Raw genomic sequence first — 60,948 nt, forward strand, 5'->3', positions numbered from 1 at the left:
CACACCCCGCGCACACACGAGCGTCTGGGTGTGTTTGACTCCTCTGTTCTCCTGATATACAGCTCCAAGGCTCCATTATGTGGGATTTTCGCCTCAAAACAGATTCTCTGAGAGCTTCCAAGCCAAACTTTGACATGCAACAAATCCTCTTTCTTCCCTTTCACCGTTTAAATCCGTACCTCTCGCTGCTCTTGGTTAATGCATTTCGCTTTATAGAAGCTTTGCATCTGTGTCGCTCACTGAGAACAAACCCTGTGAAAGCTTTGCTGCTGAACTGTGAAGGTAGAACAGCAGAAACTGCTTATCAATGCATACAGGAAGTTTTAGCCCTTCGGTAGCTTCGCGGGGCCGTCATTTGAATGATAAATTAACCGCCGTCGCATTTATCTGGCGAAGAGCAGAAAGCAGAGGGTCTCCGTCACTCCCCCTCCTCCTCACACATCTGGAGAACAGAAGAGCGGCGGAACAACCTGAGAGTCCCGTCACCAACAAACTGAAGTCTGTTATGACGACCACGCGATCTGGCCACCAGCGATTCTACGCAGGCGAGAGCCGCTCCTTGTCCAGCTGGAGGTGTGAGGGGTCAGAGGTCGCCTGGTGCTCTCGTGCAGCTGTCACCATTGGTTGGAGGCTGTAAACCAAAGGTTTCCTGCAACACGCAGCGCTTAAAACAAGAAATAAAATGGCCTAAATGACTAAAAGAGCTTTACCCTGTTTATCGCCTTGATGTTTTCCACATTATTTGCGGTTGCCGTGTTTTCTGTTGCCTCCGTGCTCTTGTTTTGATGTTGGGTCCATCTCAGAGGGCATTTAAGAAGCGACTGGCACAGGTCAAGGGTCTCCTCTCATCCACCCACTCGCCTCACACTTCACTTTACTCAAGCAAATAAACACAGAGGTGGGAGTTAAAAAAATCAAAAGTCTCTTGAGTGGGTAACATCTGATCTCCTGCTCCGTGTCTGTATATGAAAAACCTTATAAGAAAATCATCACATGATAATCATAGAGTGGCATATAGGTAAATTACATCCATCCGCCACTATCTCACAGTAGATACTTCACCTGATGGGCCACAGTGTTGTTGCCATGATGTTTCAGCCACATATGTTTCCTACATGCAAAAATGAATAATGTTTCCACCCACTCAACAAATACGAAAACTATTGTTGTTTTTTTCTTTTTTGCATATATCAGCCCATTTTGTGACTTAACATACATAAATTCAACATGATAAATAACTACTGCCAAGCACAGATGCAAATAAGACTTTTTCCATTAGGTTTTTTTTTTTAAATATTCAATTCCGAATGTTTCAGAATATTTATATCCCACCTGCCGGCCCAGCAGGGAGGTGGGAGATGACAATGCCCACTCATGAACAGAGGAGATGGGGTGGGGGGGTGGAGGTTACCTTATCAGTTTTTACCCACAGGCGACAACAGCATCTGGAGTGTGTGTGTGTGTGTGTGTTTGTGTGTGTGTGTGTGTGTGTGTGTGTGTGTGCGTGTTAATCTGAGCAGAGTGTGTGTTTAAAGCGTAGTGGGATGATCTAAGCCGTGAGGGGGGGTTTAAGCTCATTATTAAGAACATCAGTCCAATTCTCCAGAGGAAGGGAAATCCCCGATTGTCCATCCATCTCCCTCTGGATTTAGAGACTGCACTCCACCATCATCCACAGACACACACGCACACACACACACACACACACACACACACACACACACACACACACACACACACACACACACAACCCCCCCCCTTCCTATTATTAAGCAGTATTCCCCCAGAAATCAACAGAGAATTGATTGTGATCGGTTTGAGCCAGCGCTAACATCCACCCCCCAAGACACAGGAATAGGATTATCCCAAAGTAGCACGCGGACTTTAAGACCTGCAGTGTTTTTCATCATCTGCAGACAACAGAGTCATAAAAATAACATAAGAGGGGGGTGGTTAGGGTTAAATGGTTCTAAAAGCTCCACCCTGAACCAGTGCTGTTCTGGCTTCAGTTTTCTGAATGTTTTCAAGGGAATTTTGAAGATTTTCTTTTTCATATCCAAGTTTTTTTTTTTTTTTAAACTTAACCGACATTTGAACTTAAAAAAAAAAATGCTGCCTCTCCAAATTGTGGGGGAAGTATTTTGATCAGAGTTCCCTGAAAGGGCTGATCAGTGTCAAATGTGTTTACCGTAATGTTGGAGCAGCCGATTGGGTGGGACGGCGTCACGGATGGAAAAGTGTTGCTCTGAAAAAGTATCGAGTGTTGCTCGATACTTTGTGTTGTGTTGTGTTGCTCTGTGACTTCCCCATGTAGGAGCGAGGTCACGCTAGATCCATTTACCCTGACCCCCCCTTCCCGAACACATCCACACAGACACACAAACTCACAAGGCACAAGGTACACAACAGCTTGTGTAGCACATGGACCTTGTGGAATGTGGATTTGTTCATTTTAACATGTTTTTGGTCATTTGTGGAGGTTTTTCCTGACGCAGGAAACATTCTGATGGAACTGCAGGTCAAATGTTCACGTATATTCATCTTCTTAAGGACAAATCCTAGATTTACATCATGGCGTGCAGCATTTTTGTTCCCTCACCATGGTCAGCCCTCTACAACAGTGCTTGCTGCTCCTGAAACATTTCTTCTCTGTAAGTACAAAAATAAATCCCATTTAATAGTTCAATTCAAACCAGGGACCTTTTATCTGTTTCTCACATCACAGACTTCTTTGCTGTTCGATAAATGCACTGAAGTAAGAAACACACACACACACACACATGCGGGCACATAGACCCACAGAAACAAAATTCAACAAAGCTTGAGATCAGAGACCGTGTTTTTTCAAATACAGCTGTATGCAGATGTTTTTTCTGTATATAAAGTTCACTTCTCCACAGCAGAACATAACCATCAAAGATGTGAACAGTCAAAGATGGGGTGAGGAATAAATGCTGAGTGCTGCTCAGATTGATGGAAATTAAGGGGTGAATTGGCTGGAACAGTCAAGTGCAAAATAGTTCCCAAAATAGAAAAAAAAAAAAATCAAGTAGTTGGGTTTTGGCTTTATGAGGACCTTCACAGGCATAACAATTGGCCCAGCTTTTATATCTAACCATCCCAAACTAAAGACAATACTAACCCCACCTTAAACCCAAGTCTGAACCCTCAAATAGTCTAATAAAGCTGTGAGGATCAGCCAAAATGTCTCCCCTTCCCAAAAATGTCCTCACGTTGCTAGTAAAATGCAGATTTTGGTACTCAGTATGTAGCAAGTACAAGAACACACAAATACACACACACACACACACATGCCCAGAGGAGGAAGACTTTAGTCAGTAGCCAGGGGCAGCATTCATATTTGATGTATGATTAACAAATTAATCTGCAGTCCTACTCAATATGGATTAATGAGTTATAAATAGCACTCATTAATCTTCCATAGAAATAATGACATTAGCATCGGTAAGAGGATCTGGTTAGTTAACATCGCTCCTCTAATCCGCTGCCCACTTTGTGTTTGTGGGAGAGAGGTTCATGTGAACCAGCTGAGTGGTCAGCTCATGTGTGTGTGTGTTTCTTCAGAATGAATGAAGTCGCCATCTGCTGCTTCAATGTCAGTTTTAACGATCTTTCATGGATCATTTCAAACTGGCCCACAAATGAATCTGTTTAATGTCCGGCACTAAAATCAGGCAAGCATCGTTGGCTTTAACAAGCAATTTTGGGTGTGTAGTCCAAAGTCAGCTGTGTGTGAGCGCATTTTCCCAATGTTGTGCACGTCATCACTCTGGAGGACACAAACATGGTCACAGAACCATTTTATTAGGACTTTAGGGTAACATCTGGGTAAAACTCCTTGAGCTTCCGGTAAAATTATTGTGTTTCAGGCCTTTTGTGCCAAATTATATGCTAACACACTGGCAGCATTTAAAAAAAAAAAAAAAAAAAACCTTTCTAAAAAATTTATTTACTTTGGAATTAGTGGGAAGTTAATTTGTGTAGATCTTGAGATGATACTTCTGAAAAGCAGTGCTAACACAAACGCTAACAGAGATGCTAAGAGGCGCTAATAGGCGCTAATACAAACTTATTTCTGTTCTTTTTCCAATGATGCTTCTAATTTGTTATCTCTTACTCTGCATTTCTGCTGCAAAGCATTGATGGAACAATTTCCTATGTGTTCTTACACACTTTGAAATGTCAGAAGAACTGATTTCCTCTGTGTCATTTGTAGCACATTTCAGTTCTGCTCCTCCGCCTGCTGATCAGCTGCTTCAATCTTTGCTTTTCATTAAGCTTTTATCACAGCTGTCACCCACTTTTGGCGAAATGCAGCACTTTTTTTCTTTTTTGCACATAAACATGTAAAATGTCAGTTACAGAGAAAAAAAGGGGGGGTCTGCTTCTTTTTGTTATTTTCACTGACTGGCATTTCAATCTTGCGTTTGTTCGAGTTGGGATTTGTGGGAAAAGGACTGAATGTCACAGTGAATGAGGAAATGAAGCCAGTAATGCAAAACACATCCCAGACAGTGCAAAAATTCTCAGAGAGACAGAGGAGGGGAAGGGGGGGGCCGGGGAGGGGAGCTTTAAAGGAGGCTACAGAAGACCATTCAAACATAGAACCATCAGTGTAACGTACGGAGCTGCCTGACAACTACACGAGAAACACATTCTTCCACACCCAGGCACAGACACTCTCACTCTCTGCACTCATGTTCCAGTAATCCTCCAGCCCCCCCACACAGAAAAATAAAACATGCACACACACACACACACACACACACACACACACAGTAGTCGATCTCAGCGTACCAATGTAAGAGCACAAACTCTCAGGATGGTACACAAAACAGACGCAGCATCTATTTCCCTCAACCTCACATTGATGTGTGTGACATGCTGGGCCCCAGCCTGGAGGAACCCCCCCCCCCCCACCTCCCTTCACCAGGGAGAACACAGAATGTGTCCCACGTTCCTCCAGGCTTCAAATTAACTATCTGATTGAGTCACCGGGTAAAACAAAGCAATATCTGCTTTTACATTCTGGTCTGACTCTGGAATATTTGTGTGTGTGTGTGTGTGTGTGTGTATGTTGGGGGTTAGCGGTCCTCATTAAGAGCAACCTCTAATCAGCAAAAAAAGCAATATAAGTCAATGTTTAGTCTACACATACATGCAAGTTGTATGACACACATTTTCTCATGATCATTGAATTTCAATGTGTGTGTGTGTGTATGTGTGTGTGTGTGTGTGTACGTGTGTGTGTGTGTGTAAGAGAGAGCAGGAGAGAGAGAGAGCTTGCAGACTTGGTACGAGGCACTCTGAGGCCACTTAAGCCCTTTGGTCATAGGGGCCCTACACACACACACACACACACACACGTATGTGTGTGAAGGGAGTGAGGTCATTTGAGAAGGATTGACAGCTCCAGGAAATGAAACACACCTCAGATTACAGTTAAACATTGACTAACATTTAAAACATGTGGCCGTGCACGACTCGCTCTTGATTGAAACCGTTCGTGGGCTTCAAAAACAAACAGCGCAGTGTGAAAATGTCACTCAGAGAACACCCAGGACCTGATTTCCCCCATGCACCCCCCCACCCCCCACTCTCCTTGTGCCAGTCTCGTAGCTCCTCGTCTCCTCCGCGCTGGTGTCTGCACACGCTCAGGCCTTGTAAGCGATATGGGGGCTGATTTGCCCCCTTCCAGCAGGAACCATCTGCTGCTGTTTAATATTAAAACCCCGTCTCAGAGTTAAGTAAACCTTCATAGTAAACACAAGTTTCTGTGGAGTGTTTTCACAACAGCGCACAAATTAAGTTTCTGTTTTGCCTGGCATCGCTCACAGGAGGACGTCTTTCAGCAGGACTCCGTCTTTGAAAAAGATGTTGCCTTTCAAACTTTCCTCCCGCATCCATGCAGAGACTGAACCCTGAAATAAAAGCATCTTTATTCCGCAGCAGCGGCTGCACAGCGCACGGCCTTTATGTGAGGGCTGTGTAAGCGGCTGGTTCGGTGCACTGAATGGTGATTAGGTACGTGGTGGTGTTTCCGTCTGACTCGTCTCTTTCCAGAGATGCCGAACATCTAAGCGCTGGCACGAGCCGGGCGCCATTTGTAGGAGAGAGGAGGACGTCAGAAGATCACACGCCGGGAAAAGTTTTCTCATCCAGCGCATAAAAATTAGTTACGTTGATGCAACATAAATGCGCGTTGAGAGACTAAAGGTTTGCTCAAACCTTGAGAGGGAGTGCTGCCTTATGGCTGCAGAGTCCCGGTTAAACTACCAAACGCCCAATCAGGAGCAGAAGGGGCCCCGTCTGTCTTCACTCACAGCCTCTGCGTGCTGGTACCTGTCAGGTCTTCACTGGAGTCTTCACAGCCAATCAGAGTCTGCACATCAGGCTTTCCTATCAGAGAAAGTTCCCAGATCCGGGCATCATAAGTTGATTTTGGAAAAAAAAAAGAAACAACCTTGATTTCTTCCTGGGTTCCACGCCTTGATTTCTTCCTGGGTTCCACGCGCGACCCTGCAGCTCTGTGGCTGATTGGACTCTAAAGCAGACGGGCAAATGGGCCGTCCTGTCTCCAGATGACACACGGATCCTTTTTCCGAGACAGGCAGAGTCATTTACCGTCCTCGCCGCAAAGCGGGGCATAAATCACAAGTTAGTGACTGACTTGCAAAATTGGAGGATTTCTTTCCGAATCCGCTGGCAGAGAATCAGATGAGAGCTTACAAAAAAGATCTGAAGTGTTTTTTTGGACTAAAAACACCTCAGCTCGGGTGGAAGATTGCCAGAAGCAGAACGCGGGCTCAAATCCAAAATGTCTTTTTCCTTTCTGTTTGTTTTGTTCCTAATTTGCAGGCAGACGTTTGGGTCCTGAGGTAAGAGCTCGCACGTATGTGCACCTCTGACAGCTTAATGAAAGAGCTGAAGGAAGAACGCACGCGCGCAAATGGGAGGAAAAGACTCAAACGTCGGTACCAGCGGACTCGATGGCCTGACGGGGCGACCGGAACCGGAAGCAAATTAGACAAATATGATGAGTGCCTAAGCTCTCCCCCGTTAACAGAGAAAGCTTATTTTGCTTTTTGAGGAAGATGATCCGTTACTAAAGATGTGAAAATCATTGAGATGTGGTTAAAATGTGGGTACTGCAGTGTGTGTGTGTGTGTGTGTGTTCATGGACTGTGAAAAGAAGAGAGGATTATCAAACGCTAATCTCTTTATTCCACTCAAATCTACATCGCCTCTAAACGCGAGCGCCGTCTCCATGATCCACCTTCAATCGCGATGGAGGGAAACACGGCTGCAAATGGCTGCAAAAAACACCTTCGCACCTTTTCTCCCCCCGGCAACTGTTGGCAGACTCGCTTCGGCGTCACGGACGTGATGGCTTCATCATTTTGGGGGTGAAACGCGCGAAGGCGAGGGTGATTGGCACTCGGCTGAGAGGTGTGGAGACAAGCAGATGCCAGGTGATTTGATCAGCACAGCTGGTGCTTGTTAGCTAATTATACACGCGCTTTTAAGGCAGCGGCGCGCACGCTCTCAAGAGGGCTGCTGCTCTCAAAGGATTAGTGGGATTGGGGAGGCTTTGTTTGCTAGCACCACCAAGCTGTTGATGTGACTCGACTCCTAAATCAGCGTGTTGATCGGCTACCTCAGCTTTGGACCCCAAAGGCTAAAGCACAGAAGCACAGCTGTTAGCTCTGCGTTCACGCTGCTCTTGCAAAAGTTTGTTTTAATCGGTGTCCGTCCATTGGAACTCTTTGACCGAGATCCTGATTGCACAAGATCGGCTTCGGATCAACTCTTTTTTCCCCCAAAAAGTTTTACAGGGAAACAACATTTTCATTCCTTTTTTTTAGGCGGGGTGCAACAGTGGGGAGAAGAATGAGTAAACGATGAAAATGATGATTTTCTGAAATGGTATATAGCCACACATGCACGCTGCAGTTACAGTTGACCCTGCTCCCGTGCACGGACAAGTGGATCTGCAATAACAGACAATGTGGAGGCTTCTGTATTGAAGTGATTCTGAAACAATGTGTGTGTTGACTACCCGGATCAGCAGAGATGCATTTTGAATCTTCATACAATAGTTTTCCCATGATTCTTGAGGACAAAGTGTCTGTCTGTTAGTATCAGACAAAACATATCGCCCACTAGTGGCCCAGGAAGGAAACACTAGTATTTTCTAAAATGCCAAATGTGCTACTTTGTTTTGGAACAGTGACAATTCAGGGGTACAATAATGCCCAGTCTGCGTATGGTCTAAGCAGGCTTCTTTAACAAGATGGAGGTCAGAAGGAGGAAAAACTGCAATAGTTAATGGGTTCGGAGCCATTGTCAGTGTGAGATGGAGGCTGGTGGTCATAGGAGGGATGTGATTGGGGAATAGAGATCCTAAAGTGATAATAAAGAAAGAAAACACCCTGCTTGCTCTGACTATCTGTTGTAATTATAAGAGTGAGTAAACCAGAGTATGGATCTGTCACAGCTCTGTCTCTTCTCCACAAGTGTGTAAATCTCTGCCTGTTCTTTGGAACCCGGGTCATCCTGAAGATGCTGCACATGTTGATATTCCTGGGTCAGAGAAGCAGACGTGACTTATCACATCTGGGTTTTATTGAATCAGTCAAATATGCACCATGTGCATAAACACACGTGAACCACTCCACCCCACTCTCGTGCACCATGACTCACTGTGTCATTAATAGCCTCCAGTTGTGTTATTTAACACCTCACACTGGAGCACATGAGCTTGAACACACACTGATAAACAAAAAAAATCCCTCCTTTTGGACGTTTTTCTTTCCTACCGATGTAATAATTCCACCGTACAGCTATAGCTACACCTCCATTTGGAGGTATGGCCATGTGATAATTGTCTATGCCGATATAAAATAGGTCTGTTAACGTCTGTCATCGTTGTTCATTGAAACATTTGTTGGATCAATGTTTCGTTGCATCATCTGGAAAGCAGAGATCAGATTCAGCGGCTCAGTTTTCCTCCTTTTCTTTGCAGCATGTCCCAGCATGCATCAAGAAACAGAATTACAATCTCAGTGTCTGTGAGTGTGTTCGCCTGCGCCTTATTATAAATGCTTATTTATTTTTGTTTTTCGGTTTCAACTCAGTGAATGTAGAAGTAAATAAAATGCTTACTCTTAAAAGCTTTGTGTATATTTCCGCTTCTTATTCTAGGGTTGTGAGTTAAAGGGTGCCCCAGATTAAACATAAATCGCCCCTCTGCAATGTTGTGATAAAAACCCTGTTTCAAACGTTTGCTGCAGTCGTCCTTTTACAGATCTACGCTGCCCTCTGGTGGTTATTGTTTGTCGTTACATGTAATAAAATTTATTTGGGGATTTGATGCGGTTTTTTTTAAATTAATAGCCAGTTAGTTACTTTTACACCCCACCATAAAATCACGTTATTAAAATTCTGTTATATTACTATTTTAACTTATTTCAATCAATCCTGTATGGCCTGAGGTTCCATGCCATGAACACAGCCTGAAGTGGGGTCAACCAAATGTCTCCAGGGTAGTTTTTTTTTTTTTTCTGTATGTCTGGCTGGTGACCTCTAACTTTGCAGCCATTACAGATAAACAGCCATGAAGCATCGGTCATCCTCAAAGTTCAGAGGTCATAATTTGACCTCACAGGAAACAAGGAAGATAAACATTTGCCATATCTGTCGGCTGCACAAACTGGCGCCTTTTAGTGCCAATATGACCGACATTTGTCTCAGACCAGAAACAAAACGATCCTTCATGAAAGCAAAACTCTACTCGGGGTTCAAATCTGTGCCTTTATTGCAATTGTGGTGTTGTTGTAATTGATTCCAATATGAAAGAAACAGCAGGTTAACTTTAGTGACTTATTTTAGGCACTAATAATTAGCACAATAAAGCAATAGCAGAACAAAGAAATAATCTTTCCCATCGTCCTTTTGAAGAATATATTAAAGGTGTTTTTTCCTCATAAAGACAAAAGTAATGTGACCAACACTTCTTCATGTCCATGAGGTTTCAGGCTGCAAAAGAACGGTTTCTTCAGAAGAAGAAGCACATGTGGACCATTTAGGCTCCAAACAGCATGCAACACTGTACAAGCAGAGATGGAGAGATGTGAAGATGGAAGCGGGTTCTAGCTTTTCCGTGCTACGTCAAGGGAATGACAGAGAAAAAGAGAATGTTTGGGAACAGAGGGTTTCTTTCCCCCATCCTTCAGGAACTTTTGTCTTCAAAGTAAGTCTGTTCAATACGTCTGCAAAAGGACAGCAGGTTGCTGTGGCTCTTGATTCTCTCTGCCAGCTCTGTGCTCGTGAGTCTGGTGGTCAGAATGGTGAAGAGGTGGCCAAATACCAGAGCGTCCAGTTCTGTAGGCCTGTAACACACATGCACTCAGCGTTTATTGCTGTGGAATTCAACCAATTCATTCAATGGATTTTAGTTGGTTTCATTGATTAGGTGAGTCACTTGATAATAAAGTTGCAATTATTCCCATTTTGAATATAACATTCAAAATTGTATTCACTGTAAATATTTACAGATGGTGGAGACACTGATGAAAAGGTGATATTCGTGTTTAGTTTTAGTTCAGTATAGAGAAATCTCAAATCTTTTGTTCAATGTCTCCACCATCTGTAAATATTTAGCCTACGAGCAACCAAATATACTCGACATTTTCAGTAAATTTATTTTGAAAAACTTCTGAATTCCTGCCTTTAACTAAAAATCAAACTGCCACTAATCGAAAGAAATGAATTACAATTGTAATTTTCCCCTCATTGTTCTGTAATGCCACACATCTGCCACCAGGTGGCGATAAAGACAAACGCAATAAATTAAATCTGATTGTTGTTCTGTTGTGGTAAAAACGGTACAGTAGCTCAAAATTAACCTAAAGATATACTGTACATCAGGATAGTCAGAAACAACAGATACATACTGTTTATTAAAGAAGAACGGTTGTGTTCCCAGTCTTTGGGAGAGAGCCTGGCAGCACTGATTTACATCTTCATAAACCTGCAATATAGAAAAACAGAAAATTATTACATTCCTGTGAGAGTAAAACCACATGGGGAGCAGCGTCCCAGTAAAATCACCAAGTGAAAAGTGGTTTCTCACCTGCTCGAGGGTTTTTCCTCCCCAGCCAATGGCATTCATCTTCCTGCGAACCTCCCACTGCTTCTGATAGGCGAGGAAGCTGCTGAGGGGCCATGAGTACGGACTGCTGTACCTGGGACGTGTGATCTGAAAAAAACGTTCATCAGTAATTAAAAAATACATAAATACATGAAAATATATACAATATCTTTTTTTTAATAATCCAAACAAACCCCTGTTGCTGTGGCATCATCACACCACTGGATGTACAACTGTGATGAAAAGAACTTTTTTTAAAATGGATGGAGAAACACCAGAAAGCACTTCTTGATGTACGATCACAAACATTTGCTTTTATCTGTGCATACCTCAGCGGTTAGAAGCATGTTGTTGACCAGCTCCATATACGCTTTCATTTCAGCTCTCTGAACATCATCTAAGCCGTCGCTCAAAGAATGACCCTGAGAACCCAAACATCCCCTCAAATCATCAACGCTTTTGCTTTTATCGACTGCTGTTGATAACTGTTCACAACTTAGAACATATAAAGCCTTAATACAACCAACAAACGCACCTTTGCTTTGGTGAACTGCACTATTGGCCCAAGTTCTGACACCACCTGATTCCCCACATGGATGAAGGGAATTTTACCTGCAGACGGAAATAAAACACAGCGTCCCCAAAGCAACAATACAAAATCTATAAAAGGCACTGGTGCAACAGCATACAGACGAACCTGAAGGGGACATGTATTCTGCATTTGCTCTGTACATCACCTCCACCGGAAGACCGCACATCCTGAGGTAGGTCTGCATAGGAGAGAAACAAGACCTGGTCAGTCTGCACAAACCCTGGGAAAATGCATCAAATCCTAAAAATACGAAAACATTTCATGGTGATATTGTAGGTCTATTACAAATAGCATTCACTAAAGTTAAATGAACAAAAGCTTTACCTGGACAGCGAGAGAAGAGGCGCAGTCTGACAGCAGAACCTGATCTTCTAGGGGGAAAAAAAGAGAAGTGCATATAAAGGCAGAATTAAGACAGAGTGATGGCTGCAGCTTTTCTACTGACAACTCATAAATGGACTGACCCTTCAGAGGCTGATACAAGGTTGCACTTTCAGGCCAAGGCTCAGCAGCTGTCAAGAAAAAAAACAGATTTACACACACACACACACACACACACACACACACACACACACACACACACAGAGGAAGGTTAATCAGTCTTAAAGGGACAGATTCTTTTTACTAGTTTAAATCTAGTTTTACTAGTTTTTAAAAAAAAATGTTTTATGAATGAATTGGACGACCCTAAATGGCACTGAATGCTAGGTCCATATGTTACCGAATAAACAATTTTAACCCGTTTAGTAATGCTGAATAACTCGAAACAGCTGCAACGAATGACAGGGGTGCAACACAGAGGCAACAATAATGGTTTATGCTGTCATATCTTTGTTGCATTGAAATTATAACCTGTTAGCGTCTGTCGCCGATTAAAAAGTGGCGGATTAATTTAGGCTTGAGCAGCATTACATAGGTAAATTGTATGGTTTTGTTGCGTCATTCACAAATTCCCACTCCAGTGGTCCTTGAGACTGCTGCCCTCTGTTTATGCTACACTCAGCTAGCCACTAAGCACACATCTGGTATTTGATTTACCCAGAGCAAATCATGATTTACTAAAAAGAAAATGGTGGAAACAACAGTAAGAAGTCAAGTCCGCGAAGTTAGAAGGTAATGGCCACATCTTTGCATTTGATAAACATGAAGGACAGGAAACAAGTTCTTAAGTATTAGCTGGTTCAAGCTAGCTTAACACACAATGATAAATACTCCGAGAAAAGTAAATACGTTACCTGCTATCTGTGACACGAAAGCCTCTGCCGCAAGAGACATTGTAACGTGACTATATTGCAAATTGGTAGTATAATATTGGAAAGAAACGCAATTTCACGACAGGTTTAAGGGCAAGGGCTTGTTCATCAGTCACAGGCTGGTCCGTCCGCTATTAATGTTCGGAGGAAAATGCGCGACACCGTCGACAGTTCCGCATAACGCTTGAGAGATGATGCGACCAGATTCAGACAAACGGGGGCGCTCCTGTTTCACTACTATAAAATGGACAGGAAAGCACATTGCAAAGCAACAATTTTATGCGTCAATATGGAATTATCGCTATAAACTGCAGTGAGCAAACGTTACATAGGCATGTGCTTAGTAATCTTTATACGAACGACTAATGCACTTGGATATTTTAATCACAATGCGGGTATAAAACTGAATTTAAAAGTCAAGGCTTAATGAACGTGCGTGAATGTTAATCGTCGTCTTTGAAGGGTGAAACAAATATTTATATGCGTAACTATTGTGAGAGTTTCTCCAGCAGAAAGAGGAAGGGGGGGAAGAACACTTCTCTGTGGCTGCCCTTTTGCTACCGCAGACCTCTCAGACCTGAGGGAATATTTTGGACTGTTGTTGGCCTGATTTATCAGCTATGTGGTGGATCTCCGTGTCAGCCAGTTTCCTGCACATTTAACCTTGTCTCGACCGGAAGCCACCAATTAAAGCTTCACATTTCCCCTTACATCCCACATCGCTCCCTTTTGCTCCCTCTCTCTCTCTCTCTCTCTTTCTCTGTCTGTCTTTCTGTCTCTCCCCCTCTCCCTCCCTCACACACACATACACACAGTTTATACGCCATGTGTTGTGAGTAAACAATGCGTGACTGGCTGGTGAAATTACGAGTGTTGATATGATAGCGTTTATGTGAATTTTAATATTTGTGAACAAGGTTGCGACAGTGTGTTTGTTTATTTATTTATCTATTTATTGAATTTGATATGAACTCATTCGTATGTTTTCTCATCTCATTAATAAACGTGACAACGTGACCCTAGATTTATTCCGGTCATATTGTTTCTAACGTTAATTACAGCATTTTTACGCAATGTTTCCGTACAAAACATGGACTGCTAGTTTGTGCATGCCTGCGTATGTGTGTGTGTGTGTGTGTGTGTGTGTGTGTGTGTGTGTGTGTGTGTGTGTGTGTGTGTGTGTGTGTGTGTGTGTGTGTGTGTGTGTGTGTGTGTGTAAAAAGACAGGGGTAATAGCTGGGAGTGTCAAAGTTTCCAAAAAATGTTTTGGAAGAACTTTTCATTTTTAATAATTTCAGGCTGGACAAAAAGATAATTAATTGCAGGTTGCTATTCAGAATATAAAAAATACAAACAAATAAGTACTGGCGTAAGACTATGCAGCAATAGCATATTGAACTGGAATGAAGACCGAAGCGTATTTTTGAAAATGTATTGGGCTTATTCTGCTGGCTGAATCGACAAAAATCTTGCCGCTGAAATTGCTATTACCCTGAGAAAATGCATAAATTTTCAATTTTAAGTTTTTACACTCTATTGTTCCAGAATAAGATACAAATGTATGCAAAATTAATATAACGTTCACGCGTAAAAAAAAACCAAAAAAAAACCTATATGCTATGGCAAATATCCTATAAATGTGCTCGCGCTCTTCTATGTACAAGATATATAAAAACCTTTAAGCCTTTCTGCAAAAAAAAAGACTTCGTGTTGTTCTTTGGCCCTCTTTTAAGCGCCAGTTCGTGGAAACAACATTTTGGTAATGTGCATTTTCATAAATTAGGAAGTTTCGTCGTTTATGTAACTAATATAAAACCCTGTATTTTGCTTACCCTGTAGGAAAAAAAACCCTGTTTTCTCCAAAAGATACAATCCTTTCCTTTTTTACGACAATTTTGGCGCAATAAACTGTAAACATTTCGCTAGTTTCTCCAAAGTTATCGGGCTATCAAATTGATTCATTCCTAACTAAAATCCGATCACTTCTAAACCACACATTAAAATAAATTGTAATGAAAACTAGAACTAGCCTGGGCTTATTTTTGGAATTGTTTTAGGACCCCTGTCACCCTGGATCCACGCAGAAACACCCGTTTGGAGCGCGAACGTGCGACCGTGATGGCCGCCTGACGTGTTCACACGGTGATCGCCGCCTTCACGCTGGTGGCGCCGCCGCTGTTGTTGTTGTTGCTGTCCGTTGTTTTCTTGTTTTTGCTCCGTCCCTTTGTGTTCGGCAGCTTGTGGTCCTTTTTCCAACGCATGCGTCGGTTTTGGAACCACACTTTCACCTGCCGCTCGCTCAGGCACAGCGTGTGCGCCACTTCGACGCGACGGCGGCGCGTCAGGTAGCGGCTGAAGTGGAACTCCTTCTCCAGCTCCAGGACCTGCTGGCGCGTATAGGCCGTCCGCAAACGCTTTGGCTCCGGGCCCGGGTGGTTTGGATTCACTGTTAGAGAGAATTGAAATTTAATTTCCACTTCGTTTCCTTATTTAATAAATACAAGTGTGACAGAAAACAACATTTGCAACAGGCTAAATTATTTTTAAAACCAATTTGGTTTATTATCCGATTATTTAGGTTTCAGTCTACCTTTTGCATCCAGAAGTGGGATTGCACGCCAGAGATTTGCAATTTCACGCACGCACGCACACACACACACACACATACACACATACACACACACACACACACACACACACACACACACACATACACTGCAGGGCCATAAAACTTTATAGGGGCTGTAATTCTTTCTGACTCTCGCTGAGCCCATAAATAACTCAACAACACAAAAAGCGATTCCTCACAAAAGGAAGAAAGAAAAGATGGAAGAAAGAAAAAAGCGAAAGAAATAAGAGTGAAAATAAGAATAGAGAGCAAGAAAGAAAGAAAGAAAGAAAGAAAGAAAGAAAGAAAGAAAGAAAGAAAGAAAGAAAAAAAGAAAGAAAACAGAGATCTGATGGATAAATGGATAGATGAAATTAACCTTGCGCGACGTGCACTTTCTTCATCCACGGATACACGACAATGGGCGACTTGTCCTTCCCGTGGCAGACCACCTTCCTCTGCACCTGAGGCGACTTTGCACAGGTCATCCAGGCCTGGCACTGCAGGTCACCCGCAGAGTAGCCTTGCTTCCCAGACGCGTCTACCTCTCTGTAGCCGGGGAAAGAGGCCGCTGGATGTTGAGCGCGCTCCTCCGCATCCTCCCGATGCTGCTCCTGCACAGAGCGTGGATGATAACTGCTCTGTTGTGGTGCGTATGGAGGCGGAGGAGGCTGCACGGACTGATAGCCTCCTCCATAACTGCCACTGTCCTGGGGATTGTTGTAATACCCCCCTTGGTCACTAAAATTACTGTAATCTTCTTCACATGGCGGGAACTGCGGCTCAGCATATTTACAGCTCATCACGTAGGACTCCATGATTGATTTATAGCGAGGCTGGTAGGAGAATACTAATTTTTCTTTCTCTCCCCTCTCTCTGTCTCTTTCCCCCCTCTGGCATCAAGCCATCCTGCGGCTGTCAAATAGACGGACGGCCACGCGGGTCACGTGACCCCGCGGCCAACCAATAAGAGTCGGCACTTTGGGGTTTGTTTATGTCAAAGGTAATGGGATCATTTAAAACAAGAAAAAAAGTGTTCATTACGGGGTTAATGAGGGTCTGCAAGGGCGGAGGAACGAAGATTTGTTGTGGAAAAAATCAACTAAGCATCTTTTTAATCATCACATCTGCACATTTTCACTGATTCTGATCTCTCTATCTATCTATCTATCTATCTATCTATCTATCTATCTATCTATCTATCTATCTATCTATCTATCTATCTATCTATCTGTCTGTCTGTCTGTCTGTCTGTCTGTCTGTCTGTCTGTCTGTCTGTCTGTCTAGCTGTCTGTCTGTCTGTCTGTCTGTCTGTCTGTCTGTCTGTCTGTCTGTCTGTCTGTCTGTCTGTCTATCTATCTATCTATCTATCTATCTATCTATCTATCTATCTATCCTCTTCTGTCTGTTAATCCCAACCCCCTCCCATTGACAGCGCGCTGGACTGTAGATTTATGACTTTTAGCTGAATGACTTTTTTACCCCCGCACAGATGGCCGGAGCTGAAAAAATTAATCTGGTCCATATTGATGGAGCGCGGGGCCATATTTGGCCTTGTGATGAGTCAAAGGATGGGTAACAAAACAGAAAAGCCTCCGATAACAAAGAGGGAGATAAAAGGTTCCCAGACAGTGACTAGTAGTAGGCTTTGTTAGGCCGGGGTCAGCTCGAGGTGTCCCGTTCAGCACCACCACCAACGCCACTTTAAATGGATCGAGGGGGAAAAAAATGCGTTTCTTGTCTTTAAAGTGAAAAAAGAGATGCCAGCGCGAAGAAAAATGCGATGAGAAATGAATTATTCTGGATATAAAATACAAAGAGATGACTGAGAATGTGTTCAATTTTAAGCCCTCACATGAAGGTAGACGTTCATACTCGTGACCTTCCTTCTGTTTTTCCAATAAGAAATTACGCTTTTTATCGAGCACAACAAACCACCTAAATGTCAGGGTCGGATCCACTTGGATTTCTTCTTACGTGCACAGGGATGCTGAGGGGCTGCTGTTGAGCCAAAAAGTGTAAATGTGATCCTACTTGATTGACCCAGCGCGCTAATAAACGCTCTAATAAACGCAAGCGAACGGGTGATTTGCTCGGACATTTTGGGAGGTCTCAGTCTCACAGATGTTGGAGACTTGGCGGGACGACAAAGTGCAAGTGAACTTCAGCTTCGGACTCGTATCTCATCTGATATGTAATCAGTTCAGTGGAGCACACAAGAAATAAGTGGATTTAGCCCCTAAATCAGTAATAAAATCGGTAAACGTCAGTATTATGACATTTGTGAAATGCCCTCTTTTGCATCAATGCAATATAATAACTTGAAAGTATTTATATCAATTTAAATGGTTATTGAAAATATGTCTGTGTGTTTTGGAAGAATTTTAACCCTTGGTCAGCTCTTAAAAAAAAACCTCTTCCATTGCTATTAAGATTTATCTATTGCCTACATTCTCTTACAAAAATGTTTACTGTAAATAAAACATAACAATTTGCAGTAGTTTCTGTTTTTTCTTTCTTTCTAGAAATAGATTATACAGAAAGAGAGGTACATTTAGCTTGATTGGATATATTCAGCAGAAGTCAAGAAAATACACAAATGTACAACCAAAACATTATCATCATGCTTTCTTGACACTCCTGAGTCAACCTGTGTATAGCTTTGACCTTTTGGTTATCCCAATCAGGGACAACAACATGTTTAATAACACTGACTCCAACCAGGGACGCAGCACGCCATGCTAATGTTAGCATTGGCTGCTTTATAAGATGCTATATGTCATTTTAATGTCAGCAGTGAAATGAAAAAGTCCCAGATTGTTCAGCTACAGTCAACAATTAAACAACCCCACAACTTGTTTGACAGTTTAATTCTACGGCTATAGTTGCAAATACAAGTGTTAAAGCCACCAAGCAAACCCCGCTGAGGTTCTGCAGCAGCATTTCATCAGTGATTATTCATCGCCCATAGACTCCCCTAGAACCCAATCTGTGATCAAGTCAGCTGCACACACATTCGGTTCTACAGGGTATTTATAGACGACGATCCACCTCACCGGCTGCTGCTGAGGACTTCTTGTGTTGTCACGTGATCGGCACATGCAGAGACTTACCACAGTTTTTATTGCAATCCTGTAAGGCACTTTTCATCCATTTGGGAGCGGTTAGGTTAATGCATTTCTGCGTGATTGAAAGTGCCGTTTGGTTTGCAGGAAGCTGCTTTTTAAAGTCAATATCTCATTAATGCAGGTGAATTAATTCTAATACAGGCGAGTAATCACTGCGAGCGAGCACGCAGTGAGAAAACTGGCAGCCTTGACAGTACAATAGGTGTAAAATCGGACCAGATCTAAAGACAAGAAGTTGTCTCATGAAAGAGCAAAGACAATTAATGATCATTTAGAACCAAGAGCACTAAAGTCTGAAAAAAGACTCTGAAGAATCTGAAGAAGCTAAAACAACACTTCCGTGCTTTCATGTCAACTTTAAATCCTCATTTTTGGGAAAGGCTTCTGGTTTGGTGATCCAGACTGGTCCACTGCAAATGTTGGCACATAAACCCATCTCACCTAGGAGCAAAAAGGACAATTTTATAAGCGCCCTAGCCCTGAAGACAACCTTGCTGCTAACAAACGGTCATAATTCATCATGTGGAGAAGCAAAAAAATTCCAACGGTGTTAGGTGTTGTCAAATGCAGGGTTCTATTTCCTTGCCTCGTTTCTCCATTCAAGGTCCATTTTGTCCAATTTTGTATTTCCCAACTAGGAATCCAGAAAGGTTTACGTTCAATGTGGAGGACACTAAAACGTCCTGCAAGGGGCTTTAGAAAAATAGCCCTTCAATCTCAGGCCAGTTCAGATCAGGTCAGTCATGTGATTATCAATGAGTCACAAAATGCTGGCCTTTCAAAAACAAGGAAACAATTAATATCCCTGTAGATTGTTTTGAGATACAGCCTCAAATACCAGGCACCAAATTTAAAATAACATTCCATTCACGCAAAATCACGAAATCTATCATTCTGGGACATTTTGGACTTGCATCTAAAATTATTAAACATTTAAAATCAATGCAGGACATTTTCACATTTCACTGATTAAATGCTTCAATCTCAGTCCTCTCACTTCTCTGCTTGCGCGAAACAAAAGCATTTTAAAGGTCAACCATTAATTGGAAACGTGTGAGTAATGAAGCATTTCAAACACCTTAAATCTATTCAGCGCAGAACTATTAATCCAAGCTAAAAAGAGGACTTTGACCTAAAACTTTCATTTTTCAGGATTATTCCAGCCTAGATTGTCCTTCTGAATGGGAGAATCATTAGCTCGCACCTTCTGAATGGGCCTCCATCTGAACTTTGTTGGACTCCTTCTGCCCTTTTTCACAGGCAACAACAGCGGCGGCAGCAGCGGCCGCGGCCGCGGCGGTGGAGGTGTTCGGCTGGTTGAAAGGACATTCTTCGGGAAGAATGTAGCCTAGCTGCCGGCAGGTCGCACCAGGGTCAATCAGAATCATTGACCGCTGCGTCACCGTTTCATTAGTCCTCGCGCTGGACAGGGCCACGCAGGGGCGCAGCTGAGGACCACGCAGAGTTCACGCGGCCTGCGGGAGCCGCGGGGTCCATTGTTCTACACCTACCTATAGATTGATTTATACCTGCCTTTTAGCTGAGTTCGTGCATGAAATATCAATTATTTCTTCTGAAAATCTGCCATTTGGGATTCAGGAGTCTTCAATACTGATGATCAGTAAACACGTTCTTGGATGTGGCTCTTTTATGGTTCGCTTGCCGGGCAGAGTTGCCTCTGTCTGTGGAATAAAGCCATTCAGATGTGTCTTTTTTTGTGGGGTCGTTTCACTTTTTCATCTTAGACAGGCTGACCGCCGGCTCACCCCTCCGCCCCCGGCCCTCTGCCGGGTCAAAGCCGAGCTGAGTGCAGCTTTAACCCGGTTTAGACATTAACTGCGACCTCCAGTCCCGCCTGGGAACCCGTATGTGTGCGGCTGAAGCCGACATCCAGCCGAAACATGGTGACGAAAAGGTCGACATAACTCTCAATATAAACTCAATTCGGCGTTACTTTTAAACGAAGCACATATTTCCTAAGCAATAAAGAATAAAGTGACTTTGACTTCATTTCAATACGCACCCGTTTAAATAAATGTTCCCTTTAAATAATAATAATAAATATAATTCAAAATCTATTCGCTAAAGAGGTAAAGCAAAATGTGTTTTTTTTTCAATTTGACAAGAATCCCGCTTTATCTTTGATAATTTTGGAAATATACTGAAATAAAACATAAATAACACAATAATTATATTAAAAAAGAAGTTATATGCCAATTCCTAATTGTGCGTGCACATCCCTTTGTACAACTGAAACATGCATATATCCCCTTCACAGACTGACGGAGATTTTCTGCGATTATAAAAGAGTAATAACCTGTGACGGTCATCAAAATGAGCCTTTGGTGCTACACTTTGGTGCAATCGTGCATTTATTAAAATAAAGAAATCGACTTCTCTTTTACATAAAACCCAGAGTTCACGCGTCCTTTGATTTAGTGAGGACCTATCGGTATTATTTCTTCTTACAGGTAATTAAAATGCGTTTGTTTTATCCTAGCGTTGAGCGTAGCTCTTTCACAAAATATATATCTTTTAGGAAAGGCCGTAAAATTTCAACCAGGAAAGACCGTTTTATCATTTTTAAGTGTGATCCCTTAATCGTATTAGAAAAAAGGTGTTTTTTCGACGTCAGACTTGTTAAAGAATCCCGATTCCTCTTTCATACACAACATCCTTTAAAAGCAGGGAAAATTAATGTTCGCGCTGAATTTACCGCCAAACTGTAACCTTTGAATGGTTTAACCGGATTAACTGTGGGACTACAGGTGGATCTCTGGAGCCGTGGACCACCTCACTCACTGGGTCCTTTGGGGCTCCCCAGAGCAGAGATCCAACACCCCCGCCCCCTGCCTCCCCCTTGCCCCTTACAGTCATAAGTTCATATCTGTGCCAAATATGAAAACACTTACTTGTTCTGCTCCGATCTCGCGTGAAATCACGAATGTCGGCTACTGTAAAATCCCACTGGAGAGAACGGAACTTTTTCTCTCCCCCCCTCACTGAAACATCTCCGTTGTTTTCTCTTAGAGCTTGTTGATTTCGGACAAATATCGGCTACCAATCCCATCTGGCCGCCTGTCGGCTATTCTGTCTGAGTTATATTTTGGGGCTTGTCAAAGCGCCGGCAATAAAACACACTTTATTACAGTCACGTGCTCACGTTTCCCCCCTCTCTGCTCCCACCCGCGTTCATAAATTATTAGGTTGTGCACCCAGAGTCACTGCATTTAATGGCGCCAAGAAGGGAAAAACATGTTTGTGTTCTTTATATGTTTAAGATACGGTTTTGCCCATTTCCTTGTGTTATTTGGTTTTAATATAAGTGTTTTATTTTTAAGTTTCTTATCTTAATGATATAACGCTTCCATGAATACTTGATTATGGATTTTCATTAACATCCTAAAACCAAACCCATGCGTAAAACTTGCATTTTGTGCGTAAAGGACCTCTTCAAGTTAAGATTTGCTTGGCAGTGCAGACGTTCCCTCCAAAAAACACACAGTGTTAATGCTGCTTAAATTTTTTCCGGATGTTTCAGGAATGTTTGAAGCATTTGTTTCCTGCTTTGATTTCCGTAAATGGGGAGCCATAAAACCATAAACCCAGTCTGTGAAAACAGACCGCGCATCAGCGTGTGTGCGCGGCTGCGGGTCACCTCTGCGGTTGCAGGCATTTGAGTGTCGGATCAGGTTTATAAACCAATATTTACATTTTTAAAAATGTATTAAATGTTTTTACAATGATTAAAAATTGGGTGTTATTACGTTACTATTGAAGGGATAAAATTATTTAATGATTATTTGCTCGTTTAGCAATGCTGCACCACTTTAGTTCTTTACCTTTGTTCAGCAAAAACTAAGCCCAAAATCCACGAATACGCGTCAGAACAATATCTTCCCTCTTTTTTTCATTGAACAGCGTCACCGCAGACCTAATTGAATCCAGGATTTATGGGCATCGGTTCGACGACCTTGCCTAATAGCGCCACCAAGCTGCTGGAGCATTATAATTGCCTCCAGAGCCAAAAGTCTCAGTAGCACTGCGCCAAGATGACGTATGTCGAGGTGCATTCAAGGTAAATGGGAGAATAAAGTTCCCTTGACCTCCGGTGGAAGGTACAGGGAAGCACGGTTGTTTTGCGCCACCTGGCGTTTAGAATATAAACTACAGTTGCAAATCAATACATTTTTTTTTCGGTTTTGTTGATATTGATGGGATAATGTAGCTGTTCCTTAAGCACGACAATCCTTTAGCAACAACAAAAAAGAACATTTTAAATTACATTTATTTAAAGAATGAACTAAGCTTTTATGTTTTTTCTTTGCTGTTGTTTTCCTCTGCTGGCTGTTAATGTTACTACAACCCCGACGTTTAACGTTTAAAGGTTAAAGGAACGTTTTAAATCTAGAATTATAAAATCTACTCAGCAGGAAATATATATCTTCTGTAGCATATTTTGTTTTTACCTGTAACAGATGATGATGACCAATGCTGTGTTGGTTCTGGAAGGCAAAGCATGCATAATATCTATTGTGCATAATAGTAGAACCGTGTTGCAAAATGCACGTTCTCTGCATCATGTCTCGAATCATTCTTCATTTTGCAGTTTTGAACTATCCAAATGAGACAAACCTTTGTTTTCTTGTTAAGCTTCCAGCAGGGATCCAGACTGGCTGAGATGTATTTATCTCTCTACCTCTGTTTCTGTCTGGTGGGGTTCTATCCCTCACATTTTATGTTGTTACCATTCGGTGTGTTAGAGCCTTCCCAATCTCCTTCTGTCCCTTTGTTTCTGTCCCACACAGACACACAGACCTGCTGCTGCTGCATTGCAGTGGGTTGTAAATATTGAGTGCCAGCTTGACTGAGCAGCACCATGTGAAATACTGTCTTTGTTTTCCTCCGTAGGGTGTGCCTTCATGCAAAGAAAGATAAAGAAATGTAAAATGTGGAAAAGGGGGATAACAACTGTCACTCTGTCTCTTTGTCTGTGTGACACTTAGGCGGCCCTCATAAAAAAAGATTTCCATTGAAAAACAGTGAATACTTTCCTTCTTTATCAGTCCATCTGTCAACTGTTTTCCTTTTTTGAGTGGAGGTAAAACAAAGTGAATTTGCCTAACAGATGAAAGTTTAGAAGACAGCAATAACAAATATGTACAAATTTATTTTTTTAAAAACGGTTCTGTCATCCTTTCAGGGAATGTTGAATGATGCCTTTCATGGCATAAAACAGTCACGTTTCTGAGTTGAAGAACACTTAAATCTGGGTGCAAGGGCTAAACACATAATCAAGTGCTTCATATTTTTGATATTTCAATAATATTCAGCTCAAATTCACATTTAATATTATTCCCATTTTCTTCAGGGAACCGTCCCTCATCACCATCATACTTTATGTTTCTATTGCCCTGAAAATCTGTGACTAACCGCTTAGCCTACTTTTTTGACAATTTCATCTGGCATTTACATGAGAACAATGTAATGAAAAGTACTTTTAATAGGTTTTAAAGACCATGTAAGACCATTTCCTGTTCTGCCAGTCTTCCCTGGGAAGCTGTGTTAGGTGTCAGAGTGTGTTGGTACCTGATGTGAGCAGCCTGCTGGACTCCATCTTCCTCCTCTTCCTCCTGCCAACATTCCCAAAGACAGCACAATAATGAGCACAGCGGGTAGAAACGAGCCAGACAATTAATAGGTTTAAAAATGGAGAGAAAGCATTGGAGATGCGTCAACGTACCATGTCTTTCGCGGATGAATGCCATTATTTCAGCTTTTTTAGGTCGGGGGGGGGAGGGGGTGAAAGTGGGGGGAGATTAATTTTTGCAACATTTTATTCTCATTCATGTTAAACATATTCTGTTGGTGCATCGTTCAATCTGTAATTAATATGACCATTAAAAGCCGGGTTTCAGAGGTTTTGTGAGAATCCTCAAGCGAAAATGTGAAGATAGCGTCCATCGTGGCGCGCGGGGATCTGGAGACAGCGGTGGCGCGTGAGGTAACGCTGGCAGCACGCGCACACATGACCGCTCGTGTCCAATGGTCGCGAGATTCGGCTCGTAAACCGGTTTTATGACCCCTGTGTATATGTCTGTGTGTGTGTGTGTGTGTGTGTGTGTGTGTAAATCACACGGACGGAAAGGAGAATTAGATGCAGCTGCGGCCAGGAGCTCATTTTCAAAGAGCTGTAGGATATTTTCGGACAAAGTCAAGCAGAAATGGCAACTCAGAGGTGTGTTTCACATTATATTCCACCTGGTGCATTGAAATTGGAAAGAAACCCCCCCCCCCCACCGACTCTGGAAAATATTGCTATAAATGTTGCTGCATATTTCGGCGGCACCTCCTCAGAAACAACCCATAATACAAAAGCGTCACGACTATATTCCTCTTTTTTTGACGACTGAAACAGTTTAAACAGTCGCAGCCAACAGATCACTTAAATTGTTGAGTGTCAAACATTCCAGACAAGCCTTCACATCCAGCCAAGGATTTAAAAACACAATTGTTTCGTTATTGTTCTAATGTATTTGGGTGTTTGGGAGAGCTGCGCGATGTGGGCGGTAAATGTAAAAATTCTTATACACTCTAAAAATAGTAAAATGAATAAATACTTTTTATATGAGTAAAATTGAACAGTCTCCCACTCTTGTCTGTTTAGATAATATAAAGATGTGTTTTATCCCCTATAACTCATGGTAGTTATTAGATTATTTTTGTTTTTCCATTCAAAACACACAAGACGACTATTGAAAAATGTATTTCTAATGCTGACGCCTTTTATTCAAATTAGCCTTAAGATTGCTAGACCTTATGAATCTGTTAAAGGGCGAAATAACTAGTTTCAGTCTCGATAATTGGAGAACAACTTCAGACCAAATCTTTATTAAAAAAGACCGATTAAACTTGTAATAACAATACAAATATTTGACCACTTGGGGGCAGAAGACACACAAACAAAGTCAAATTAACTCACCGTGACAATTCTTATTAATCCTAATTTTAAAAAAAAAGAAGTCTTGTTTGTCTTGATGATTTTTTTATATTGAGATTCTTTCTTTAAAGTATATGACTCTATTTCAGCCCGACAAAAAAATACGTGATACGTTTTAAGCTACAAAGACAGTTTTTAGATAACTATTAATAAGACAAGCACGTTACTAAATAATTTCCTCTGAAACAAAACTCGACCGAATGTACAAATGTAGTGGTTTTGACTATTATTTGACCTTCCATTTTTATTGTATCGTTTTTTTCTTTGAAGACATATTTTCAAAACTAATATAGATGAAGAGATCCTTGCATTTGAAATAATGATCTAAAACATGCATTTAAAAAGGTAAAGATGAACTAGATGTATGGAGGGGAAGCTCATCCTTAGCACCCGAGCTTCAAAATCAAATATTTAAATATGTGAAAAATCCTAATCTGGAAAAGGACAAACCTGCACCCACCTATAAGCGCCCATATTTTTTGCAATTAAGAACATTGTGTTGTATAAAGACAAGCTTGTGAGGAAAATAAGAAGGTTCTACTGAGATTTGAACTCAGATCGCTGGATTCAGAGTCCAGAGTGCTAACCATTACACCATAGAACCGTGCGTAACGCCGCCACACCAGCCAAGTAGGTGACTCCATCTTGTGGTCGGGGTAGTTATTGCACACATTTTGGGCAGTGATATATTGTCCGCTGCCGGCGATATTTGTCTAAGAAAAAAATAATTAGACAATTTATATGTGTATACGCTTTAAAGTTTTGATACAGTCAGATATATCCTTCCTATTTTTAAAGTTAACATCTAACTATTTCATTTACTTTGTTAATTGTCTCATATTTGTGATGAACATTGTTATGAACTGAGTATTATTCGTTCTGATTGTTGTGTTTGAGCTCCTATTGTAGAATATCCTCTTATATCCATCACTGCAGCTTCTTATATGAGCTATTTTGACAGTGAACCATGACCTAAAAAGAACAAAGATGACGTTCTTGTGCTGCATCTCTGTGGAATCGTTTCACTTCCCTCTTTAATTGTGGTGGGAATATAATTACTCAATCAAGAATGTGCAAATTAATTAAAGTATTTTCAATTTTCAATTGTGGTTGTTACATCATTTCTTGAGAACAGGAAGAGTTTTCTTTGTTGTAAATGTAAATGCAGTATTAGCTTTATTAAAACAACGTATTATAGGTTTAAACATTCATTTTAGCAATACCTATGGTATTTTTATAATCCTTAATCTTCTATATTGGAAAATTGTAAGATATTAGATAGATAGTTCGATTTTAGGCTAAACGGCTTAGAGTTTGTGTTTCTTTTGAATTTTCTTTGTAATAATTGTACATAAAATGCTTTCAGTTCCCTTCCTTTCCCCCTGACAATTAAGGCCATTGAAATCCTTTATGATTTGGTCTGAAACAGGCTGTCTGGTCTGGTCCCATCAATGACTTTAACATTTAAAAAGACAGACGAAGCTCAGGCAGGAAGTTGTGTCCAATAAAACCATATAGTTGCGCGATGCTGTCTGGTCTAAATGACTTTATTGCGCCTCTCCGCTTTCTGCTTGTGTGTGTTAAGAGTGTGGGGAAAGTCACGTTTATTCCCCAAATGCATGCTGTTGCTTTATGACCCTGCAGTAGGAAGGCGCAGATTATGACCGCAATAAATGAGGCAACCAAACAAGGAGCTGACTTTGACGAAAAAAGGAGCAGAATTCCCAGAATTTTACACACACACACACACACACACACACACACACACACACACACACACACACACACACACACACACACACACACACACACACACACACGCATACAAGAGCCTCATCTCATGAAATGAGTATATAATAAAATTTAAAAAATAATTCGAAAAAGCAGGAACGAAATTAACAATGACACAAAGATTTTATTGGGATCAGGTTGATGATAAAACACCTCACAAGCAGCATTTCCCCAGGTGGGGGTCTGACAGTTCAGTCACGTGAGCTATAGGCTAACATAGCCTGTTAAATCCTGACGGAACACATTCAAAGACTTAAATACGTTCGATATTGCGTTTGCAGAGGTAATAGAGGTGTGTGTGTGTGTGTGTGTGTGTGTGTGTGTGTGTGTGTATGTGTGTGTGCGTGTGTGATATTATTTATATAATAATAAATGAGCATTTGTAACACACAGAACAGGCTATAACAACAACAATAGCAACAACAACAACGGCGACGAATATCCTCGGTACATAATCGGAATATAAAAAAATAGCAAAATAAAGAAAACAAGTCCATTATATCTCGGTTTATAGAGTGCTCTTGAATCGGCCTGTTTTTCTAGCTTCTTTCAATGTTTAATCGGAATAAATGCTGATCTTGAATGCATTTAAGCAAAACATCCAACGACATCTCTCCAGTTTCTGAATGGATATATTCTTTTTTTTGGATGACATCATGACACAGGCCTACCCAGGTCGATTACTCCTGGTCACAATCTAGCAATACAAAAGCAAATTATTACAAAACACAAATAAAACACTTTTCTCATAAATAACATGCCCATAAAAGTGCTCGCGAAGCAGCACCTTTAAATAGATTTTTTTTAAAAATCAGTTTAACATATTGGAAATTCACATTTGTGTGCGTGATCTCTGCGGATTCCATGTCAAAATAGCACTTTCAAATTCGGCCTGTGCGAAGCAGAAACTAAAGCATTTCAAACCAATGACATAAACTTTTGTATTTTAAAATAAATCTGGCCAGGTTTTTCTTATTTTTAGGCACTTATTCTAGGTTTGAGGCGTCATTTTGTTATTTATTTATTTTATCTATAGACTAGCTTCACAGAGAATAACAGACAGGTGCTCAGACATGAGATCAGGCTCATCTGGCACACCGAGCGCAGCTTTTATGAGGACACTTTGCATTTTGGCAGAGAGTTCAGGAAATTTATGTGAAGTCAACTATGCGCCAGTAAACTTGGACACATGAGGTACGAGCTTAGCAAAAACAGATGTGTTTTTTAAAATAAAAAATAAAATAAAAAGCAGTAAAGCCGTCGATACAACTACGATTCTAACTATTTCCTTTTAAATGGCGCGTTCTTTTATTTACACTTCCGGTTGGATGCTCTGTCTTCCACATGCAGATGGAGGATTTCTACACCGACAATAAAAAAAGATGACGCAGAGGAGGGCAGAGGTGTTGGGCTCGACGGAGCCTCATTGGTTCACACTCCTCCTGTCCCGCATCATCAGCTTCTTCATCTTCATCCGCCTGTTCTGGAACCAGATTTTAACCTGCCGCTCGGTCAGATTTAAGAGTCCCGCTACCTCCAGCCGCCGATCCCTGGTCAGGTACATGTTGTACAGGAACTCCTTCTCCAGCTCCAGGGTCTGGTGTTTGGTGTAAGGACACCTTTTCTTCCGGGTGGACTTTGCGTGGATCCAACTCACTGATGGATTCTCTGCAGTGATGGAAAAAAAAAAACTGATTCCGCAAAACTGAAAAAAACAAAGATCCGGAAGACATTTTATGAGCCTGCAACTTTTGGATCATTAGAAAGGGAAACACGTTTTAACCACAGCTAGGACCTTATTCGTTTCCGTTTTATATTCATGCTCAGATTTAGTTATAAATTGTTGCACCAAGCACGCCACTAACTTCACGCCTAATTAAAATAAATGTAGGGTCTTCTATCATTTACCTATTTGACTCAAATATCTTTAAGTTCTTGTTATTAAAGAAAACGGCGTTAATAAGGGGTTCCTTCTCAGTTCTGTTTAAATCCACTGAAATTGTTGTTTATGGTTAAACAGAAGTAACTGAAAATAACAACTGAAACCAGTCACTAATTGATTTTTTATGATCTTGAACTTTCTTCGGGTGCCATTTCCCCCTAAAAAGCTTACCATCTTATAAAGTAAATAACAGGGGAAAACTTTCTGGAAGAATTCAATTTTCTTCCAGAAATGCTGCATTTTCTTTCTCGACAAACTGAATAACAGCAACAGCAGCTTAATTATAATAATGGACAATAAAGTTTTATATTTTACCGTTTACACGACATTTATAGGGCTATAAAAGTCACAGACACTTGCTTAGCCCACGTTCTTCCTCTCCTCTCTGTCCAACACACACACACACACACACACACACACACACACACACACACACACACACACACACACACACACAAATAAACATTCTTCAGTCGATTTTTACCAGCGTTCGTCTGCGTTTTTCTCTCCTCGCCGTCTTTCTTGCGCTCCGGCTTCTTCTTCGGTTCCTCGGCGGCTCCCAGCCGTTCCAGGACCACCTCTGTCGGTCTGTCGAAGCTGGAATCCGCGGGGCTGTCATGTGGGGCCGGTGAATTCTCTGGTTTCACGTCGTCGAAGGTCTGTCTGGGACTGGGGAGGCCGGTCTGAGGGGGGACGCACGCCTGGAACTCCTCAGACACATGAGAAAGATTTACCTCCGGGGCCGGAGCTCCTTCCCAGCTGCGGACGAATCTGCTCTCGCTCGCCGCGGAAGATGCGACGTGCTCGGTGTGGGTCTGCGTCTGGGGGCCGTAGTAGGGGTGGTGGTGACTCAGAAAGTGATGTGTTTGGAAATGGCTCGGGGTGGAATGCAGCTGCGGAGAGGACGATGAGGTGGGATTCGCGGTGTTTGTCCAAGAGGAAAATCCATTCAGGCTCGTTTGCTTATTGGATAAATGTGAAAAATCAGGAATGTGTGAGCCGGTGGTCCCATCCTCTTCCTCTGATCCTCGGACTGGTTTTGCGCATCCGACCGACGAACCCTGCAAGCCTCCCGGGATAAAATGCGCACCATACGGCTCATCAGTCTGCAGCCCCATCATGGAATAATAATTCGTTAGCGACATGTTTATTTTATTATTCCAATAAAACGACACTTAAGTGTAACTGTAAAATGTTAGAGGGGCTGGTATAGTGGCTTCCATCCTCCCTTAAAATGGTAGTATTTTTTTCCTGCCCGTACCTTCTTCATGGCTGCCCATTGGTCACAATGTGGATCACATGGTTAGACCTTATTTACCCAGTGTAGGAGATAAATCAAGTGGATTCTTTTGCTCAGAAATGTGATGGTCCCGGAATGCTGCCAAATGGGTCCGAGCATAGGCGAGAAGTCAAAATTGGGCTTTTAAAGTCTTTACAAGCAGAATAAAAGGTAGCAGGTAGCACTTTACAACTTGTTTGAAGGTTGTGCTCTCTACTCTCTCTCTCTCTCTTTCTCTCTCTCTCTCTTTCCCTCTCTCTCTCTTTGTGTGTGTGTTCGTGTGTGTGGAAGAGAAGGGCTTTTCTTTGTCTAATGTTCCTTGATCTTGAGCTTTCATTCAGAATTACATATGGATTATTCCGTTTCCTCTATTAAAACGCACTTTCATATATTTTAAGCAACATTGTCGCTTTTGATTTCTCAAAATTCAACTGGCAAATCTGTGTGGAGCAGGTCCTGAAGAACTTTAACCTTTGAAATTGGTCTGATATACTTGAATGTGATGGGTTCGTTGTTTTGTTTTTTAATTTGGGGGAAAAACAAGAACTACTGAAGGAAGTGGTATTTTTCCAAATATATTAAATTTGAGTAAAACACTGCAAGAGTAATTTCTAATTGTGTGTGGACGTGTTGTCCCACTGGCTGGAGGGGAATAAAGAGATTTGTTGGTGTGTGCATAGCACCTTTTCTAGCACTTCTGTAAATTTCCCATTAGAATCTGGAAAGTCTTTTATTATTAGCATCAGGCACATTAATTGATGGTGAATGCAAGTTTGCTCTGATGACACTTCATTTCAATTCAGCACACAGTTTAATGCATCACTGAATTCACCCTAAATTCAGAGTTTCTTTTTTTGGTCTGAACCCTAAATCAGTTCACAGCCCATCAGTGTTCCACCCTCATGTGTTGCTGCATTGCTACAGTGTCTGGTGTTACGAGGTGCGTTTCCCGTGTGTTAGCTGCATTATGCAGATAAAAAGTATCGCAACCGATGCTTTCTTTCTGGTTTGCTGACTGTTTTGGCGCTCACATGCTCACTGGAAAGTGGTCCGACTGTGTGTAGGTTCTGACCCCTGCGGTCAATGAAACGTATAACCTGAAGCAGGACAGCCCTGTTTTTGTTTGGAGACGTGGTATGAAAGCGAATAAATCTGTTTCTGAATGTGAAGGCTGCTCAGATTCTGTAACTAAATGTGTATCGGGCATCAGTGCTTTCTTTTTAACCTTTAAATAAAGTTACACCTGACCACCCTCAACACATCACTGAGACAATGTTCACTTTACATTATTGGTAATAAATGCCTATTTTAGCATTGTTCACTTGGGTGAAATAGCATGTTATGCACGGGAGATGTGATTTTGCATCCCACAATGTCAGAAAATAGTCATTTGAGATTCAGCCCTGGTCTGCCTGGGAAATTGTTATTGATTTCAGGCTCTTGCACAAACATGGTGTCCTCTAACAATGGGATGAGGCCAAAAAACGAGGTGGTGTTTTATAAACCAGTCACGTGCAGGCGTCTCCATGAATCCAGATACTATTTTACTGCATGGGCTGATGATGGAATCAGCAGACATTTAGAAAGGGATTTGCAGAGCGCCACAATACAAAATGGAGTTAACATGACTAAAAAACAGGTCTGTGGTTTCCTTTTTCTTATCACGTCCTGCTTAACCAACATCAAAAAAGGGCTGCAGCATCAACCTGCACTTACAAACCATGTGTGCAGACAAGATGGCAGACGTTGTTGCATCAATGATCAGCCACAGTTAAAAGCTTAAAGATTGCGTTTAGACTTGTTTGAATCCAAGTTTGAAATCTTTACACCAGGGTTCCAACTATTGCAAGGTCCCAAATGATGGGATTAGAATTTCAGTAACTATTGTGAAAACAGCTTTGCAGGGTCAAACTGATGACCATTACTCAAAATAATGAAGTTTAAATGTTCAACTGTGCAACCAAAGGGGGGAAAAAAAGAGGTTCAATTTAATCAGATTTGCTCCCATATAATGCACTGCACTGATACATTGCTGTTCAACTGCTCCAAAATTAATTCTCTTTTATCAAATTAGGATTTAGAATGAACATTTCAGTGGTAGTGTGTTGGCAAAAGGGTTCAGCATTTTTCCAGCCGAGTTTATTGTAGGTCATTAGGTTGAATGCCTCTAGTTTCAACCTCTCCTTTCATCTCGAAGTCACACACTAATGCACAGTCTCTGTCCCTCACCCACACACACACACACACACACACACATATACACACACACACACACGCAGATTGAGTGGATGTGTGAGACAAAGAGAGAGACAGCAGACTGTCTGTATTGCCCCAATAAAAGTCACTGGGTTGAGGAAATGGTGGCTGTGACTGTGTTGCGGTTCAAGGTTCATCTGCAGCCTTGGACTCAGTGTTTTCCTTCTGTCCATTTGCTTTGAATCAACAGCAGTGGAGAGCAGAGAGAACAAATCAAAGTTGTTGATGTATTTATTTCCGTATCCCCCTCCATTGCCATCCATTGTTGTGGATTTGTATGTAGAAGTTTTTTTTCTTTTTTTTGTAACAAATAATATGACAAAAAAGTGAGCCTGAGTTTATTTGTGTTGCTGAAATGACAAATGACAAATGACATGTATTTTATTAGGAAAATATCACAAATTATGGTGTGGATGATTCAAGACAACAGATTTGGTCAATCAAAATTAGCTTGAAAAAAGAAAAGTCCCAACAATTGAGATTACTTATATTTGACAATATAAAATGTGCAGTAATAAAAGGATATTAAATAACAGAATCAGTCTGGTCACATGTGATTAAAAAACACACTTTATTGTGTTGTATGAGAAAATTAAGAGTATAAATTTCTGATACAAATGGGACATCCGGATCAAATTATATCATTACTTGAATTCACTGCATTAAAACAATATTCAGCCATAAAGCACCACCTTTTGAAATACTTGATTAAATTATTGCGAGACAAATATGAGATCAGATTTGATTTTGTGCAGATTACTACATTTCTTGCCAACATTAAGGAAAAATAAATAGCATTCGTATTTGTGTATCTTTCTTTAAAGCCACGATTCAACAGTTACTATTCATAGAAGGGGCCTGAGGCAGGAAGAAGAATAATCTTCAGAGACTGGAATCACATGACCTCAGAGGAAAATATGCATCCTAAATTCAAAAAAAGAAGCTATTGTTTAAAGGATGTTTTAAAATGTTGCACATGCACATGTTATTAACATTTTTGTTACTGTTATCGCAGTTTGTGCTTGACCTTGAAATGACATCCGGTCCATTTTCCTCTGTCCCTCGTCAAAACTGGTGGTATGCTGTGTAATACTGAAGCATCTCTCGTTTCAGCTTCTTCTCTTTCATCCTCCTGTTCTGGAACCAGATCTTCACCTGCCTGAGCCGAAAACAAAAGAACATACGGGTGTTTTTGTTTGTAGGTGTTGACATTTCATGAGAAATATCTTAGAGACACTCTCCATATGACAATATGCAGCTGACATTGACCAACTATCTTCACCTACAGTAACAGTGTTTCAGCCAGAAATATTCTTATGGTTCTTATTTTGCGCTATCACACACTGATACCTTTGATATTCCTGCACACCACAGGTTTGCGTCGTCTATGCTGAAGTTATTTTGTTAAGAATAAGCCTGACATTGCACATAAAACCCAGTTTAGACACACTTGTGTGTTGTGCATTTCACTGGCCATGACAATTTGACACAGTGGCAAGATGAAATGTAACAAGTGAGGACAATCTCGCTTCCAGGAATTCTGATGGAGGGACTTTTTTCTCCTTTTTCATATGGCACTTTCTTGTGATTTCCTGTTCAGATGGGTTATGCATACAGCATGGGCATGTGCCTGATAAATATGACTGTGTGGCCTTAAGCATTAATGCAGTGTTTAAGCTGGACTTTCTGTGGTTGAAATTCTTCTGCTTGAATCTCACTTCACCATGAATTCTTCATCCTGCCACTAGAAATTACCTGTAAAATAATGGTTAAGTAAAAAAAGAATCCTGATTGAGAGGATTATTAACACACCGATCTGTGAGACGCAGAAGGTGAGACAACTGCATGCGCCTGTCCTTGTTGATGTAAATGTTGAATAAGAACTCTCTCTCCAGCTCTATGATCTGTTGTTTGGAATAGGGACACCGCTTCTTTCTCCTTGTACAAGGTTCTGCAGAGACACAGAAGAGCTCAATCAGATGTAGCGATGGATTATAATTCTTTAAATCACATTACTGATGTGTCAGGCGTTTATATAGTCTAATCTGGCTGCGTTTGGTTTTAATGTCACAATTACTGATGGATTTAGATGCTTTTGATGCCACTTTTTAATATGAAAAATCAATCACATCTCTTTTGCACAAGTGTGTCATACACAGGAATGAAATTCTCTGGCAGAAAAGGCCTTCAGTCTCTATAGCAACATTACATTGACAAAGAAGGCAGCAGCATGTTGGGGAGATGCTTTGCTACAGAAGAGACTCAAACAGATGATTTTATCAGAAAGAAAAATTACGTAAATCAATGAATAAAGCACTACCATGTCCTTTAAATCAACAGAAAAAATGTACATGTAGATAGATAGATAGATAGATAGATAGATAGATAGATAGATAGATAGATAGATAGATAGATAGATAGATAGATAGATAGATAGATAGATAGATAGATAGTTAGTTTCTCATTCAGTGTCTTCAAACATGCCATAATCTTCATGGGGCTCATGTTCACATTAGAAATACTCACATGCATCACTTTAACTTGAACCTAACTGACACATTTTCTTTTTCATATGGAATACAAGCAGGTCAAGCATGTGACCTTTGGATTAGCCACTGTCAGTCAGCATGCAACAAAAATAAAAATATCCCAGTCCATGTTTAAATGCACAAAACAATTACATTAACAAAATACACATAAAAAAATACATTTGACAATGCAGTAATCAATACATTTCATTTAGAATATTAGTAATTGCTCACAATGTCAAGATTTACTTTTGAATCCACTCTTGTTGGGACCCACTCTCACACTGAAATCAGGCCACGATACACCACGATAATTATGTTAAATGTCTTTGCTACATACGGAAACGCACGCTATTACAACAGGGTTTTGAAAGACTTACTCTGTGCTTGACTTTCTCCACAGCCGCCGGATGAATGCGCGTCCTCCTTCTCCTCCGGAGCTTCCACCGAGTCTGTCCCCGCCCTCTCCTCGCTGCTCTCCCCGTCAGGACTCCTCAGCCACTCGGCAGGATCCACCTGCCCCGGTCGGATGCCAGGTGTGATTCTCTCCTTCATCCCCTCTGCAGCATAGTCGAAAAACTGGTCGAAACCCGGCGGCAAGACCCTGTTCCGTCCATCATGGAAGAAGAGCTGTGAGTCCGAGCCGAACGCCGAGTACCTGCCGAGGAGAGCCCGCGGCTCCGCGGGGAATCCGCGTTGAAAGTGCGGACCGGATGGCGCGTAAAGGAAGCGGTCGCTGGGGTTGAAAATCACCCCAGACGGCGAAGGCAGGCCTTGGTGATCCTGTGGAAAGTCGAAGCATGTCGGGGAGGCGATGGGACCGTTCGTCGGGTAGGGATTCCATTCCCACGGGGGTCGGTACTGATGCCGCGGTTCATGGTCGCAGAGGCTCCGGTGCTCCAGCCTCCGTCCCGACGCGCTGCTGTGCTCCGCTAAAAAGGGCGAAGTTAGAGGACTAGTCTTAGAAGGATAGCTGAAGCTCGATGAAAACATGGATAACAATTTTTTAAAAAAGGTTTCTAAAATGACAGAAAACAATGAGAACAACCAGAACGTTGGTTCCACTCGTTCTACTCGGGCGCCGCAATTGAGTTCTTAATGTACTGGCGTTAATAGAATAATAACCGGAACAATCTTGCTCTGCATCGTGATCTAGCCCCTGAAGGTGAAAAGAAAAATAACTTTGACAATAAACCACTGATTCTGCCCTGAAAGCATGATGAAATCACTCGTCAAAGTCCTCTGGAAAGTGGGAAATTAATACTGCCGAGTTTGACCTTGAGTCTGAATCGAGTCTGCTGAGTGCAATTAACTACATTCACGCTGCATGGGCTGTACTGTTTTGTCATATCAGAGGATATTAATTTTAAAGTGAGTTATGTTATACCCCTCCATAACTACAACTAGAACACTGTAGCCATACCTTTAATTAAAACAATTAAAGGCTTCAACATAAAATTTAATGATACTCTCTTACTTTGGTTTGGATGGATCCCCTGAACATGACTAATACGTGTATAGTGCACACATAATAATATATAAAACGTGGGTAATGGCAAGTATAACCATAATAAAAGAAAGTCAGTTATGTAGCATTCTAATGGTGGAGGAAAGCATGTCATTATGTCATTAAATGGCTGAACTTCAAAGAGTTTTCACTTTTATGACAGAGGCCCTCCATTTACTTTATGGGGCCAAATGGTTTAGTTTTAAACCCAGCAAGAGCATTTTTGAATGTTTTGGCCTCTGGGATCGTTAGTGTTCGTCTTGAGTTGGTTTGAAGTTAATTTTATTCTCCAAAATGTCTGCAGCAGATTTATTTTAGGGTTGCAGTATAGCTTAAGCATTATGCAGGCGACATCATAGCTTTGTTCTTAACGGATTTTTTAAAATTTACGAATTTTTGCAACATTATCATCAACCATTAAATATTTATATGTGTTCAGCAGGAGAGTCTTCCCCATTACAGCAGCGGCACCGTCTCCAATCTGTTTTGTGCTGGTGTCATTTTCTGAGAGAAAGAGCCTTGGAGTGTCTTCGGGGTTTTCCCAGTTAGCGCCTGGATGTGTCAAATCAAGAGATTTTTTGGATTTCACGGGTTTAAAGGCACAGCCGAGGATGCACGAGAAGAGCGCAGCACTCACAGCCCTCAGTGATGTGTGAAAACTGAGAAATGTGTTTTGATAACACGCAAGATGACTTAAGACATCATGCACAGCCTGTTTGGTGATAGTAGGCTGCACACACTCACTGTCATGAGTTCTACCATCTCAAACGCAGGCACGGAATTCTGAGGAAGAATGAAATGAGGAAAATGAGGGACAAGCCTGAGAAAAGGCTGAGTGGAAACAGTGAAGGCTTTTGCTTTTTACTACTTATAGACTCTATTGAAAGGAACCCGAATCAGTCCTTTAACTGTGTGTACTTTACATGAAGATGGGGGATGCAACTTAAACTTCTCTCTGTGCAGAAATGAGGTCAGAACCTGGAGTGTTGGGCCTGGTGACTTCATGCTGGAGTGACCAGGAAGAACGGCTCGGGATCAACGTCAGCATTCATAAAAAGATACCAGATTCATTAGTAGAATTTAGCTGTTAATAATCATTTTCACCCCATTTATTACATCAAAACTAATGATAAACAAATTATTGAAATGCTTACCTACACTAAATGCAGAGTCAACTATTTCAATATGGCCACTGTCTCAAATGTTGCTATTTCCTCAAGGTTCAGGAAAGCAGACACATCTGCAATGACCATAAATTATTATTTTTTTTAAATGTACTATTCCCTGTCCTAAGGGGTAATTAGTATGTCTTTAGCAATTTTGGGAAAAAAACAACTGGTCTATAAGAACTTTTATTTTTCTTTCAAGGATGTACCTGAAGCGATAAATATGGTGCAGCTTTAGTGCTCCAGTGAAAGCGCACAGCAAAATAACAGTCCTGCGTTAATGAGAAGCTGTCATCTTCATCTCTGCTTCTTTAGCCTGAAGACATGATCAGATCTGCTTCATTACATCACCAAACCCTGCAGAGAGAAGACAGAAAAAGTGACACAGACTGACAGAGCAACACCAGCAAATGAAAGAATAATTATTCTGGATGTTCTGCTCAACAACTGCCCTGAGCAAAATTTCGAGATCCTTTCACTGGAGAGCCTTCTGACTTATGCCATCTTGGTTCCTCAGCTGCACTGCCTGCAGAGTGCAGTAAAATCAGCAGAAAGGGTTATGGGAGTCTCCCTTCCCTCTGACCAGGACATATTGCTGAGCCACCGCAGGGCCCCGAACATTGTCAAAGACTCCTCACACCCTCTGAACCGCTTCGTTCAGCTCCTACCATCACAGCAGCCCCACTGCAGCATAAGATACTCCACCACCAGACTGCTGAACAACTGAACGTCCTGCCACAAGCTGTCCGACTATCCAGCATTTAAAATCTCACCGCTGGACTCATATTATTTTTATGTACTGCCTTCTCATTTGTTAATTTGATATGAACAGAATGACAATAAAGTTGAAATTTGAATTTGATTTGTTGATTTTGACATGGAGCCACTTTTAAAACCTCACTTGCAGTTAAATGCTGTAAATTAGTGTGGCTGGGGGCTGTAAACTCAGGCCTCAGTGCAGAAATTGTCGGAGGATATGGGTGTTTTTCCACTGGAGAGGTTCAAGGGTAATTCTCAGCCTCTCTTCTGGGCTTTTGTGTCTCTTTGTCTCTCAGCAAAGCTCTTTTGTAGTTTCCTTTCCAACATTTTAAATTTGTCTGAAGAAAAAAGGTGGTCTAACATCTACACAACGACCTATGGATGAAAGCTTATATATAATAATAATAAATGTATACATTTTTATGCGCGTATCCTCTGTGAAAACTGTCGAATATATGCACTTTATTGTCTTTCTATTGTAGATGTATATTTTTTACATTTGAACGTTTTGGTTTGTTTTTAAACGACACAAATAGCTGCTTTTCCATTCGTTTTCAGGTCTGTTTACTGTGGGATCTTTCCCTAAAACAAACCAAACCAAAGGAAGAAAGTAAATAAAAAAGTTGAGATAATTCAGTCTAAAAATTCATATTATCAAAACCTTGGTTGAGCTTACGCTCGATTAGGCCGATTTTTGTTTTAGTGTTTTACATTTTTTTATTTAAGGTAAAAATGTATTGTGCGCCAACGAGGTCAGAAAAGACCTAATGCTGATTGAATTTTATTTAAACGATTCAATGCCTTAAAATGCTAAAAAGGTGTAGCCTATTAATTAACGGTTTTGCTTTTGTCGTCGTCGTTGTCGCGCCGAAGGATGTCTCTAACAAAGGATAACCATTAGACCAAAAATGAAAGAACAAAACCCCGTTATTCGTGTGATTTTAAGAGTAAAATAAGGGAGTATCAAAATTATCGAATAATAAATTATAAAATAAATTCCTACAGACGTTCGTCGAAAGCGGCAAAAGATACATTCATGGACCTGTACGAAGTCTGCCATCGTTTTTTTTTATTTTTTTTTTGAATAAATAAATTAATAAATCGAGGATTATTAAATATGCAGCCACACAGGCACACACGTTTTTTTTTAATGTTTGCGCCGTTTTAAGATGTTATTCGATGTGCTGTTGTGTTTTAATACTTTTTTTCATTCTTTCTTTATGTAGCGATATAGTTTAAATTTCGAAGTCGTGATGAAGAGAAGATAGAGAAGGTGAAAAGGGAAAGTTTTATTAGGCTCATAACTCTAAAGAAGATGTAAGCTTTAAGGCTGAACGCTGAACTCTGCACAAAACATAATGTAAAACAGCTCATGCTGCGATCCGAAGAAACCGAGAGCCGAATATTAGTTTTTCTCAACACTTTTCACAGATTTTTAAAATAACAAGACATGAAAAATGCCCAAGCATCTGAGATGGTGCCCAGTATAGACCACATTAGCTTTTACTGTAGAGAAATAATTCACAACCCTTTTAGTGTTTGTTGTTAAAGATCTCTTCTTTACCAACGGTGGGTATTCACAGACAATATAAAAAGAAATATGAAAGAGAAATAAGTGATTTAAGAGGTCTTGGTCAAGTAATTGAATATTCTCTTTAATAATGATAGGATAATTAATTAATTATAATTTACTGTTTGATGTTATTGCTCCGGATTATATCTTTTTATATGAATAATGGAGCTGAGACCTAGGAATTTCATTACCAGTGATTGCTTCTGTAATTATTCTGCCTATCACAATAAAAATCTTGAAGCATTGGCGTTCTTTGTTCTACCGCAATCAGGGGAAATTGTGACACCCTGTGGCGAAATAGTGACGTACACCTTTAGAAATAAAAGGGGAACGCCATATAAATGAATTAAATGTTACCTATATGTTACCTTTTCATACATTTGATAAGTCAGTCTAAAAAGCTCAACACTTATGCCGACTTCCCCCAAATATCACTAAACCAGATGCAAAGTAATAATCCATTAATTGTGTTCATTATATCTCTATATTTATTATGTTGGCAGCAAATATACACAAAACAAACAAAAACAGTCCCCATTAACAACCTGTAAGAATTTAGATTCTATTAAAAACTACAACGCAAAGCATCTCGGGAAAGACCCCCCTCCCTCCGTCGTTCACAAGCCACGTCGTTTACGTCGTCACTGCGCGCCAAGTCTTTCTGCAGCTGCGATGTCAGTTGAGGCGAAATTGTTGGCTTTTTATCCCGAAAACTTGCCCTGATGATCAACTGATAGAAAGCAAATCGCAAAAACACCACTCAAGGTGAGTACTTTAAATTCAAAGCTCAAGTTAAATGAGGAAACTTGAAACTTAATGAATGTGGCTGCTGCATGTTACTTTTGACGTCGGCTTTAGTTTTTGCTAGCCAAGTGCATTGTTCATGTACCGGTACTTCATATATTTGTGTATTTAATTCACATATAAATAAAAATGAAATCCTTATTAGCCAACAGATCCACTTGTAATTCTTTAAACATTGCTAGTAATTAGGAGCTGTAGCGGAAAAGAGCATCTTTATGATAATTACAGCAAAGTTAGCTGTAGATGTGAAATCAGAGTTGTAAGCTTCATATGCAAATAAATATAATAACTTTTATCTCCTTTAAAATTAACTGGCATAAGAATAGAAACAACTGCATAGAACATTTGAACGTTTTTAGCCATATCTAATCAAAGGCTAATTTACTCCTGACTTGCGTCGGTGTTACCTTTAACCCACAGAGATAAATCAAGAACTAGTTAAAGCAACCCTCTGCGGGCTATTGACACTCACTAATCATCATTTTACCATTTTATAATAAATCGATCTTGCCCTTTTACTGTGGTATTAGCTTGTGTTTATAATCCCAAATACCAAGGCCAACATTTATGTGCACTATAGGCACTTTGCTAAATCATGTGAGGATGTGAGCATTATGTAATTGTACCAGCAGGGATTAGAAGTGCTTTAATTACCTGTTACTTAATGTTCCATAGTGAAACAAAGGAAAACTGTGCACTTTGCTGATATGGGGGCCATAATATCACGATGGAAGGTAAGTCAGTGAGCATGAAGAGAAAAACACCCAAAAAACCACCTACAAACAACAAACACATATAATGTACACATGCCAAGTGGCTATGAGCCAAGAAGATTCAGGCTTCTTTCTTAAGGGCTTTTATAAATTAGAAAGGAAGGTAAGATAAGGAAAAATCATTAAAGAAAATAAAATACATTTACAGAATGGGACCAATTTTTGTATTTTAAAATCCTTTCTCTTGACGCTACATACCCAACGTAGCTAAAATTTATTTTCTACAGGAATACCCGATTCTTTTTATTTTTTTTTAAAGTTATTTAGGAAGTGACCAGTAATAACAGCCCCTGAAAGCACGTGTCACCTGTCACAGTCTGGCAAAAATGTGAGAGTTCTGATAAAGCTAAACATTTTCTATGTTCCGTCTTCCATCCAGACCAAACTAACCACAGTTGAGCAGCTGGAGAACATTGATAAGGTAAGTGTGAACATGTCCGCAGTAATTCATTATTCAGTTTTCACCACTGAAAACAAAAATTCTTGCCATGTTCTTCAGGAAATCAAACAACTGGAAGAGTTTAGAGCCAAAAACCAACGTCTGCAAAAGGTAGAAACTGAAGTTTGCGCTGGTGTTGTTGAATTGTGTTGGTTTTTCTTCCCAACTCACCTGCTTCTGTCTGCAGCTGTGGGTCGGCCGATTGCTGCTCTACTCTTCAGCCCTTTACCTGCTGATATCGCTGTTTGTTTACTTGCTGTATCTGCCTGAACAATGGCTGCTGAGACTGGCCATGGCTCTGCCTTTCTTCATATACCCTGTGCTGTGAGTGTTTTATCCTGTTCAATGGGACCTTGAGAGTTTTGCAGTGCGTCTCCAAATAAGTGATTCTGTTATTATTATTATTGGTTCTTGATCTTTTTTCTTTCCATCCTCAGCGTGTGGTTCATCAGGCGCTTTTTGATCTTCCTTTTCTCTAAACGCTCTGAGAGAAACAGTAAGTTATCCGTCAGTCCTTCTGGCCTTGTTCCCATCCGGCCGACACCCTGAAGGTGACTCATCAATTTTGAAGCAGTAATGTTAAAAGAAGAATGTAAGAATGTTCAAGATTAGCGTGACTCTAACGTCTTTCTGAGCCCCATAAGAAAACCAAAGCGGCACATTCAGCCCATCAATCACTTGACCGTCTCTGCCTCTGCGTAGATGATAAACTCGAAGACTTGAAAGCTACCAAAAAGAAGATCGTAAGTGTTCATTCCTCACAGTGCACATTCAATCAGGCACCTTTAATGACTGCCTTAAAAAATGGCTCCTTCTGGCAACACGAATAGCAGTTTCCTTTTTTTCCCACAAGAATTTATTTTCAGAATTTGCATTTAATTTTGATTGTTGTCTGGTTCCAGCTGGAGGAGGTGATGGAGACAGAAACATACAAAAATGCCAAAGCCATCCTGGAAAGATTTGATCCTGACGCAAAGAAAAAACCTGTGTGTTCGCTTTTCTGGTTTTAAGATTTATCGCGGGTTTTTATTTTTTTTACAATTGTTTTGTTAATTGTATTCTAAATGTAATCGATGTTCTGCTGCAGGAGCTTGAAGCGACACCAGTGCGTCCTCAGATGACTCCAGGAGCAGGACAAGGTACGGCTCATCAGCGTGCATTTAAAAAATAGATTTGAAATAAAATCAGCCGGAGCAAAACTATGCAACCTATACAGAGCTCCGACAGCGAGGGGTGGCTCTGAGACACATGCCGATGGGAACCCCAGTTGCAGTGACTCCTGGAGCTAGACCCCCACTGGGACCAGGAGGCACACCTGTGGGTAAGGTAGCGCACACTAGTGATGGGACGATGATACCTCAAGGAGTGTATTGACACACTACACAAACTGTGTCGGCACTGTATTGATACTGTGTTGGTCACCCACTAGTGACCCCTGCAGTAGTTATAAAATGATTGCAGGTAAAGGAATTCCTTGTTTGCTAAACTGAGTTGGTATGTAAAATATAGCAAATTTGAGTTACAATTTTTTACTTATGTACACACATTTTCTGTTAACTGTTACATCATATGAAATAATACAAAAAAGTAATTAGTTTATGATTTTTTATTGAGAAACAAAAGTTTTTGGAGTGTCTTTGCTCCAAGGCGATTTCTCCTCTTAAACACCAGCTCCCCAGCCTTAGAAAATACTCTTGCACACGGTGCAGATGACGATGGTGAGCAGAGAGTTTTAAGTGCAAGTTGAACAGAGTAAAAACTAAGGTGGCGCATTGCATTCACTTGTTAAAAAAATAGACACCCTATCTCATGATTTCGAGATCAGGATCTCGTTATTATGAGATAAAATGAATAAAGCAACTATAAGGCTTTTTAACTGACTATCATATGTATCACAGGTCATTCACTTGATAAAGTGAGTGCAATGCGCCACCGTTAAAAATTGTATGTAACAGTAAACAATGCTCAAAGCGGAAAAAGATTTCCCTTGTTTGGAGTCACAAGATCAAAATTATTCCACACTGGGGAAAACTTAGAACGATCCATAATTGCGCAACTGCAAAACTCCATCCAACAAGCCCACGACATGTCAATAGAGTTTGTTTCCTTATAAACACACCAACATCCAAACGATACAGTTCCTGTATCGGTCACGTGATTCTTTCTTAAAGCGATACGCGCACCGATACGAGGTTTCACTCTTGAGCTCTCGGCACAGTGCTGACGCACCAGTGTCGCTCGTCCCATCACTAGCGCACACAGACAAGAAGAATTAGAACCTTGTATCAGTCCCAAAGAGCAGGAATATCAGCATTTACAGGATTATGTATATAAAAAGTCAACGCCAACAAGTCGCCCGGTCATCCATTGTTGCTGTCCCGACAGAACGTGTTCCCCTCTCAGCTCCAGGAGGACCCCCGGAGAGATCCGGACTCGCTGCCTCTGTCCAGATGACGCCCAGGTCCCTGGGCTCACCAGTGCCAGGTGTAGGTATGTTCCCGCCAGCCACGTGAGGGTTGTCGTGCATTTGTCTTTGTTCTGCTTTTAATATGGGCGTTTGTGGTCTTTGCAGGCATGCACCCACCGGGTCCCCCATTAGCAAGACCCGTTCTGCCCAAAGACAGGGGGGCAGTGGACAGAGTCATCGAGTACCTCGTAGGAGATGGACCACAGAACAGGTGAGAAGACATCACACCTCATCCAGAACTCAACCCCTTGAAGGAGTTGGTTAATTTAGCCAGACCTTTTTCAGCCATGTTGAGGATAGAAAGTGAACTTCTGTGGAGACCATGACGTTGAAGTCTCCACCCTTGTTGCAGATACGCTCTCATCTGCCAGCAGTGTTTCTCACATAACGGCATGGCTCTGAAAGAGGAGTTTGAATATCTTGGTAAGAACAGAACAGAAACAGTTTCATGTAGTGTGAGCAGCAGTCTCACATTTCAAACGCGTCAGTATTTTTCTTTCATCTTTCTCTCCTGTCTCTTTGGCCTCCGCAGCCTTTCGTTGTGCGTATTGCTACTTCCTCAATCCGGCCAGGAAGATGCGCCCTCAGGCTCCCAGACTTCCCGAGTTCAACTTTGAGAAGAGGCTGCGAGCGGAATCGAGCACTCCCGGACCAGCGCCTCATTCTGCCACAGACACCGAGGAGAGTGCGCCACCTTCTAGGGGTATGGACAAACACGGACGTGCATGAAAGCTGCCGTCTCCTGTTTTTTTTTCTTCTGAGGATTTGGTTTGAATGAAATTCATCCAGATGCTCAGACTTTGAAATAAGCAGCAGATCAAAATTAGCTTCAGAGGTGATCTCAGACACTCTCATGTGCCGGTGTGTCAGTTCTTTGTGGTCTAACAGCCTGTGTTCCGTACATAGATCCATCCTTCCTGTGTTTATTTCATTCTTTTTCCCAATCTGATGTCAGATTGTATTCTTTTGTGGTTGTGAGAGCCAGCAGAGGTGAGAACCCAGTGTAATGGGTATGCAGCTGAAGGCGTTTCATTTAGACAGTACTAAGGCTAGTGGGAATAATGCATTTAACCAGAAGTCTAAAATAAGAGTCAGCTCCCAGAACAGCTTCCCTGCAGTTTAGTGTCACATTTAAGTCAGTGGTGCCTTTAATGTTGTGATTTTGCCTCTAGTTAAAGCTCCCGCTCCATGGAACTTGGTCCATAGTTTCAGGATCCAGCAGGATCCACAGAACCCTCAGAACTGCCCTCTGCAGAGCTCAGGTTCACCTCCTCTCTCCCGGCACTGTCTGACCTGGTCTAATTCATTTCATGGTTTTTCTTCTCTTTAGAAGACGAATCAATGCCTGCTGCAGATGACACTTTTTCATCAGCCTGAACCACATTCGCATATTCAACCGGTGTTATTTTTAAATCTCTGATGATTGAATTAGTCCTTTTTAACGTACTTTTGTAGAGATTTATACTAACCTCTGCTGTTAGAAGTGATGGTGTAAGAATTCTGGGTGATTTTTGTGATATAACTGACTTCAGTCTTCTAATTATTTGGCCTGATAAATATAATGTTAATTTTCTATCTTTACTGCTTTTCAGAAGCAACAATCAATCATCTGTTGCCTGACAAATTCTTCACATTATCTCAGACGCTTGCTCTCCCACACACTTATCTTCTTCACCTTTTGCTCAGATGAAAAAGATTTGGCAGAAGATGAAGTCGAGGGTGAGGAGCAGCAGTTGCAGCAGCAGGAGGAGGAGGAGGAGGAGGAGAAGGAGAAGGAGGGCGAAGGAGGGAGCCTCGAGGAGGAAGAAGAGGGAGCGGAGCAGTGCCTCGCAGCCTCTGGGGAGGAAGAACCTCAGCAGTCTTAGAGTTCAGAGGACTGGTGGTGTGCATTCAGGCTGCTGATAGGTTTCAGAGCTGATGTGGACGGGTTTAAGCATTTAACGCTTTCTGTTGCATCTGTGTTTTCTTTTGGAATATTTAGCTTTTTAGCTTAAATGCTATTATTTCCACTGGTTGAGCTGAAACAAAGGACATCGAGGAGATTAAATTAGTAAATATATGTACCGGTGCTCTCCAAAATCAACATATTCAAGACAGAAAATGTAAAGTGAGCATTCCACAATGATGGATGTGTTGGTTTCCGGTGTGTGAAGACGACCGCCGTTTCAGTATTGCGATTTACAACTTTAAGTTTATTTTGAGTGAGGTTTAAATAAATTTTCCCTTTGTAAAATAGTTTTGGTTTTTAGGTAGACCTAACACTTCACAGAGGTTTTGTCTTCAGATGTTGAAGAAATTCTTGAATGTCTGCATGGTACAGTTCTCATTTATGTTGTACGAGAGGACAAACCCCTTCTGAGGTATGTCTTTGTTTTTACAGCACACGCTAAAAAGGCCCCTCTAGTGTCCTATAATTGTCACGGTTGTAATATTTTAATACATTTTTGCACAAAGCAAGTCATTATGATACCTACCAGATAGTTTTAAAACAGAAATGCTGACTTTTAACCTGTGGTCTGAGAGGAGAAAGCTCGAATGGATTTAACTCATTTGCCAAATGTGCTATTTTTTCCCCCGACATGTTTTCTCCTCCATTTGCACTGAGTTTCTCTGTATTTATTTGTTCATGTTGTGTTTTAAAAGTAGATGCATCATCTGTAAACACCGCTGGTCGCCTTTATAAATATAGTTGATTTGCTTGCATGCATTCGAGGTATTTCTAAGCAGGAATCCTGGTGCTGTCATAATGTCTGTTTTAGTTGCTGCTGGTTTCATGTTTGTGTTTTTGTGCATTTTACCCATATTTTATTCCACAATAAATGCTGCAGAACGGGGCACGTTGAGCATCCATATGAGTGTGATTATGCTGTCTCACCTGTCAGAAACACGTAGGGTTAAAAGCTGTGCTTTTTTTTCTTTTATCACATTTGTTCCTTGAATCCTAATAAACATTTAAAATGCAAAGCAAGTTTGAATCTACTGTTTCTTTTTGGCTCATTTAATACAAATAATAGAATTACATTAAGTACACGAGTGAAAACTGATGGATTGAAGTGTTTTATTCATCCTATTTCACTTCTACAGTTATAAAAACAAGTGATCAACAAATGTGACGTTTTATTATTACATTAAACCAAAATTCAGGAGTCACAGCTGCAAAATAAATAACGTTGCTGTCTTGTGGGCGGCAACACTGCACGTGCGATGATCCAGAATTATGCATATCAAGTTATTTTACAATTCACAACTCAGCTTCAGGCGAGATAAAACAATCAAATTTCCAGGAAGGAAACATTTCTGCCTTTACTGACACCAAAATGAGGCTGTGAAATGGACTCAGATATGAAATAAAAGTAAAGACAGACCCTTTTGGGCTTGTCCATCCACAGAGTGAAAACATTCATACGCTGCTGAGTTTTTTTCTTGTCTCTTAATTAAATCAAATGTCACATGTTGGTCAAGCTGCCAGAAAAATAGTAAATATCGTTATGGTGTTGACACAATACACTCGCAGAGCCCGCCGGGGTGGACTGCAGGAAGAACGACACAGTATAAAAGGGAAAGATGTTAGTGACTAGAAAGTCTTCAAGTATGACCCGTGGAGATCACAAGATACTCAAACTTTACGGGATTCCAAACGCCTGTGAAGACAGGTGGAAAGGGAAGTGAACGCATCACGAACCGCCCTAGGCAACCTTTCTGCTTTCGTCCCCCTGGTGCTGACCTCTACAGCATGTTGAGCTCGATGAGCCTCCCAGCAAAGACGGCCAACGTCCCGATGATGCACACGGCCATGAACACGCAGAGCAGGATGTGATCCAAAACCATGGCGACAAATTTCCACTCCTCTGCCGCCTGGAATTAAATACAGCATTCATTAAACCTCTCGAGATTCTCTGCAGTCCGGCTTAAATAAGAGGGACTGGGATGAACTGGGAAAATGTCCTCTGGTCTAACCAGTGAAGATGTTGGGGAAATCATGGATGCTGCTTCCTTGAATGTCTACAACTTCAAAACCATCTTTCAGAAAGCTTCAAGGTTGCATTCAGGCTCGAGAGATCATGGCTTAGCGGTCCATGAAGGCACCATTGGTTTTGAACAGAATGGCGCCAAGAAGCTCGCGTTTAAACTTTATTCTGTGATTAGAGTCTGAGCACTCAAGCAGTCTTGGAACCGTATGAAAACACATTTGAATGTCGCAGCTTGAATGTCACTCACATTATTAGATTCCTCATCGGATTTCATGGTCTCGGCGATGTACTTCACCCCCTCGATGGCGCTGCGGACATCAGGGTTCTTGACAATGGGAGACTGGTAGGTGACACTGGTGGGGGTGGGATTACCTGCAGGGGGGAAGAGCAGGAACAGACAGACTGGCTTCATCTATGGTGTGGTTTTATAAAGGTTTGATGCCTTCTTGGTGTTTCTGATGCAGGACCCCGTATCAGGACAGGCTTCAGCCCGTTTTTAGGTCCTGGGTTTTGTGAGTGGAGCTTCACCTGAGATGTCTGAGATGTCCATGTCTGTCGGAAACAGCCTCTTCTGGCGGATCTCCTGACTGGGGCGCTTCATGGTGGAGAAGAACATCATGTTGGGAATGGTTTCGATGAAGACCTGAGGGTCAGGTGAACACAGGTGTCCAGTAAGCCACAGGCAACAAGGTCACATGTGCAGCAGATGAAAGGGTTAGATGGCGAACCTTGCGGATCCAGGGAGGCATGGTGTGTGTGCTGGGCGAGCGGTGGTGCGTGTTGATGACGATGACGGTGATGATGATGGAGGCGATGACGAAAACCATGGTGAAGAGCATGTATTTCCCGATCAGAGGAACAGCGCTGGAGGTGGAGGGGATCAGCTCCACAATAACCAGCAGGAAGACAGTCAGAGACAGCAGGACAGAGATGGACAGGGTCATCTTCTCACCTGGAGAGGGGGACGCAGAAACACAGCGGCTGAGAAAGGAGCTACGGTTTCTCAGTTTAGCAGGGCTAAAACTAGCTGCAGTTCAGCTGCAATTTGCTCCTCTGCAGCCACCGCAGCTTCTCCGACTGATTTACCCAGAACATCTAATGCTTAAATGTGCTTCCACACTAACCGGAGTCTGTGGGCAGATAGAAGACCAGCCCAGTAAGAAAAGAGAACAGCATGCAGGGAATGATGACGTTGACGATGAAGTAGAGAGGCAGCCGCAGCATCAGGAAGTGGTAGGTGATGTCCAGGTAAGGCGTGTCAGGGCAGCAGGTGTAGTAAACCCAGTGTTTCCAGCTCCTGTAGTCCTTTAACACCCACTCACCCGACTCCATGAAGTTACTCAGGTCTGGCCGATCGCTGTCCTAAAAGAAGGTGAAGATTGTAAAAAAAACCTAGGGGAAGCAGTTAGCATCATTATGTAACCGTCCGTATGTGACTGGACTTACTGGGTTGATGACAACCAGCAGTCCATCGTAGGTCCACGTTCCCAGTTTCATGCTACAGTTTTGCAGGTCAAACGGGAAATGGAGGACAATAATCTCACAGTAGCTCTTGAAGATGGCTGGAGGGTTCCAAATAATCTTCCCAGTGTGCTCCAGCAGGACTTTAGTCTCGTGGATGATGGCAAAGTCGCCATCGGCGCTGCAGAGAAGAGGTGAGGTGAAGAGCGTGATGCGTTTACAGGCGCGTGTCTGGCTCACAGATGGAATATTTACTTGTTATAAAGCACCAGGTCTGGTTTCCAGATGTCAGTTGACGGGACTCTGATCTTCCTGATGCCTCCGTAATCATCTGGGTTCCAGTTGAGGTTTACGTCAACCCATTGCTGCAGGCAAAACCAGGAAACAGATTCTAAGTGAACGTGTGCGACCGAAGAAACATCGGTGCTTTTTAAAGAAATATACATCTTTGTTGTTTACCTGCCTCAGACGAACATTACTGGTCACAATCTGGTTGACCTCATCCTAAAAGAGGCAGAAGAAGAGGGGGAAAAAAAAAAATCAGAAATATGATAAAAAAGTTCAGGATAATGGAAGAAGAGTGCCTTAATGTTTTCACCTGTTATCTTAAAATAGTGACAAAATTTTCCAAATGCTAATAATTTCTTTCGTCATATAAATTACCTTGGATCTTTGTGTTCTAGTAAAAATGTTACACAGAGAAACACACCGAGATGAAGCCAAAAAGAGAATTTAAAAAACAAACAAACAAAAAAAAACTTAGTGGAGCAACAACGGAGCCAGGCAGATATCACCTGGTGGAGAAGGGGTGCACATATGTGCGTTATCGAAATCCAGGAATGTATATGTATGCTAGAGTTTGTGTTTGCTTTACTTGGAGGAGCAAAAGGGCTACATTTTGCTTCTCAAACAGTTAATTTCTTCCCATTTCTTACCACACTGATGAGCTGGATGAGCTGCAGTCCCACCGTCACCACAACAGGTTCACTGAAGTGGTTTACGGGACGAACCACCTTGTTGTAACCAGTAAACAGGGTTTTCACCAGTCGGGTCTCGTCTTCTGAGCAGAATACTGGAGCTGTTGGGCAGAAAAAGGTCCCGAACACAATGCACAGAGGTCAAAGGTCGGCAGAGTGGGTGACATTTGCAAGAGTGAGATCCGAAACGCTTTCAACTGCAGCCAGGGTCGCCCGGTTTGGCGTCTGATTAATGCTGTACACAAACTGTGGTTCCTACGATAACAAATGTATTTTTGTCTCGCGCTTGGCTGAGATGCACAAGCGCGTGTGCTGCCAAACCCAGCTGACGCACATGTTCCCGCAAGCGTTTCAACACCGGAACTGAAATCACAGAGATGCAACTGTGGTTCACGTACCAAACATTACTCCAGTGTATACTGGTGCAACCCGAAACCCTTTAGAGGTCCAGAGAGTCTGTGAGAAATGCTATCAGAAGAAAGGAGGGTAATTATCACATGGGATTGTAACGGGGATAATGGGACAAGGGTCCTATATAGGTGAAAAGGCAGTACTGAATGTTCCAGTTCTAATGCACTTCTAACCCTAACCTTTTCCTTCATGATGGGGTGTGTGAAATAAAGCTAGAGGGCTAAATACTCATTTATATGCACAAAAATAGCCCTGTCACTCTGGCGATTATGGCTATTCTGTAAAACGTCCAGCAGGGGGCACTATCAGCCCTGAATTAAGGGAGGAAACACTGCCTTTGCTGGTGTTTTCCCATCATTCGAAAGGTGCTTCCTCTTTCATTTGGATTGCTTCACAACATCTTGGTTAAAGGTGAACGTTGCTTTGCAGGCTGTCTTTTGATGCTCTGCCAGACTAATATTCTACACTCGTTTTTCAAGGATCTAGTCAGAACATGAGCTGCTGCATTCTGAACCGCCGGCAGATCTAAAAAAGAAAAACTATCTGACAGAGGAAGTCCACGATTCTCAGTGTTACAAAATGAACACCTCTGCATGATGTGACAGATCTGTCTTAATCCAGTCTGTGTTGTGGTGCCAAAAAACAAGCTTCATTATTCATAAGGTACCGATCATAGCAACGAGCCGATCCTGCTGAGCTCAGGTGATTGGCTGAGCTTCTATTTCTTTTCCCTGTGATTAAGGCCCACCACGGGAACGACCCTGTGGGACCTGATACAAGACATATCAGGTCTACATGCAGCTGTGCGACTGCGTGAAAAGTGCTGAGATCTTTCTGGCAGATGAGCGTGAAACCAAAGTGATCCACCGGAAATGCAAAAGCTCATTTAGGGTATCCAGTATAATGTAACAGAGGGCTGATTGAGCAGCCAAAGGGTCCCATTCACAATCTTTTTCCTGGAGAAGGCCTGTTCATCTTTCACCGCGTCACTGTTGTTGACATGATGAGGATCTGATACAGATCTGCATTATCAGCACGCTGATGTTCGAGGGCGACGCCGTCAATCCTGACGGGCACTTATAGCTCTGCAGCTATCGCTGGCTGTTTTATGTGATCTCAGTTAAGTTCCTGCCGGTGGTGCGCCCGCTGTTGCGTCATCGGCGTGACTCTAATATGTCTGTCACACTCCAGTTGGCACTGCTGCTCCAGTTGTCTGCGTACTACAATGGGAATGGGGTGTTGTGTCACTGTTGTTCCTGTGCATCAGCTGCTTTTGGTCTTATGCGACTTACCATGTTAGCTTAGCATCGTGAGCCATGCTGCGACCCCTGCATTACTTGGTTTGCCTGTTATTTCTGGAATCTGCTGGCGGGCCTCGCTCGGTTCGAACTGAGCCGGCGAGGATTTGGTTTCATGCAGGCAGCAGCAGTGGAGGAGACACACACATGTGGCCATACGCATGCACACACTGTTTCTTATATGTACTTCTTGTGATTGTTTTTGACCTTTTTTTTAAAAAAAAAGGGAGGCGTTCACTTCCTTGGCTGGTGTCTTTCTCAATTTCTTGCCGTGACTATTGGCCTGCTAGCAGACTTTGATACTGCCACACACAAAAATAGAAGGGAGGAGCAGACACCACTTGGAGCTGTCAGTCATTCCTGCATTGAACTCTTATTTCCGCTTCACCCCCACCCCACTATGAAATAAAACAGCCTGGACTCCTTCCATATTCTGCCACTAAGATGAGGCATTAGGGCAGGTTAGGACATGTGGGGAGGATACTTCTCCAATTGCTCTTTATGCCACCAGGATGAACCTGGGTGCCAACTATTGAGCAGATACTGCTGTGATGAGCTTCCAGAATACTTCTGTACTCATTTATCCCCACCTGTGTCCTCCCATCCCTTTAGAAAACGAACTTAAAGACATATCGGCTCCTCTGTCTCATTACTGATGTCAGGGTCATCTTTCTCTGCACACAAAAAAAGGCACCGTCGCTTCTACATACTAGCTCTGTTGCACCGACATGCTTTGGCAGGTTTAACGGAATAAATCTGATGTGTAATGTGTGACAACGGCCTGATGGTGGCGCCTCAGACATCTGAGGGATAAAAGGTCAGAATTCAACAATGAAGCACAATGTAGTTAGAGGGATGAATATACAATAATATAAATGGTAAATTGGTATTTCTCTGATGCCTTTCAGTCTGTTTGCTCAACCCTTCTGATGTCATGAACAGAACGAAAAGAAACTCTTATTTATGCTATTTAAAGTAAAATAGTGGAGTCTTTTATCTAAATCCCTTCCTTCGACAAATCACAGAGGTAACCCACTCAATTCTTTGGGGGGTTTTGACGGTTTTCTTAATATTCACATGCTCAAACCTCCATGAACAAGTGTATGTCCTTGACAAACTCATACCTGCACACCCATAAATCTCACTTCTGAAGAGGACAAGAGATAAATTACTCAAATAGCAGCGGGCTGATGAACGCCAGCAAGGACGGATATAAACACGCTCACATTTGTGCTGGGTTGGAATCTGGATCCTTCATGGTCCTCTGGGTCATTAAGACGCTAACACAACCCCTGGGGAAGCTTGCTAACTGTAGTGGACCAGTTTTCACAAATATTTTCACAATAAATGCATTCCCAGTTTGGCCACCTGCTGCTCTCAAATCTTTTCCCTATTCTGATTCTTAAATTGTAACAGTGGGGATCTTTTCTTGATGTTGAAAATAAGATTTTCAGCCCACATGCAGTAACCGACGCACACACTCCTCACACGCAGAGGAAGACTCACCAATGAACACACTGAGACTCCCTGCCAGCAGAATCTGGACCACAGAAAGGTTCATATCTCCTGCAGACGTTAATGGAACCAGCTCTTAGTTCTGCAGTATCCGTGATGTGTCGTCAGCCGGTTATCGTCGGACTTCACACATGAGCAAATCTGCAGGAGTCACAGTGGCGTTGAAGAGAGCACTGGGAAGGTGGACCATCCAGTCAGTGAGCTCTGGTTTCCCCATTCCACCTCCCCCACCCAACAACATCCCAAACTCTCGGGGCACACAGGCATGGAAGACAGCTGGCACCGCATGTGCATGTGTGCGTGCGTGCGTGTGCGTGAGAGAGTGTGAGTCATTATCGTATTACCTTCATCACTCACAGACTTCTCTTTTTTTTTGTTCATGACTCATCACTTAGCTGTATTTGTGCTATAGAGGGCCAGACGGACAGACAGACAGAGACATGGACGGACGGACGGACAGACGGACAGAACAGCTGAGATCTGTCAGTGATGGAATGAAAAACATCACACACACACACACACACGCACACACACACACACCAGCTGACAGTTGACGGCCCCTGAAGACAACAAAGGTTTAAAGTTTCACTACATTTTCACGCACATGCAAATTCCAGAGCCCAGCAGAGTGAACACAAACGGGTTAACAACATTTCTGAGGTCACCCTCTCCGGCCACTTTATTGCCACGCCCATATAGACGTGGCGGCATCGTGCACTTGTTGCAGATTTGTCGGCTGCACATCTTCGATGCGAATCTCGCGTTCCACCGCATGCCAGAGGGGCTCCGTTGGACTGAGGTCTGGTGAATGTGGAGGCCGCTGGGTCACAGGGAATTTATCCTCATGTTCCAGAAACCAGTTTGAGATGATATGAGCTTTGTGACATGGTGCTTGGTCCTGCTGGGTGTAGCTATCAGAAGATGGTCTGCTGTGGTTCGAAAGTGGTCCAGACTGGACAAAAAAAACATCAGTAGAGATATTAGTTGTGAGTTCGATCATAAAACCTAGTTTCCACATCACTGTTGCGTTTGATTCACTCAGTTTGTGCTTTTGGTTACTTCTCTCACGAACTCCTTTGTCAAAACCATTCTGAAATAAAATCTTGTAATGATTTAAAGGTAACCCAACCAATGTGCAGACTTCTTTTTACAGCACTGGTCCAAAAAAGACCAATTTCTGACCAAATTGCGCAATCTGTGACAGCAAGACTTCAGAAATAACTTTATTCATGATCGTACAGCAACACCGGTTCTATGACGTGGTCATAAGTGCCACTAGATGGCAGTGTAGGACTGAGAAACGCTGTCTGCCAACTGTTGTTAAGCGTCCGCCCGTCTGTTTCGATGGGCTCCGCACCTCTCTGGACAAGCTTGATGCAGGTCGAACTCAATTTTTTCCCCCTTTCTCCCTCTTATATGTGGTAAAAATTGATACGTAGTTTGAAAGAGAACTGCTCCGTATCTCAATGATGGCTGAAATTTTGTTATTCTAACCCTACCATATCTATAAATGATTTTGAAGACGTAATGTTTTTTTTTTTACTTACACTTTATATAATCAGCAATAAAAGTATGCCTTTAGAGAAAAAAAGAAAATTGTTTTGATAACACAAAGCGACGGTAACACATTCATTGTCAGATTAAAGAGTAGTTTTTTTATTGATTTGCTTTAATTTCAAGTCAGTAAATGCACAAATGAACCACTGTTGTGCCGCTGATTGATGTCTTCATTTCTTTGCTCTGAAAGTAAACAGTCTAACGACACAGCGCTCGTGCACAACTTGGGGAAATAGCTGGGGAATCCTGCAGTGCATGAAATTAACTGAAAAATAATGTGGGTGGGTGAGAACTTCAAATTAGAGGTGGGCTCCAATCGGCAGAGTGGCTGATGAGATGAGGAGTTACCAAACGAGCAGTTTTAGGAGGATAATGCAGTTTTGTATACAGAAGATATGGGTTAATTTAGTTGTTTTCCCAGACTGTAAAACCCTAACCCCTGTGGAGTTCAGATCCACTCCATTCAGAGATTATCTGTGTTCTGCTTTCTTGGTTCCATCCATGCTAAATAGTTCCTAGCATATAGAATTTGGCATTGAATCCAGGAAATCATCATTCCCAGGGTGTGTTGTGTATGGGGGATCCATTGTGGAAAAAAATGTCCTTCTTTCCGAGGGGTGTTGGTTTTTCCATGAAACCAGATTTGATCCCAGAAGAGCAGGTCTGAGTTTTCCACCCATGTTGGATGTCTGGAGATAAACGCCTTCAGATAAAGAGCAGCTGGCTGAAAGACGTTCACATTCCAGTGGTCGGAGTGAGAAAAGACCACGGGGAACTGTCTGCTCAACATGTGTCGGGTGAAAATGTTCATGTTTGAAGCCATCACTCAAACTGATATCTGTAAACCTATACAGTAAAACAGAGCTTTAACCTACCACACATGATCATAAAGGAGTTTTATAGAATCCTTTTCTGGATTTATGGTGCTTTTACTGCAAAGATAACTGGACAGAGATGTGCATGCATGGATCGTGTTTGATAAGAACTGTGCCATATTTCAAACGTGACGTCTGTTGATGCTGCCGTTCACAAACGACTGTAATGGAGAAAACGACAAATTCAGCTATTAAATGACTGAAACGGTAAAAGTTCAGGTATTTGGCATCTGCCGTTACAGAACTTAATGCTTCTTTCAAAGCAAACTGGTTCCCCCACTGTGAGGAAGTGGGATCTTCCCTCTTTTGTGTGGTTGTTGCTCAAAGATTGATGTTGGATGGGATTTTAGGTTCTTCTAAAGTCAGTCATGATCTATTCATCATTCTCTGAACGACCTCTGCAGCGCTCCTGAGCGAATGCACCAACATAGTTTTGCTTATTTAGACAAAAAGACCGGAAATTATAGTATTTTTTGGCGCATGAGAGCAGGTTGGAAGCATTTTTGCCCTCCTTTTTGTTTAGTTTGTTGAATTCCTTCTAAGTCTTTCATTATCCTCAAAAAGACCAGTGTGTTATACCGCACACAGACATGTAGTTCTGTAAACGTACATCAGGCCAGGTGCCGTCAAACTGCATTAAACTACAGTTCCAACCTGCTGTTCTCTATTCTAGAACTTTTAAGGAAAGATAAACGTGGCTACGATGCCCCCGCAGGTAAAAGACGATTACGAAAGTCCCCAAATGAGTCCTGCTATGATTTTAATTAACCTGGATTCTTGGTTACTACGGTCCTGTTATATTTACTTGCTGCACTGATGAGGTTTTAATTTACCCACATTCATGTTGGGGGTCCCTGAGGGGAAAAAAAGTTAATTTGAATGGGGAAACATAGCGCACCTTTGGAAGGAACAAGACGCTTTGCATGGATCAGGTCTACTCAGAGGGAAATAGAAACACTCCTTTGAAGTGTCCAGCGCCCCCTGGTGGTGACACTGCGAGTAACATCAATTGTCCAAACTTGTGTTGACCTCAAACTGCTGTCAGCATGCTGAGACCATTATAAGAAGCACGACTGTACATAATAATGCCACATTGGGCTGTTGAAAAGATGGAATAATGACTGTTTAGAGGCTCTTCTCTCTGCTGCTGTTTCTATTGAGAAATGAAGCTGACTTGTTAAAAGCCAGCTATTGGGTTTTAGTCTGTGGTTTGTCTTAGTTGCAAAGTCAATTAATTTTAACGCCCTTTACTGATGACATCTTCCGAGTTCCCAGATTTGGTGGGAAGCTCCTTCATAGAATCTGCCGTCCGATAGTGCATCATTGGCTGAAGAGTCAACCTCAACAAATTAGTTTAATGTCTGCGTGTGTCTGAGTGTGTGTGACATACCAAGTAATGGGGACTCCCATGACACTCATAAAAAAACAGCAATTTATTTTCTTTCCTTTCTGTCTTTCTTCCTCATGTGGGTACACAACACCAGGACCAGAACCTTCACGGACACTGGGGTCAGCGGATGACCTGTGTGTAATGGGGTTCTGACCCACTGAGCCAGCGTGGAGAATTCATCACTCCACTCTGAGCTAAGTGCAACTGACAGTTCTGACACACACACACACACACACACACACACACACACACACACACACACACACACACACACACACACACACACACACACACACACACACAGATACGCACAATCTTACCACTTAAAGCCAAAAAGGTGCTAATATTTCTGCATTTTCCACCATTCACTGTCTGTCATGCTGGAATGGGCTCACTGGTTGCACTCCAAGGTTTGCCTATGTCACTGGTTCTGTTCTGAGACACAGGTCCGGCCCTCAGTGAGAGTTGAGTCCTCTGAAGCGTATGTGTAATGGCTTTACCAACCATAATGGACACTCAGAACCTCAGTTCAAACCTCAGAAGGAGCTGGGAGGAGGAGAATTATGCTGCTTTGCTCTGACCCACATTCTCTCCGTCAACCCGGTGTTCTGATGATCGTCCAGATGTTTCCTCCTCTGTTTTCTTATTGTCTCTAATAGATGGGTTTAACACGCCAACGTGGCTTCAAGCATATGCTGTCACCTGTTTCACCAGCATCTGGAGCGCCATTTAACGACTGTTGATATCATTCAGAACGTGTGTGTTGCAGCTGATTTAGCTGTCTTCGCATTATTATCTTGTCCAAGACAGGGATGGTGCTGTTTGCCCTCAGTTAGGGTACAAGCAGGCAAAACACGCCTGGAAACAACTGGATGTCGTGCAGCCTAATACAGTAACCTTGAGGAGTTGGCTGCCGGTCTTATGTATTCCTTCGTAATTTAAAAGATTTCCCGGAGGCATAATACAAATGTGCAGGTCATTCGGTTTGACCCAGGCTGTCAGACAAGCGGCAAGAGGGGAAAAATCTGCGGAGATAACTGATGTCAGACAAGAGTGAGCTGGTAATCTTCAAGAAGACCAACAGAGGCAGAAGCAGGGATAAGAGAAATCTGACATGGAAGCGTGAAATGACAAAAAAAACCCACCCCCATGATGAACAAGGACCCTAGATATCCTCTCATCTCTGTTAGAAATGTTATAAAGATGGAAAAATGGGGAAGAGAGGTGAATTTTTACTGACAAAAGACAAATGAAATAAAGAACAGTAGCCGGAGAAAAGAGACACGTTTCTTTTCAGCTTGAAAACACGAAAACAAGAAACAAGTGGGAAAAAGACAAAAGGAGACGATGACAGTGGGAATAGCAGATGCTGTGAATAAGGGGAAAAAAATCTTTTCTTTTACATCTCTTTTCCTGCAAAACAGTCAAATGTGGAAAATATGGCAAACAAAAGCATGAAACACAGAGAAAGATGGTTCGAAGATGGGAGGACATGAAACTCACATACTTGGTGAAACACACACATTTCAGGGTTTTTCCACCTTTTTAGGAGGCTATTTAACTGACAGGACGAGGCCAGATTTCCAAGGATATGATGTCATAATCAGGTTTTATTTCTAAGCTGTTTGATAAATGGGCTCTTGTGCCTCAAGGATTTGATCAGAAAGCAACTGTTTGGCTGTCATTTCCTCTGCTGTGTGCTGAAAAGCAATCAAGCCCCAATCACGGCTACAACAGACTTAGCCAAGTCAACCCATGTAGTGTGATTTACTGTAATGCTGGTTCCATCTGTTGCTGTGGAACGATGTCCCAGACGTAATGGTGTTCGCCTTCTGAAGCTCACTGAAGCAATCCCCAGAAAATCACCATTTTGTCATGGGCTGTTTGGAAAATACTTCCCTGTGGCCGTTGTTCTACCCTCAGAGGTGAAATACTCCAAAGGTGGAATTATTAAGATCAGAGCAGTTGATGTTGTGGGTAGAAATAACTAAGCGTGTGTTGTTGCGTAGCTATAACACTGCGACTTCTTTCCGATTTTCCTGCGACGTACCACTAAATTGTGCGTCCGCTTCTCACAAACCTGAATTAACGAGGGATACGCATGTTTTCCCAAACCCCCCTGAAACGCGAGACAACCCCCTTGAAACTGTTGTCTCGTTAAAATGACAAACGCCTTTCATCATTAAAATTTTTTTGACCTCCGTCCCTGAAAAGACGCTGCATGTTTCCATCACATTGTGGGACAGAAAGGGGGTGAAATGGAAGAGCTCTCATCGTGTCTTTTGTGCCGCAGCGCCCATCTTCTTCCCTCTCATATCATCTGTTTGCATCCAGCTCTCCTCCTATCCTCCATCTGTCCGCGCTCTAAACGAGCTGTCAGTCATTTTGTCATGTCGGTTCCAAAGCCTCATTTCCTGAGCAGGAATACATTAGCAGAGGTCTGCACTGCCATTAC

At 42.0% G+C, this 60,948-nt stretch overlaps 6 protein-coding genes and 2 non-coding genes across 12 annotated transcripts; 1 reads left to right on the plus strand and 7 right to left on the minus strand.

Annotated features, from left to right (window-relative positions):
• Positions 1 to 10,096: 10,096 nt before the first annotated feature.
• mtx2 (metaxin 2) lies at positions 10,097 to 13,156 on the minus strand. 2 transcript variants are annotated; one of them, XM_011603039.2, is made up of 10 exons: positions 13,001 to 13,156; positions 12,230 to 12,277; positions 12,090 to 12,133; positions 11,871 to 11,943; positions 11,709 to 11,785; positions 11,503 to 11,595; positions 11,368 to 11,406; positions 11,156 to 11,281; positions 10,977 to 11,053; positions 10,097 to 10,412 (listed from the first exon to the last, which is right to left on the minus strand). In XM_011603039.2, the coding sequence occupies exons 1-10, from the start codon at positions 13,038 to 13,040 to the stop codon at positions 10,253 to 10,255; spliced, it is 777 nt and encodes a 258-aa protein (XP_011601341.1). In that variant the 5' UTR covers positions 13,041 to 13,156; the 3' UTR covers positions 10,097 to 10,252.
• Positions 13,157 to 14,254: 1,098 nt separating this feature from the next.
• LOC101070735 (homeobox protein Hox-D4b-like) lies at positions 14,255 to 16,846 on the minus strand. Its single transcript, XM_003963848.3, has 2 exons — positions 16,006 to 16,846; positions 14,255 to 15,464 (listed from the first exon to the last, which is right to left on the minus strand). The coding sequence occupies exons 1-2, from the start codon at positions 16,442 to 16,444 to the stop codon at positions 15,154 to 15,156; spliced, it is 750 nt and encodes a 249-aa protein (XP_003963897.1). The 5' UTR covers positions 16,445 to 16,846; the 3' UTR covers positions 14,255 to 15,153.
• A 1,727-nt stretch (positions 16,847 to 18,573) lies between these two features.
• Positions 18,574 to 18,685, minus strand: mir10d (microRNA mir-10d). The gene has a single exon (NR_105405.1). It is a non-coding gene; the product is annotated as a microRNA mir-10d (primary transcript).
• Positions 18,686 to 26,286: 7,601 nt separating this feature from the next.
• Positions 26,287 to 26,358, minus strand: trnaq-cug (transfer RNA glutamine (anticodon CUG)). The gene has a single exon. It is a non-coding gene; the product is annotated as a tRNA-Gln (tRNA).
• Positions 26,359 to 27,649: 1,291 nt separating this feature from the next.
• Positions 27,650 to 30,608, minus strand: LOC101061255 (homeobox protein Hox-D9b). The gene is made up of 2 exons (XM_003963805.3): positions 29,972 to 30,608; positions 27,650 to 29,213 (listed from the first exon to the last, which is right to left on the minus strand). The coding sequence occupies exons 1-2, from the start codon at positions 30,606 to 30,608 to the stop codon at positions 28,969 to 28,971; spliced, it is 882 nt and encodes a 293-aa protein (XP_003963854.2). The 3' UTR covers positions 27,650 to 28,968.
• Positions 30,609 to 33,576: 2,968 nt separating this feature from the next.
• LOC115249592 (homeobox protein Hox-D11b-like) lies at positions 33,577 to 36,126 on the minus strand. Its single transcript, XM_029835356.1, has 3 exons — positions 35,931 to 36,126; positions 34,835 to 34,973; positions 33,577 to 34,181 (listed from the first exon to the last, which is right to left on the minus strand). The coding sequence occupies exons 1-3, from the start codon at positions 36,103 to 36,105 to the stop codon at positions 34,088 to 34,090; spliced, it is 408 nt and encodes a 135-aa protein (XP_029691216.1). The 5' UTR covers positions 36,106 to 36,126; the 3' UTR covers positions 33,577 to 34,087.
• Positions 36,127 to 41,170: 5,044 nt separating this feature from the next.
• lnpk (lunapark, ER junction formation factor) lies at positions 41,171 to 48,005 on the plus strand. 4 transcript variants are annotated; one of them, XM_011603035.2, is made up of 16 exons: positions 41,171 to 41,320; positions 42,035 to 42,093; positions 42,512 to 42,553; positions 42,632 to 42,682; positions 42,759 to 42,895; positions 43,009 to 43,067; positions 43,274 to 43,314; positions 43,474 to 43,557; positions 43,659 to 43,710; positions 43,788 to 43,892; positions 44,957 to 45,061; positions 45,144 to 45,249; positions 45,391 to 45,461; positions 45,571 to 45,741; positions 46,211 to 46,300; positions 46,725 to 48,005. In XM_011603035.2, the coding sequence occupies exons 2-16, from the start codon at positions 42,067 to 42,069 to the stop codon at positions 46,901 to 46,903; spliced, it is 1,320 nt and encodes a 439-aa protein (XP_011601337.2). In that variant the 5' UTR covers positions 41,171 to 41,320; positions 42,035 to 42,066; the 3' UTR covers positions 46,904 to 48,005.
• A 67-nt stretch (positions 48,006 to 48,072) lies between these two features.
• Positions 48,073 to 54,908, minus strand: chrna1 (cholinergic receptor, nicotinic, alpha 1 (muscle)). The gene is made up of 10 exons (XM_003963804.3): positions 54,663 to 54,908; positions 51,406 to 51,548; positions 50,930 to 50,974; positions 50,726 to 50,835; positions 50,456 to 50,651; positions 50,134 to 50,371; positions 49,738 to 49,961; positions 49,538 to 49,652; positions 49,257 to 49,381; positions 48,073 to 48,893 (listed from the first exon to the last, which is right to left on the minus strand). The coding sequence occupies exons 1-10, from the start codon at positions 54,715 to 54,717 to the stop codon at positions 48,765 to 48,767; spliced, it is 1,380 nt and encodes a 459-aa protein (XP_003963853.1). The 5' UTR covers positions 54,718 to 54,908; the 3' UTR covers positions 48,073 to 48,764.
• Between the last annotated feature and the right edge of the window lie 6,040 nt (positions 54,909 to 60,948).

This window comes from Takifugu rubripes, chromosome 4 (assembly GCF_901000725.2).
Source record: "Takifugu rubripes chromosome 4, fTakRub1.2, whole genome shotgun sequence".
Classification (NCBI taxonomy): Eukaryota; Metazoa; Chordata; class Actinopteri; order Tetraodontiformes; family Tetraodontidae; genus Takifugu; species Takifugu rubripes.

Bases quoted from the DNA above. Each gene is read 5' to 3' on its own strand.
- LOC101061255 (XM_003963805.3), bottom strand. From the start codon at position 30,608: ATGATGGGGCTGCAGACTGATGAGCCGTATGGTGCGCATTTTATCCCG. The intron at 29,214-29,971 runs GTAAAAATCGAC...CCATCACTGCAG, and splicing joins AAAAACGCAGACGAACGCTG to AGAATCCATCAGTGAGTTGG.
- chrna1 (XM_003963804.3), bottom strand. From the start codon at position 54,717: ATGAACCTTTCTGTGGTCCAGATTCTGCTGGCAGGGAGTCTCAGTGTG. The intron at 51,549-54,662 runs GTGAGTCTTCCT...TCTGCCCAACAG, and splicing joins GAGTCTCAGTGTGTTCATTG to CTCCAGTATTCTGCTCAGAA. The intron at 50,975-51,405 runs GTAAGAAATGGG...TGCCTCTTTTAG, and splicing joins TCATCCAGCTCATCAGTGTG to GATGAGGTCAACCAGATTGT.
- LOC115249592 (XM_029835356.1), bottom strand. From the start codon at position 36,105: ATGAAGGAGAGAATCACACCTGGCATCCGACCGGGGCAGGTGGATCCT. The intron at 34,974-35,930 runs GTAAGTCTTTCA...GTGTCTCTGCAG, and splicing joins TGGAGAAAGTCAAGCACAGA to AACCTTGTACAAGGAGAAAG. The intron at 34,182-34,834 runs GTGTGTTAATAA...TTTTCGGCTCAG, and splicing joins CTTCTGCGTCTCACAGATCG to GCAGGTGAAGATCTGGTTCC.
- LOC101070735 (XM_003963848.3), bottom strand. From the start codon at position 16,444: ATGGAGTCCTACGTGATGAGCTGTAAATATGCTGAGCCGCAGTTCCCG. The intron at 15,465-16,005 runs GTTAATTTCATC...TCTCTCTAACAG, and splicing joins GAAAGTGCACGTCGCGCAAG to TGAATCCAAACCACCCGGGC.
- mtx2 (XM_011603039.2), bottom strand. From the start codon at position 13,040: ATGTCTCTTGCGGCAGAGGCTTTCGTGTCACAGATAGCAG. The intron at 11,596-11,708 runs GTGCGTTTGTTG...TTGGGTTCTCAG, and splicing joins TGCAGTTCACCAAAGCAAAG to GGTCATTCTTTGAGCGACGG. The intron at 11,054-11,155 runs GTGAGAAACCAC...TCTATATTGCAG, and splicing joins GAGGAAAAACCCTCGAGCAG to GTTTATGAAGATGTAAATCA.
- lnpk (XM_011603035.2), top strand. From the start codon at position 42,067: ATGGGGGCCATAATATCACGATGGAAG. The intron at 42,554-42,631 runs GTAAGTGTGAAC...CATGTTCTTCAG, and splicing joins AGCTGGAGAACATTGATAAG to GAAATCAAACAACTGGAAGA. The intron at 45,742-46,210 runs GTATGGACAAAC...TTTTGCCTCTAG, and splicing joins GAGTGCGCCACCTTCTAGGG to TTAAAGCTCCCGCTCCATGG.